This window comes from Ovis aries, chromosome 2, assembly GCF_016772045.2.
Source record: "Ovis aries strain OAR_USU_Benz2616 breed Rambouillet chromosome 2, ARS-UI_Ramb_v3.0, whole genome shotgun sequence".
Lineage (NCBI taxonomy): Eukaryota > Metazoa > Chordata > Mammalia > Artiodactyla > Bovidae > Ovis > Ovis aries.
The window spans coordinates 154,519,287-154,591,375 of record NC_056055.1 but is presented as its reverse complement, the minus strand read 5'-3'; the positions used below and the strand labels follow the sequence as shown (position 1 = coordinate 154,591,375).

At 36.6% G+C, this 72,089-nt stretch overlaps 1 long non-coding RNA gene across 1 annotated transcript; it reads left to right on the top strand.

Annotated features, from left to right (window-relative positions):
• Positions 1-19,490: 19,490 nt before the first annotated feature.
• Positions 19,491-21,707, top strand: LOC132659317 (uncharacterized). The gene is made up of 2 exons (XR_009599610.1): positions 19,491-19,583; positions 19,838-21,707. It is a non-coding gene; the product is annotated as an uncharacterized LOC132659317 (long non-coding RNA).
• Positions 21,708-72,089: the final 50,382 nt, after the last annotated feature.

The window sequence follows — 72,089 nt, the reverse complement described above, 5'->3', positions numbered from 1 at the left end:
CCAAATGATATGACTGATAAAGGGTTGATATCCAAAATGTATAAATAGCTCATACAATTCAATTTTTTAAAAAAGCCCCAATTTAAAAATGAGGAGAGGACCTGAATAGACATTTCTCCAAAGAAGACATACAGATGATCGACAGGCATATGAAAAGATGCTCAACATTATTAGTATCAGAGAAATGCAAATTGAAATCACAATGAGATATAACTTTTTGATGATGGCTATCGTCAAAAAGAACACAAATAGCAAATGTTGGTGGTGTGGAGGAAAGGAAAACCTGGTACACTTTCCATGGGAATGTAAACTGTGGCAGGTTTCTGAAGGTTTCTCAAAAAGTTAAAAACAGAACTGTCATATGACCCAAAATTTCACTCCTGGGCATCCAAAAATACAAAAACAAAAATACAAATTCAAAAAGATGATATGCCCAAATATTCATAGCAGCATTATTTAGAATTGCCAAGATATGGAAGCAATCTAAGTGACTATTAACAGACGAAAGGATAAAGAAGATTGTATATATATATATATCAGTTCAGTTCAGTTCAGCTGCTCAGTTGTGTCTGACTCTTTAAGACCCCATGAATTACAGCAGCCAGGCCTCCCTGTCCATCACCAACTCCCGGAATTCACCCAGACTCATGTCCATTGAGTCAGTGATGCCATCCAGCCATCTCATCCTTTGTCATCCCCTTCTCCTCCTGCCCCCAATCCCTCCCAGCATCAGAGGCTTTTCCAATGAGTCAACTGTTCGCATCAGGTGGCCAAAGTACTGGAGTTTCAGCTTTAGCATCATTCCTTCCAAAGAACACCCAGAACTAATCTTTAGAATGGACTGGTTGGATCTCCTTGTAGTCCAAGGGACTCTCAAGAGTCTTCTCCAATACCGCAGTTCACAAGCATCAATTCTGTGGCACTCAGCTTTCTTCACAGTCCAATTCTCACATCCATACATGACCACTGGAAAAACCATAGCCTTGACTAGATAGACCTTTGTTGGCAAAGTAATGTCTTTGCTTTTGAATATGCTATCTCGGTTCGTCATAACTTTCCTTCCAAGGAGTAAGCATCTTTTAATTTCATGGCTGCAGTCACCATATGCAGTGATTATGGAGCCCCCAAAAATAAAGTCTGATACTGTTTCCCCAAATATTTCTCATGAAGTGATGAGACCAGATGCCATGATCTTCGTTTTCTGAATGTTGAGCTTTAAGTCAACTTTTTCACTCTCCACTTTCACTTTCATCAAGAGACTTTTTAGCTCCTCTTCACTGTCTGCCATAAGGGTGGTGTCATATGCATATCTGAAGTTATTGATATTTATCCCAGCAATCTTGATTTCAGCTTGTGCTTCTTCCAGCCCAGCATTTCTCATGATGTACTCTGCATATAAGTTAAATAAGCAAGGGGACAATATACAGCCTTGACGTACTCCTTTTCCTATTTGGAACCAGTCTGTTCCATGTCCAGTTCTAACTGTTGCTTCCTGACCTGCATATAGGTTTCTCAAGAGGCAGGTCAGGTGGTCTGTATTCCCATCTCTTTCAGAATTTTCCACAGTTTATTGTGATCCACACAGTCAAAGGCTTTGGCATAGTCAATAAAGCAGAAATAGATGTTTTTCTAGAACTCTCTTGCTTTTTTGATGATCCAGTGGATGTTGGCAATTTGATCTCTGGTTCCTCTGCCTTTTCTAAAACCAGCTTGAACATCTGGAAGTTCACGGTTCACGTATTGCTGAAGCCTGGCTTGGAGAATTTTGAGCATTACTTTACTAGCATGTGAGATGAGTGCAATTGTGCAGTAGTTTGAGCATTCTTTGTCATTGCCTTTCTTTGGGATTGGAATGAAAACTGACCTTTTCCAGTCCTGTGGCATATTGAATGCAGCACTTTCACAGCGTCATCTTCCAGGATTTGAAATAGCTCAACTGGAATTCCATCACCTCCACTAGCTTTGTTGTAGCGATGCTTTCTAAGGCCCATTTGACTTCACATTCCAGGATGTCTGGCTCTAGGTGAGTGATCACACCATCATGATTATCTTGGTTGTGAAGATCTTTTTTGTACAGTTTTTCTGTGTATTCTTGCCACCTCTTCTTCTTATCTTCTGCTTCTGTTAGGTCCATACCATTTCTGTCCTTTGTCGAGCCCTGCTTCTTCTGTCAGCATCTCCTGTATGGATAATTACAAACATCTAAATGGTAAAATTTGTAATAATCCATACAGGAGATGTTGACTGAAGAAGCAGGGATTCAGCTGTGGATTTAGTGAGAAGTAGTTGTACTCTGTATTTCTGAAGATAGCTGACAAAATGTGCTGGCATGGTAGCATACAATTGCCCTTGTAGTTAAAATATGCATGCTAAACCTCTTCGGTCTTGTCTGACTCTTTGGACCCCATGGACTGTAGCCTGCTAGGCTCCTCTGTCCATGGGAGTCCATACTTGTGTGGGTTGTCCTGCCCTCCTCCAGGATATCTTCCTGACCCAGGAATAAAACTTGTATCTCTTATGTCTCAGGAACTGGCAAGTGCGTTCTTTACCACTAGCACCACCTGGAAAACCCAATTATAGTTACATGACAAATCAAGCTTCATACCTATTTCATAACTCTTGCTGTCCCACCATTTTTTAAGTGAAAATTATCAAGAATCACATATAAAAGAAAAAAGTTTGCTTTCAAACAAGTCTACAAGACAGGTACTGGTTCACCCAATAAAAATATCTCAGGTGTTGAAAGTAAAAAATAATCCACAACAATAACAAGATTATTGATGGGAACCAGTTGTTGACAGAAGCTGCTATTTACATTGTCAGAGATTTTCAGAGATCAGCCCTCTGGAATTGAGGAAAAATGGTGCTTCTTGAGGGAAGTTTCAGATAAAGCTCAAGATGCTTTATTTAGCAGCCAGGAACTAAGTGGAGATAGGGTTACTACTCTGTTTTGAGGGGAAGGTTATTTATTTATATTTATTTAAATATACTGATTTATCAGAGAAACCAAAATTCTTTTTTCTTTTTCTCTGACATAGGTTCTGTTGCTCTGCTCACTCGAAGCGAAGGCAGGCAAGGTGTCAGTTTTCTTTGGCATAACTGATGTTAGCTTATATTAAGTGGAATAATAGTTCTGAGTTGCACCTGAACTTTGTCTCCATCCCTGGGCTGGCCAAGGCAGCCCCGTTGCTCAGAGTTGGGTGGCTTGTACTCTGGCCAAGGGGCTGACCTCCACCTCTGCACACACACCGAGTTGTACCCTGAGCTCCTCACCAGGTGGGGAAACTTTTTACCTAATTGCTCAGTTCAGAGAGGAATTTTTTATCCATTATGTCTTTGGATAGAGAGTCCCTTTTTCTAATTTTCACAGACGAGCTGATTCACTTAGCTTTTGAAAGCATTGAGTAGTATCATACCAGCATGACTAATCCTAGATCAGAGGACAGAATCCTTATTGTCAGGTTCAAGTGCTATAAAATAAAATGCTCTAAAAGATAAATAAAAGAAGCAAAAATATTGGCTTTCCTAATATATTTTAGTTCATATTAACAGAATTATGTAGTTTATGAATTTAACCAAAAACAGGTAATTGATAATCAGAGGATTCCTGGATGGCAAACTCAGATACCACATCATATCACCTCCTCAAATATTCCTATTCATTAATCTCATGTAGATAGAGCCTTGTGGTTGAAGAAAAAAATTAGGAAATGATGACTAAAGTCTTTATCTGCAGTAGAGACAAATGTTATTTTTTTCAATAAAATAAATGTCCATGTTTATTATTGAACTGCTGTTCAGAAGGGAGAAAGTGATGAAAAGAATAAAGAAAATGAGAAACAGTGCCTTAGCTGTTAAGAGAGACAACTATTATTAGCTGCCAGGACACCTAGAACTGTTCAAAGAACTCCAGAAAATCCGACCACTCAGAAATTTCGTATTGAATTTAAAAAGAAATCAAATATCCATTTCCAGTGACATCTTAAAGGGTTGTCCAATATGACAATAGGAGACATAAGAGACCCTGGGCTGGGACTATCCCCTGGAAGAGGGCATGGCAACCCACTCTAGTATTTTGCCTGGAGAATCCTGTGACAGAGCAGCCTGGCAGGCTACAGTCCATAGGGTCACAAAGATTCAGACACAACTGAAGCAACTTGGCACGCATGCACGTGTGGTAAAAAGTGTGACTCCTATACTTTTCTCACTAAGCAGTTTTGTTCCCATCTCCTGAGGCAAAGACTCTTGCCAGTTCATTTTATGTGTGCATGCTCAGCCTTAGGTATCATTTCTTTCATTATAAGAGGAATTAAGCATATTTTCACATTTTAAAGTCCCTTTTGTTTTTCTGTGCATGTCCAGTTTATAACCTTTGGCTTTTTCTGTTGAGTTTTTCCCTTTATCTCTCAACTTTTACATCCTCCTGTGGAAACAGATCTGATTGTGTGGATGGTAGTCTCCCACTTCGAGTTCTTCTATGAAACTTCAATTTGAGCTTATTCTATTTTGCACAAGCACAGTTACAAGTTTGTCTGCTGTCACAGATTAGAGTCTTTGGAAAGTATTTAGTGTGAGACATTTACTAAGAAGTGCTGCAGGCATCAAAGTTTATGGAAACAGCAAAGCCAAGCAGTGATGTAGGTTCCATGACAGTTTTCCTGACTGTATAAAGAGCTCTGTGACTAAAATGACCCGAGATGCCAGGCCTGTGTGTATCTTCAATGCTCAAATGCTGGATGTAGTCACCTGTGAAAGAAAATTACTCTGACACTTAGAAACTGAGGCAAACCCTGATGGATACATTTGATTGTATCTGTATTGTAATAAAACATATTCAAATAGAGTTTAGCAAAAATTTCCTGTAAATTGGATGGGAGTATGAACCAAACATAAAAGAAAAGGCCTAGCAATTTCAAGAATTAGCACAACATGTAGTAAATGAAAGGATATTAGTGTTTAGGATACAAAATGAAAGCAAGAATAATTTTGAAAAAGATATATGGTAGTCAGAAAGTATTGAAAAGTGAAATGATTTCAAAAGTATTTCTATATGTACCACTTTTTTACTGTAATTTTTCCTTTAATTAATTAAATAAAAAATCATGATTCTTATTCATCAATACTTCATACAGTGCAAATAAAAATGCAATAGAATGTCATAGCTAAGAGGGAATAAGACTGTAAAACTGATTAATTAAATTCTGAAGGTAGACCTTAAAAATAGCTTTGGTGAATAATGTATTATATTTTGTTACAAAGGACAATTTAAACACACTTTGGCATAATTAATACTTCCATAGTTCAGGAATTTTTTGGCAGGTCTCCTAACTTCATTGTGATTAAAATTACAAGCCCTAAAATAATGGATTTGTCAGTTAATGCTATTACATGTTTGTACAGTAGACAAAATTTAACTCTAGGCATTTTCTAAGACATGTAAGTCAAGGATAAAAGTAGATATACTGATAGTAATGCTTCCCCAAATAAACCAGGGGTAGCTGTATTCATAACAGGCAAAAAGACTTAAAGGAAAATCACTCTTCCAAAGATGATGAAAGGCATTAATCATGAGAAAATGCAACACTTTCAGCCACAATGACCTAAAAATATAAACTAAGTTATATAAAGAAAAGTTAATAAATTTAAAGAAGATATAGGCAAATTCACAACTATTATGGAAAAATTTGATGTACCTCTTTCAATAATCAATTGAAAAATAGACACAAATTATTAAGGATATTAGAAAAGTAAGATTTATAATAAATGCACTGACTTTATATAGGGTCTTGCATGCAGGAAAAAAAAAGGAACAGAAGATAATTTGATAGCTCAGTTGATAAAGAACCCGCCTGCAATACAGGAGACTTGGGTTCAATCCTTGTGATCTTCCCGGGGTTGGGAAAATCCCCTGGAGAAGGGAAAGGCTATCCACTCAAGTATTCTGGTCTGGAGACCCATGGACTGTACACTCCATGGGGTCACAAAGAGTTGGACATGACTCAGTGACTTTCACTTTCACTTTCATGCTGTTTAAGCACATGGATCATTCACAAGATTTGATCAGATACTGAGTCATGAAACAAGTCAACAAATTTCAAATTACTAAAATCAAAGGATCTGCTCTCTGATCATAGCAAAATTTAGCTATTAATCAATACAACAAAAGTAACTAGAAGTTTTTATATATTTGAAAATTAAGAAATCACTTCAAATTGTCCATGGTTCTATTAGGTAGGAAGTTACACCCAAGCACAAGGAGTGGTCTAGCTGAAAAGGATGCAACCTGAATCTCTAATCCCCACTTAGACATGTTCAGGAGAGCTCACAGATATGGTAGAAAAATGACCACAAAGACTTTTCCAACTTCTGAGCATGTGTCCTAGGCAGGCAGTGGGTACAAAGTAACCACAGGGGCTTCTCCAATTAAAGCACATGCACCCTGGACGCACAGCTGTGTCCTCAAGGAAACTTAGGCACCCAGGAGTCCCATTAAGCATTCATAAATATTCTATATATACATACATCTGATTACAACAGACTGAATTATGGGAAAGATGTGCAATAGAGTCTGCTGTTATATAATTTGCAACTGTCGATAAAAACTCTCAGTCCATGCCTAGATGTATATGTAAAAGCCTTACTTTGCATGTACCAGACATGCCCCCTTTCCTGATTGACCTTGATCATGCACCCAATATACATTTCCATTCCTGATTGGTGGCAGGTACAAGTTCTATCTGCTTGAGCTGTAACCATTCTGTTGGTTTGAATCCTTGCTCAGATGAGATGGAAGCCAAGAGCTCTGCCTGCTTGAGCTATAATTGGTCTGTCATTCCAAATCTTTTTTAACTCCAAGAGAACATACTAATATCTGTGTATAAGATCGCTGTGTACAAGAGGGCCATGTCTTTTTCAGCCTCCTGAACAAATGATAACTTTTCCTAGTGGCCAGATGAACCAAGGAGTATCTTTTACACTGTCAGAATTTACTGGTAGCAAAAGCCTCTCAACAAGCAACTCCACCAAGTCTGAAATATTTATGGATTTGATAATTTTTTTTAAAAAATGTGATCCTTGTATTTATGGGGTTTATAGATAACTACCATTTATATGTAACATGTCAAGTTGTAAAGATGATACCTAGAAGATAAAACATCCAAGAACCACATTCTTTTAAATAAAGTACAGAACATGAAAGAGGGCTATAAATGATCCTACCCATAATGGCATCTGGTCCCATCACTTCATGGGAAATAGATGGGAAACAGTGAAAACAGTGTCAGACTTTATTTTTGAGGGCTCCAAAATCACTGCATATGGTGATTGCAGCCATGAAATTAAAAGACATTTACTCCTTGGAAGGACAGTTATGACCAACCTAGATAGCATTTTGAAAAGCAGAGACAGTAGTTTGCCAACAAAGGTCCATCTAGTCAAGGCTATGGTTTTTGCATTGGTCATGTATGGATGTGAGAGTTGGACTGTGAAGAAGGCTGAGCGCCAAAGAATTGATGCTTTTGAACTGTGGTGTTGGAGAAGACTCTTGAGAGTCCCTTGGACTACAAGCAGATCCAAGCAGTCCATTCTAAAGGAGATCAGCCCTGGGATTTCTTTGGAAGGACTGATGCTAAAGCTGAAACTCGAATACTTTGGCCACCTCATGTGAAGAGCTGACTCACTGGAAAATACTGATGCTGGGAGGGATTGTGGGCAGGAGGAGAAGGGGACGACAGAGGATGAAATAGCTGGATGGCATCACCGACTCCATGGACATGAGTTTGAGCAAACTCTGAGAGTTGGTGATGAACAGGGAGGCCTGGTGTGCTGCAATTCATGAAGTCACAAATAGTCAGACAAGACTGAACAACTGAACTGAACTGAATGGACAATTTTCTCCATATATTAATACCTCAATTTAGTATACATAGATTTCATTTTCTAGTATATTTCATTAGACCTTTATCTGGTTTTTCTAGGCCAAAGTCTAAGTCACCAAATATATAACAATACATCTATTGAGAAGGTGCATTAGTCTAAATGCATTAATGGATGTTATAAGAAAATGTGTCCAATGTCATACAAAAATACAAATGTATTTTATGTAGCATTTCCCAGATAACACAGTATAAGCAGATCTTTCTTGGTAACTTCCAAGAATTTACCAATTACAAGAAAATTGTAATTTCTTTTCTATGTCCTTTTATATTATTAACTTATAGATACGGTATAGGGGAAAAAAGGATACATATAACTGATGTTCACTGAAAAAGCTTAGCTCTAGCTGTTAAGATTCTTTATAGACAATATATTCATTTAAATTCCCTTCCATGATAACACACTCCTCAGTGAACTGACTCTGGCCTATCTCGCAATTTTCGATTTCTGCCCCCACCTCTGAATTCAACTTGGCAGGCAACCAAAATGTATTCCTTGAAATACATCTCAAGTGAGTAGTAGTAAACATAAAGAGAAAATAAAAGTTTTAATAGGTACAGAATTTTTGGAGAGCAAAGTCATATTTAGGTATTAATCTCTAAAATGTACAGAGACGGGCATGATTCATTTAAGTCACACACAGTCATGATTACGCAACAATAACAAACTCATATCACACAAAAACACTGTGTTTCTGTGCTGATTTCAATGATAACTCTTTGGGGTTCGCATGAAATTTGATTTTTAACCATTTTCATTTAAATGTACTTTATACGCATTAAATTCACTCAGTTCAAATTTTTACATCAATATCTTTTGTATGTACATAAAAGTTCAAAAGTCATCTAATCCAGTTTCAATATTTCTATTTTCCTCAAAAGATCTCCCCTTTGTAGTCACTACTCTTTTCCCAACTGGGGTTGCTGCAGGTGACCACTAATCCCCTTCCTGTCTAGATTTGCCTTTATCTGGACATCTCATAGACGTAGAATCATAAAAAATGTAGTCTTTTGTGTCTGAATATATTCGCCTAGCATAATATGAATGTCATCCACATTGTAGCTTGGCATATCTGTAGTTCCTTCCATTATGTTGCCGATTAATATTCCATTGTACAAATAAATCACCTTGTGTTTATCTGTTATTCTGAGGATGAACATTTAGGCTGCTCCCAGTTTCAGGCTATTAAATAATACTACAATAAACATTCTGATACATATCTTTTTGTGGTCCTGTGTTTTCATTTCTTGTACGTAAATTTATGCTCAATATTTTAAGAATTACCAGTTTTTCAAATTGTGTCCACAATTTGACAGTTTCACTAGCAAGGCGTGAGGGTTCCCATTTCTCCATGTTCCTACCACACTTACTATTGTCTGAATATATATTATCCTGCTGCTGCTGCTAAGTCACTTCAGTCGTGTCCAACTCTGTGTGACCCCAGAGATAGCAGCCCACCAGGCTCCCCCATCCCTGGGATTCTCCAGGCAAGAACACTGGAGTGAGTTGCCATTTCCTTCTCCATTGCATGAAAGTGAAAAGTGAAAGTGAAGTTGCTCAGTCATGTCCGACTGTTTGCGACCCCATGGACTGCAGCCTACCAGACTCCCCCGTCCGTGGGATTTTCCAGGCAAGAGTACTGGAGTGGGGTGCCATTGCCTTCTCCAATATATTATCCTAGAGGAGTGAAATGCTATCTTATTGTGATTTAACTTACACTTTCCTAATAATGAATAAAATTGAGCATAAGTCATAGTGTTTACTGGAAAGCATTTATGTTCCTTGATGAAATATCAATTCTTAGATTTTATTAATTTTAATGAGTCAAAATTATAATTGTATATATAAGACACAGGAGCTTCCCTGGTGGCTCAGTGGTAAAGAATCTGCCTGCTATTGAAGGAGATAAGGTCTCCAGATCTCTGGGTCAGGAAGATCCCCTGGAGAAGGAAATGGTGACCACTACAGTGTCCTTGCTTTTTCAATGATCCAGCGATATTGGCAATTTGATCTCTTGTTCCTCTGCCTTTACTAAAACCAGCTTGAACATCTGGAAGTTCATAGTTCATGTATTGCTGAAGCCTGGCTTGGAGAATTTTGTGGATTACTTTACTAGCGTGTGAGATGAGTGCAATTGTGCAGTAGTTTGAGCATTCTTTGGCATTGCCTTTCTTTGGGATTGGAATGAAAACTGACCTTTTCCAGTTCTGTGGCTACTGCTGAGTTTTCCAAATTTGCTGGCCTATTGAGTGCAGCACTTTCACAGCATCATCTTCCAGGATTTGAAATAGCTCAACTGGAATTCCATCACCTCCACTAGCTTTGTTCGTAGTGATGCTTTCTAAGGCCCACTTGACTTCACATTCCAGGATGTCTGGCTCTAGGTGAGTGATCACACCATCATGATTATCTTGGTCATGGAGATCTTTTTTGTATAGTTCTTTTTTGTATTCTTGCCACCTCTTCTTAGTATCTTCTGCTTCTGTTAGGTGCATACCATTTCTGTCCTTTATCCAGCCCATCTTTTCATAAAATATTCCCTTAGATCTCTAATTATCTTGAAGAGATCTCTAGTCTTTCCCATTCTATTGTTTTCCTCTATTTCTTTTTATTGATTGCTGAGGAAGCCTTTCTTATCTCTCCTGGCTATTCTTTGGAATTCTGCATTCAAATGGGTATATATTTCCTTTTCTCTTTTCTTTTCACTTCCCTTCTTTTCACAGCTATTTGTAAGGCTTTCTCAGACAGCCATTTTGCTTTTTTTCATTTATTTTTCTTGGGGATGGTCTTGATTCCTGTCTCATCTGCTGGATCATCAAAAAAGCAAGAAAGTTTGGGAAAAACACCTATTTCTGCTTTATTGATGATGCCAAAGCCTTTGACTCTGTGGATCACAATAAACTGTGGAAAATTCTGAGAGAGATGGGAATACCAAACCACCTGACCTGCCTCTTGAGAAACCTGTATGCAGGTCAGGAAACAACAGTTAGAACTGAACATGGAACAACAGACTGGTTCCAAATAAGAAAAAGAGCTGGAATCAAGATTGCTGGGAGAAATATCAATAACCTCAGATGTGCAGATTGACACCACCCTTATGACAGAAAGTGAAGAAGAACTAAAGAGCCTCTCGATGAAAGTGAAAGAGGAGAGTGAAAAAGTTGGCTTAAAGTTCAGCATTCAGAAAACTAAGATCATGGCATCTGGTCCCATCACTTCTGGGAAATAGATGAGGAAACAGTGGAAACAGTGGCTGACTTTATTTTTCTGGGCTCCAAAATCACCGCAGATGGTGATTGCAGCCATGAAATTAAAAGACACTTACTCCTTGGAAGGAAAGTTATGACCAACCTAGATAGCATATTCAAAAGCAGAGACATTACTTTGTCAACCAAGGTCCATCTAGTCAAGGCTATGGCTTTTCCAGTGGTCATGTATGGATGTGAGAGTTGGACTATAAAGAAAGCTGAGTGTGGAAGAATTGATGCTTTTGAACTGTGGTGTTGGAGAAGACCCTTGAGAGTCCCTTGGACTGCAAGGAGATCCAACCAGTCCATCCTAAAGGAGATCAGTTCTGGGTGTTCCTTGGTAGGACTGATGTTGAAGCTGAAACTCCAATACTTTGGCCACCTGATGCAAAGAGCTGACTCATTTGAAAAGACCTTGATGCTGGGAAAGATTGGGGGCAGGAGGAGAAGGGGATGACAGAGGATGAGATGGTTGGATGGCATTACTGACTCAATGTACATGGGTTTAGGAGGACTCTGGGAACAGTTGATGGACAGGCGGTCCGGGTGTGCTGCGATTCATGGGGTTGCAAAGAGTTGGACACGACTGAGCGGCTGAACTGAACTGACCTGACAGTGTTCTTGCCTAGGAAATCCCATGGAGAGAGGAGCCTGGCAGGCTACAGTCCGTGGAGTTGCCAAAAGAATTAGGCACAACTTAGTGACCAAATAGCAAAAAACATATAAGATACAAGTAATTTTATCATATCTGAATGATAATTTCCCTATACCTTTCATTTTCTTAATGGTGTAATTAGAAAGAAAGCTTTTAATTTTTTATGAAATTCAATTTTCATATTTATTTTATGGATCATGCTTTTAACTACATTTTAGACATCTTTGACTAATTCAAAGTCATGAAAATTTCTTCTATGCTTTCTTACAAAATGTTTACAATTTAGCTCTTGCATTTAAATCTGTTATCCATTTTAAGCTAATGTTTGCATGATGTGAGAAGGGATAAATATCTGTGTGGTTATATCTTACTGTCCCAGGATGTTGTGGTGAAAAGTCTGGCTTTTTCCTATCAAACTGCCTTGATGCCTTTGTGAAAAATCAATGTATCACAAATGTAAGAATTTATTTTTTGATTATCAAACCTGTTCTATTGATCTACTTGTATATTCTCATGATATTACCAGATGGTCTATGTTACTGTAGCTTTAGATTGAGCAAGTTTTCAAAGTGGATGAATAACTTAACACAGGTGTACAGTTAAGTAAATCACCACAAGACGATTTCTTCTACTACTGGAAGAAATGCAAATTAAAATAGTGTTAAGATTCAAATAAATTCTTATTAAACTAGAACAATGAATTAACAAGTTATAAAACCAAATATCAGACCGTTAATTTATGTTTGAGTCTACACCCAGGAAATATATATGAAGAAAAAAAAGCTTTTAAAAATCTTTTAGCAAAGAACACTGTACAGTATACTGCATAAAAGTAAGAAAAAGAAAATACTCTCCCAAGCAACCAGGAAAATGAGGAGAAGCTACATTTTAAATGATAATCTCAATAAACAGAAGAATGTGTACTCTGTCAGACATGAAAATACACTATAAGAAATATATTAAGTTGCATGAACAAAACTGAAAAGAAAAGAGAAATAGTGACAAGAGCATTTTACTTCATTGCTTTGGATAAATGATAAAGATAATTTTGTGGATTAAATAACTTATATGCAGAGTATATCATGCAAAATTCTGGGCTGGATGATACACAAGCTGGAATCAAGATTGCTGGGAGAAATATCACCATAGATATTCAGATGATACCACCCTTATAGCAGAAAACAAAGAAGAACTAAAGAGCCTCTTGATGAAAGTGAAACAGAAGAATGAAAAATCTGGCTTGAAAACTCAGCAATCAGAAAACTAAGATCATGGCCTCTGGTCCAATCACTTCATGGCAAATAGATGGGGAAACAGTGGCAACAGTGGCAGACTTTATTTTCTTGGGCTGTAAAATCACTGTAGATGGTGATTGCAGCCATGGAATTAGAAGAGGCTTGCTCCTTGGAAGAAAAGCTATGACCAACCTAGATAGCGTATTAAAAAGCAGAGACATTACTCTACCAACAAACGTCCATCTAGTCAAAGCTAATATTTTTCCAGTAGTCATGTATGGATGTGAGAGTTGGACTATAAAGAAAGCTGAGCACCAAAGAATTGATGCTTTTGAACAATGGTGTTGGAGAAGACTCTTGAGAGTCCACTGGACTGCAAGGAGATCCAACTAGTCCATCCTAAAGGAACTCAGTCCTGGATATTCATTGGAAGGACTGATGCTACAGCTGAAACTCCAATACTTTGGCCACCTGATGCAAAGAACTGACTCATTTGAAAAGACCCTGATGCTGGGAAAGATTGAAGGCAGGAGGAGAAGGGAACCACAGAGGATTAAATGGTTGGATGGCATCACCGTCTCAATGGACATGAGTTTGACTAAGTTCTGGGAGTTGGTGATGGACAGGAAAGCCTGGCAAACTGCAGTCCATGGGGCCACAAAGAGTTAGACATGACTGAGTGACTGAACTGAACTGAACTGAAAGAGCTTCATTAATCTTATATTTGTCTTGTAAGTTTACCTTACATTGACTGTATTTCTTCTGCATAATTGCCTAGGTCAAAATTATACACAAATGCATACTGTAAAATACTAACATAACTTCATGAAAAATGCTCCTTTTCTGTGAGTACGTGTGTGTGTTTGTGTGTGTGTGCATGTGCACATGTGTCATGACTAACAGTAATATGAGAAGAATGGAAATAACAAAGAGTATACGTCCTTGTCTTATTGGAGAACAGACTTACTGACCTCAGCATTTTCAGAAAACGTTTCGGGAAAGGAGTACAGATTTCCAGTGACAGGTCAGATTTGTTGAGTGAGGAAGACTAATTGACAGCCTCAAGGTCCTCGAGAATATTTTCTCAACAGTGGCCCTTACGTTTTTAATACTTTCATTGTTTTTCAATCTTCCATTTCTTATCCGTTGTGTCACTTGATTTCTTTGCCTCCCAGTGTACTCTCATTTATACCTCACTTTCATTACACTTATTCGCCATTTCTTCTATCCCCATCTCTTTGATTATTTCCAGATTATTATTGCTGACTCCATCTTTGAAATGAAAAATGTTACCATAGGTTAGGATCTCAGCACTACAGAGCATTTATTGGCAAGAAGCCCAAGGGATAAATAGCAATTGAGTGGGTGTGTCCTTGTGGACCCTGAGGCAAACACAACACAGTTAGTATTAATATTGTTCCTACTGTGAAAAGAAAGACCAAGGGCTAAGCTGAGACCTGGAACAAGAGATTCGTATAAAGACGTCCATAGCAGTTCAGTTTACTTTCCAGCATCCCAACTCACAGACCACTGACGTGCTCTGTGCAAAAATTCGATATCAGGAGATTTTAGAAAGTAGGTATTGAGATGTAAAGTCAGACATTCTTTACTAACCCAGGTTATTATCTCTATTATTCTCTTAAAAATGAATTACTGTTGTGAAAGGAGGAACAGAAACATTTATTTTTCATTCCTGAGGTGGCCATTATTTAAACAGTTTCATACGAATACATGCTATATTAGTTGTAATTTGACTCTGGCAATTTTGGTGTGTTTTTTTTTTAATTTTTAATTTAAATTTATTTACTTTAATTGGAAGCTAATTATTTTACAATATTGTATTGGTTTTATCATAAATCAACATGTATGTATGTGTTTTTTTTAAAGTATTTTCCTTTATCCCTCCTATAATCATCTTTGAGCTTCCCTGGTGGCTCAGACAGTAAAGAATCTGCCCACAGCGCAAAAGATCCCGGTTCAATCCCTGGGTCAGGAAGATCCCCTGGAGAAGGGAATGACTACTCACTCCAGTATTCTTGTTTGGAGAATTCCATGGACAGAGGAGCCTGGCAGGCTATAGTCTAGGGGGTTGCAAAGCACTGGACATGACTGAGTGACTAACACTATTATTACCAGTATAATCATCCTATGGCTGGACATATTAGCATAGTCCTTTGCATTGTTCTAACAGCCCAATGTAACCTGTATACCTTTTCCATTTAGGTCACAGAGATTAGTTGGCACTGTGCCTACTGAGTTATTAGTGATAGCTAGTTTGCAGAGGACTTTTTAAATAAACCATACTGCATTCAATTCATGATACTTGTGGCTCATTATGACTTTATAATAATGTTATAACTTTAAGAAAGTTATTTATGATTTTTGATTAAGAAATGAAAAAATCTTTGCATTGCCTTGCAATGTCAATACAAAAGAACGAGAAAAGTATAATGAGTCTTCCAAATGCATTTTTCACAACATAGTTGTAAACTATTTGATCTCTAAAACAATGCCTCTTTTCAAGAGAAAACATAATTACCTTCTACTAGTAAAGTTAACAATAACCAATAATTTTAATTTTTGGCTGTTAAACCACAAAGTATAGTGAAATCTTTTAAGACAGGGGTCCCCAACCCCCTGTTCAGAACTGGGCTGCAGAGCAGGAGGGGAGTGGCCAGTGAATGAGTAAAGCTTCATCTTTACCTGTAGCTCCCCATCACTCCCCATTGCTCACATTACTGCCTGAACTGTCCCCTTCTTCCTCTGTGGAAAGCTTGTCTTCCATAAAATCAGTCCCTGGTGCCAAAAAGGTTGGGAACTGCTGCTTGTATTACTTGGGGATGAATTCATTGCTTTTGAAAAAGGATCGTTTGATAGATCTTTACTTTTCTGCTCATCTATAAATTTTAATATCAAATATAGACATCACTAAAATTATTTAATTATAGCTCTCTGAGATCGTAGAGTCCTGTCCTGAATGTATCTGAATGAGAAGATTATAGGTCTCTCCTCTTCTGCATATGTACATAAACACTTGGTTCTGTTTATGTTTCCATTCCATTCCAATGAATAATATGGGAAGACAGTCACTTGTGTTTAGACAAGTAGACTGAAAATAAGGGTTCAAAAATATCGTGAAGAAAGAGAAGAATAAGGAAGATTAAAGGAAAAAGGAAGAAAAAAGAAAAATACTGTCCAAAATAAAAGCAACTTGGTATGTGGTTACAGTTTTTCATTCAGGTACATTTAAATATATATGATAATATACATAAAAATAAAATACTTATATTTTATTTAAAAGCTAAGATCAATCAGTTAAAAACACAAATTAATTTTAAAGCCTTGATGAGAGATAATTTCTTTGTAAATAATTGAGAACCCGTGGAATTTTTCTTTGCAAAGTGACACATATGGGTTTGTACTATGCATTCATTTGACAATTAAGATTGATGATTTGGTAAAAAAAAATTATTTGGACTATTGCCACAAGAGAATCTATGAAGAAGGAATTTTTACAAATTTACTTATTGTTTCTAATTTGAGAGATATACTTTGATCAGTTATGCTGGGAGGGAAAGTCTGGGCCTTTGATGATTTTTTCTGTACAAAACAAAGAAATATAGCCATAGTGTTATCATAAACACTGATAAGGAATTTGTTATTTGCTGTAAGAAGGGAGAAATTGGAGTTTGGGAAGGGAAGTAGGCAGGCAACAAGGCACATAAGGCTGGGCTGTCTGGGGAAGGGTGGCCAGACAAAAATGATCATCTATGAGGAGGCCAAAGAACTTTTAAGGATAACAGGACATGCAAGCATTTCTGACATATAAAAGTTTTTCACCATGTAAAATCTTCACTAAAATTTGCCATGCATTGCTAACTTTGGATGCAATAGTTTAGGAAAAGATTAGCAAAAGTGATTCTGTTGTCTGCCTAGGTTAGAGCTGTAAGGTAGAAAGTAAGTGCTCATGGAAAGAATTAGTATATCAGAGTCCAGAAATGGTAATGTATAACTGCCATGAAAATATTAACTGTCAAAATTTTGCTAACATTTTAAGGAAAACTTCTCACTGTTTCTGAATAACACTGGAAATTGAAATCAACTCAAAGATTCAAGCAGATGATGTGGGATTTGTTTGTTACTTTGTGAACAAGCTCCCTACACCTTAACAATGCCACAGGTGTAACCAAGTGCATTAAAGTTTTAGAAGCCTGACCCTACATTACTGACAGGCCAAATCCACGCTGTGCTCAATACAGAAGTGAGGTAAATGCTAATCCATGATTTTCATCTGGACATCTGAGAGCTATTTATGTCTTGTGTCTGGTGTAAAAACAGCTTTTTATTTTTTAGCCTAGAGTTTCTCCCTCCTTAGGCCCTCAAGCACAAGTTCATTGCCCATGTTGGGGAATTATTATCCAAGGCAGTACCATGCTATCTGAAACACAGAAATTTTTCCCCTAATTTTACTTTTAGGTTTTAAAAATATCCATCTTGCAAATAATTCCTGGTGGACTCTACAAATGTTTATCAAACAAGCCTAGAAACAAGCTGGATCAAAATCTTGTAACAGTATATCCAGTTATAAAGGGATACAGTGGTATGGTTGGGAGAGAGGTCTCTAAAGCTACATTGCCTGGGTTTGAATCCTTGCCTTTCCATTTACTTTCTGTAGGATCTTAGGCAAACCACAAAATGTTCCCTCAATTCCCTCATCTATAAAATAGAGCTAATTGTAGCACCTATACATTAATGAGTTAACCTGCGTGTGTGAGTGATAACTTGCTTCAGTGGTGTCTGACTCTGTGCGACCTGGACTGTAGCCTGCAGGCTCCTCTCTGTCCATGGGATGTTTCAGGCAAGAATACTGGAGAGTGTTTCCATTTCCTTTTCCTGGGAAATCAGGGGATTTTCCTGATCCAGGGATCAAACCTGCGTCTCTTCTGTCTCCTGCATTGGCAGGTGGGTTCTTTATCTCTAGTGCCATCTAAGAATATGTGAATGCATTTTTTATCTTGTTTTGTTTTAAAATTTTTCTCAGTATAGAAAGCACTGAAGTGAAGGGAAGTGAAGTTGCTCAGTCGTGTCAGACTCTTTGCGATCCCATGGACTGTAGCCTACAAGGCTCCTCTGTCCGTGGAATTCTCCAGGCAAGAATACTGGAGTGGGTTGCCATTTCCTTCTCCAGGGGATCTTCCTGACCCAGGGATCGAACCCAGGTCTCCTGCATTGCAGGCAGACACTTTACCATCTGAGCTACCAGGGAAGCCATAGAAAGCATTAGACAATATTAAATATTAGAAACATTATATATTAGATAATGTTGAATGACAAATATTAGATACTATTGATCCCTAGATAGCAATATAATTTAGTCACTAATTCTCCAGGCAAGAATACTTGAATAGGTAGCCATTCCCTTCTCCAGGGGGCTCTTCCTGACCCTGGGATTAAACCCAGGTCTCCTGTATTGCAGGAGGATTCTTCACCATCTGAGTCATCAGGGAAGTGCACTCATACACTCAATAAATACTTATTAAGTTCCTAATATGTATTACATAGATTCTTAGGTGGCTCAGGTGGTAAAGAATCTGCCTGCTGATGCAGGAAATGTGGGTTCAATCCCTGGGTCAGGAAGATCTCCTAGAAGAGGAAATGGCAGCCCACTCCAGTATTTTTACCCGGAAAATTCTATGGATAGAGAAGCCTGGCAGGTTACAGTCCATGGGGTCGCAAAGTCAGACATGCTGAGCATGTCCATCCAATATGTACTATGACTGTGCTAGTGTCTAGGAACACAGTGATGAGAATATTTAATCCCCAGGTGATAAAGAACCCTCCTGCTAATGCAAGAGATGTGCAAGATGAGGCTTTGATCCCTGAGTCAGGAAGGTCCCCTGGAGGAGGGCATGGCAACCCATTCCAGTAATCTTGCCTGGATTATCCCATGGACAAAGGATCCTGGTGGGCCACAGTCACTAGGGTTGCAAAGAGTCAGACACAACTGAAGCAACTTAGCACATCCACAAAAAACTATGCAGTTTATTAGATAGGCAAGCTAATTATAAAAATACTAATAATAATGAGTCTAATATATGAGAAGAGGTGGGAAAATAATCAAAGAAGATATTAGGCTGATTTGTAAGCACACATAGAACATCACAGTACAGGCAGCATTAATCTAAGATTTGAAAGAAGAGTTAGATTTTTTCTGATAAGTCAGCTTGGGTATTTCTGAGAAAAAATATCCAATGCAAAGATTTTGCTGCAAATGTGAATTGTGCTTTGGAAATTGCAAATAATTATAAATTCCTGTAGCATAAAGTTTGGGGATGCTGGTGGTAGATGAGGGGTGGGTGGAATTATAAAGGCTCTGAGAGCCATGTAGTAAAGATTAAAATTTCTCTTTCAGTTGGTGAGAACTCACTGAAGAATTTTGAACAAGAACTTTACAGTGATGTGGTTTACATGATGGGTCTCCCTGCAAGATGTGATGACAGAAGGACTCAGGTACCAGGAACCAGCGAGGCAGCTGTTGGGTGTTCAGGCAAAGTATGGTGATGAGTTTGTTGATTAAGGGAAGCTAGTGGGAGAGAAGACAAGTAGTTTAAGAAATATGTAAGTGGGAGAAAAGTCACATCTTACATGATTGCCTACATGGTGTGAATGTAGAAACATGAGAAAAGAATGACTTCTGTGTTTATAGCTAAATGATGTTTAATAGATGGTGAAACTGACATGAAGTTCTAACTTCTCTTCTCTAGCCTGAAACACTCAGCAATGTGGAGGACCTTTATTCTACAAGGTCACTGAAAAACGCATAAGAAAGACTTTCATGTGGATGATTGTCACCTGCCATTTCTATGTAAGAATGCATTAATACAATTCATCACATTAATCATCACATTGAAATATAGCTTAATAGCTGAACCTTGGAAATATAAACCATAAGACATATTTAGGATTTAGATACGAAAGACAGCACTGTGAGAGCCCTGCTTCAGGAAAAGCAGCAAACTTTACTGAGGGTGGAAAGTGGAAGCAGATAAACTGGAGACAATACCAATAGACACACACATATACAATGAACAGTTAGGGATAAAGTGATAGAGGAAGTTATGAGTAAATCAAAACTTATAAAAAAGTAAATGAGGGTCAATAAGATCTCAGACTTTCATTCGGTGGGTCTGTGCTGATTATTTAGGCAAGTGAATAGTAGACAGTGTATAATATTTAGACATGTTTATATGGACTAACTACAACTGGTGTCAGTTTGTTAGCCAAAAGTATTGTATCTACATTAGGTCATCATTAAAGAGAAATATTAATACAAGGAGGTCAGGTTGACTTCTCACCTGAGAATCTCCAATACTTAATCATTTTTCTCCACTCTCTTGTAATATTTAGAGTTTAAATATTTTTCTTTTATGATTTTTTAACATATAGCTTAGCTTCTTCATAATATATGAAAAGTAGTTCACGAAATTATTAAAATGTTGGGATAAATTTAGCTACCCATATGCAACTAAATTCAGAAATATTTATTAAGCTCTGACTTGTAAGACTGCAAGATATTAATAATTATATATAAATGAGTGATAAAAATTGACTTTTATTTTAATATATTGATTGGCTTTATAAAAATATTATACTAGAAGTAAATCAAATTACATAAAATCTGTGGGTTCTGTCTTACTCATATAAACATTGTATTCCTATCCTTAAATTGATTATTGTAATCCCTGAACTCGATATCGACTTCACAGGTGGCTCTTGGGGTAAAGAACCCTCCTGCCAACACTAGAGTAGTGAGAAACGCTGGTTAGATCCCTGGATCAGGAAGATCCCCTGGAGGAGAGCATGGCAACCCACTCCAGTACTCTTGCCTGGAGAATCCCATGGACAAGTCCAGGCTACAGTCCATAGGGTCGAAATCAGACATGACTGAAGTAACTTAACATATTTATATGCACTTGTTATAAGGTGTTTTTAGGAACTTGAGGAGTTTTCCCCTTGATCCCAGGAAACATTTGCAGAGTAACAACTGTGTATTAGATAATGGGGCTCAGAGATAAGACATGATTTCTGCACTTAGGAACTCACAGTTTAAGTGGGCAGACATAGATAATGCAGTGTTTAACTATAATTCAGCTTGTTAGGTGGTGTTATCTGCAAGGCCAACTTTATGATAAACACTGTAAATAATAGTTATTCCCTACTTGTTTTGAGTCAGGCACTATATATAACATTATCTCTAATTACCACAAAAACCCTGTAAGGCTGTTTTTCTTTTGGCTTTTATAGATAATGAAAAGGAAGATTAAAGAGGTGATAGCTTGTTAATGTCATAGTTGCAAAAAGGATGGTTTGAATCAAGATTACATTCCAAGGCCAGCTGACCGTGTTTGCAACTTCATGAGTTACATGTCACTCTCTATTCCATGAAACTATTTTTCACAGCATAATGATGCAAACGCAACTTGTATGTGTAAAATTTATTTTCTTGGATTATCTAAGTAATTTGTATGTGATTGAACTGCTATATCTGTCCAAAACAAAGAATGAGAAACTCTAGCTTCTTGTCAATAAATTGTCTACTATATTTGCAAAATTAAAGACGTTGTCTTAATGATATTTTTTGAAGCCAGTGTGTTTTGTTTGGTGTCTTTCTGTCTTCACTGGGATTTGCTGAGCTACAATAAATCTGTCCCTTTCAAAATCTCTTGGCTTTCAGAAAATCCCTGCTGTCTAACGTGGAGCAAAGCAGGACATAAGCCTTACAGGTACATGTAGACAGCTCTAGGAGGGATGAATTGGGACATGGCCAATGTAAGCTGGCAGCTGAATCATTTGGCACTAAAATTAAATTCATCAGAATTGTGCTCCCAAAAATATAGGTTAAAAATATATAACACATTGCTATTTTGAAACAATAATACACAGATGATTTTTTTGTTATATGAACTTATCTGAAGCAATGTAAGCATTTGTTGTTTGAAGAAAGCAACCCTTCCATAAACTACATTGACTTTATACTATTTTGGCTTGAATTTCTTTTTAGGTATTTAAACAGTGCAAATTCCCACTTTCCATCTCTCTGCTTTACTCTGGTATTCAAACCTGAAAAAAGTTTTCACCACTTGAATACTCCTAGTCTCTATCTCAATAATGGTTAGCACTGTGTATATCAAAGTGAGTTTCCTGGCTAGTGGACATTCCTCAAAGTCAACTAATATTAGATAAATGGAAACATTCACACATTTTTGATGGGACAAGTCCTTGGACAAATTATACTGAATGGCAATTTTGCAATATATTTCAAAAATTAGGACATACTTATCTCCTAAGCAATTTTCCTATGGGAATACATCTCACAAAAAAATACAGAAGAAAGCATGAATAAATATGGAACAGGTATTCATCAAAGAAATATTGATATTTTTAATAGTTGGGAAAATAAATATTTATTAAAAGCTGAGTGCTTTTGTTAATATAAATGATACTATTAACAAAACTAACAATGCCGTATACAAATTACCACTTTAAGCATAACATAACATCAGTGTTAAAAAATATTGTAAAGAATCCATATGGCAAATTATCTCTTCAGATCAATAAAATTTATATAGTTTTCAATTTATACTTGAAATATGCATATATTTCTTCAATAAATGGATGTGACAAGTATATTTTTAAGTGCATAAGATATATTTCATTCATATAGTCAAGGTGCAGAATATATTCATCACCACAAGAATCCTTCATGCTGAGCTTTTAGAGCTACACCACCTCCTTATTTGTCTACTCCATCTCTGGCTCTTGGTGACTACTGATCTATTGTCCAGTTGTATAATTTTGCTATCATGAAAATGTAATATAAATACAAATATGGAATATGTAACCTTTAGGGACTTTTTTTTTCATCCAGAATTGTTTGAAAATGCATTCAAGTCATTGCATGAATTAAAAGTGTTTTTTAAAATTGTAAAACAATTTTCCCTATGTGAATGTAAACACAGCTACAGTAGTTGCAAGTTTACTTTTTAAAGACACTGTTAAACTATGTTCCAGATTGTTTGTATTCTTTAATGTCACTACCAGTAAAGTATGAGTTATCTGGAATTTCCCAGTGGCATTTGTTTTTGTCACTATTCATCTTTGCCAGCATTTGTTGTTTATTTTAATTTTAGTCATCCTGATAGGTGTGTGGTGATAGCTCAGAGTTTCATTTCTTGATGGCTAGTGGTGTCAAACTTTTTTTGATGTTCTTTGTTTCATCTTGTATTCCCTTCAGTGAAACATCATCTGTTCATTTTTTTTTCATAATTTTGTTCTATTTTCCTTATGAGATTTAGATTTACAACTCTAGCATCTAAATCAAAATAATAATATTCATCAGACATAATCAAATCTTAGTTTTTAGAACAGTTTAGGTAATTTTCTCAGTTAGTTAAAAATAGTGTGGAGTCATATGGGCTAGAAAATAAAATTATAATGCACCCAGACCTAAGAAGTTCAGATTAGCCAAAAATACTTAGATGGACTAAAATTTACATTGTGAGAGATAAAATATATAATTATTGACACTACTATTCTATGGGATATTTCTACTGAATTCAATCTTTTGTATGATATATTAATAGCTTATAACTATTAGATGATATTTATTCTACTTAACTGTATTTCACACCTAGATTGATGAGAATTTTATCTCAAAGTACTGGTAGAATATTGCATAATTTTACATTAATTTTATTTTTAGGGTGTTTCATTATCAATTTCTAAATATGAAAGCTGATTCTTCCAAAACATGTTATTACTTGCTAAAATGCAGAATATAAATGTGATATTATTTACATGTTAAAAGTCTTATATTTGAATGAGATATAATGTAGACTCTAATTTTTTTTTATATACTAACCTATCACTGCTGATCATTTTGATTTTTTGTCACAGAATTATAACTAAGATCAGTATGTAAACAGTTATATTTTCTTGAGTTCATTTTTAAAGTAGACTTATAAAAGATCATAGAAAATAATAATGAGCTTCATATACTATTATTTTTTAGTTCTACATTTATAAATAAATTCTCTATGCATTTAGCTACAGTCCCTCCTATATTGTGCATTAACCTCCATCCCCAACCTACTTACCGACATCACAGTTGGAGAGGAAGACAAAGACTTTTTATTTGAAAACTATAATGTGACATTGGGAATTTAAATTAAACAAAACTTTATAATAATGACAAAAAGATGAAATATTCAGAGACTTCTACCCATTAAAATCTACAAAACATTGTAAAGATAATACTTTGGCCACCTGATGGGAAGAGTCAATTCTTTGAAAAAGATCCTGATGCTGGGAAAGATTGAGGGCAAGAGGAAAAAGGGACAACAGAGGATGAGATGGTTGGATGGAATCACTGAGGCAATGGACATGAGTTTGAGCAAACTCTGGGAGATAATAAAGGACAGAGAAGCCTGGTGTGCTACAGTTCATGGGGTCACAAAGAGTCAGACATGACTTAGTGACTGAACAACAAGTAAATGCAAATATGTACCATGATCGGGGATTGGAAAAAAATATTATGTTTAGATATTGAATTTCTTCCAAAATGATCTATAGTATCAGTGTAATATCAACCTATTTCCTGAAATTGTTTTTGTAGAAACTGACCACTCAATTACAAAATTCATATAGAAAAGCATAAGAGCAACCAAACAAATTTAAAAACTAACAAATAGATTAGATAGCTCAGACTATCAGATATCAAGAAAAAAAAAGCTAAGAGAATTCAAGACAGTATTGTTTTGAAAAGACATTTATACCAATGAAACATAACAAAGTCCAGAAATATACCCACATATATAAATGTATTGATTTTTTACAATGGGGTCAAATTAATTCAGAGGGAAAGATTATTATCTTTTGAACAAAGAGTGCTGTAACAAATGGACTTTCATACACAAAAGTAAGTAAATTTTTACTTTCACTTCACATTGTATACAAATTAACTTGAATGAATAGATATAAAGATAAAACAAACTGACAATTTAATCAAAACATAAATAGTTTTTGTATCTTAAGCAAATATTTCTTAGAACAAAAGAACATGAACTGTAAAGAAAAAAAATTAACACATTAAGCTATCAAAATTTAAAATGTATGCTCTTCAGAAAACACCATAAAAATTAAAATATAAGCAGTGGAATGGCAGAAAACAGTTGCAAAAAAACTATCTGATGAAGGACTTGTATCCAAACTATATGAAGAGCTCTCACAACTCAATAATAAAAATAAAACACCCCCCGAAATTATAGGGCTCAAGATGTGAACAAAAAAGCACATATGAACAACAAACAAACTATGAAAAGATGCTCGGCATCATTAGTTACGAAGGAAATGCAAATTAACCTCATGATGAGATATTTCTACATATCTGCTATAATGCTTAAATTTATAAAGACTGGTGATTTGGCAACTCCAAATCCCAGTGAATATGTAGAGCAACTGGACCCTCCTACATTATTTTGGAAAAACAGTATGGTACAGCACTTTGAAACACTGTTTGGCACTTTCTTATAAAGTTAAGTATATAATGAATATATGAACAAACAATTTCATTTCTAGGTATCCAAGAGTAATGAAAACATATATCTACATAAAGACCTGTACACAAATAGTTATGGTGGTTTTATTCATAATTGCCAAAATTGGCAACAACCTAAATGACTATCAATATGCAAATAGATTTTAAAAGGTGGTTTTCTATACAATGGAATATGTGTGTGTATATGTGTATATATTCATTTGGTCGCTAAGTCATTTCAGACTCTATTCAGTTCCATGGACTGTAGCTGTTAGGCTCCTCTGTCCTGGATTTCTCGAGGCAAGAATACTGGGGTGAGTTGTCATTTCCTCTTCTAGGAGATTTTCTCTACGCAGGGATCCAACACATGTCTTCTGTGTCTCCTGCACTGGCACGTGGATTCTCACCACTGAGCCACCTGGCGGCCCATACAATGGAATACTTCTCAGTAATCAAAAGGAATGAACTGCTTATATATACAACAGTATGGATGAATCACTACAACATTATACTAAGTGAAATAAATCATATATAAGGTTATAGATTTTAAGTTGGCATTTATAAGGCCTTGTGGAAAAGACTGAACTATAAAGACAAATTAGATCAGTCATTTTCAGGGATTTGGGATGGGAATGAGTACAAAGTATATGGTGGAAGTTTCAGGAGATGAAAATACATCTTGACTATGATTCAGTTTCAATACTATATTCATTTGGAAAAACCCATTGAACCTCATGCTTTAAAAAAGATGATATTAATGTAAATTATATTACTGACTTAAAATGCATTAAATTAAAATAAACATAGTTTTCATAAAATTTGGAAAAGTGTTTTTACTTATTAGATTGGTATAGTCTTCCTTATTACTTATAACTATGACTAAGGTCTGTCTAGTCAAGGCTATGGTTTTTCCTGTGGTCATGTATGGATGTGAGAGTTGGACTGTGAAGAAGGCTGAGCGCCGAAGAATTGAGGCTTTTGAACTGTGGTGTTGGAGAAGACTCTTGAGAGTCCCTTGAACTGCAAGGAGATCCAACCAGCCCATTCTGAAGGAGATTAGCCCTGGGATTTCTTTGGAAGGAATGATGCTAAAGCTGAAACTCCAATATTTTGGCCACCTCATGCGAAGATTTGACTCATTGGAAAAGACTCTGATGCTGGGAGGGACTGGGGGCAGGAAGAGAAGGGGACGACAGAGGATGAGATGGCTGGATGGCATCACAGACTTGATGGACGTGAGTCTGAATGAACTCCGGGAGTTGGTGATGGACAGGGAGGCCTGGTGTGCTGCAGTTCATGGGTTTGCAAAGAGTCGGACATGACTGAGTGACTGAACTGAACTGAGCTGATGGCCAATCACCAGTAGTATTTCAAAGGGCATAGAATTCTAAAATTAGATAGTGTATTTTCTATCCTCTGGGAACTCATGACAGAGATCATTGTAACTGAAGATGCTTGATTATTGTTAAAGCTTAAAATAATGCCATGAACAATCAGTGGTATAATAAATGTTTTGGGGTGATTACACTATACATATTTTTGTTATTTAAATTTTTAAGTCAGTATTCGCATTTCATTATTAGAATTCTTACAGTTACGTATGCAATGCTTTCTAATTTTAGGATCTCTTTCAATTTATGCAACACAAGAGGCAGAGAGCTTTCTAATAACTCAATCTAAAATTTAAGGATCAAAATGCTTATCTAAGAAATAGATATTCTGAAACAAAACTCAGTTAAAAATTACTTTTCCATTTTGCATTAATCTGAGAAAGGCATACTATACATAGATCAAACTGAGAAAACAAATTAGAGTAAACTTTTTTTATTATAAGGGTAAGGTGGAACGTGCCTCTCTTTTGAACTCTTAACATTTAACACCACTAAACCCCAATGTTCACTGCAACACTGTTTATAATAGCCAGGACATGGAAGCAACCTAGATGTCCATCAGCAGATGAATGGATAAGAAAGCTGTGGTACATATACACAATGGAGTATTACTCAGCCATTAAAAAGAATACATTTGAATCAGTTCTAGTGAGGTGGATGAAACCGGAGCCTATTATACAGAGTCAAGTAAGCCAGAAAGAAAAACACCAATACAATATACTAATGCATATATATGAAATTTAGAAAGAAGGTAACGATAACCCTGTATGCAAGACAGCAAAAGAGACACAGATGTATAGAACAGTCTTTTGGATTCTGTGGGAGAGGGCGAGGGCAGGATGATATGGGAGAATGGCATTGAAACATGTAAAATATCACATGTGAAATGAAAAAAAAAATACCAAAATTTAAAACAAAGTCAAAATATTTCTTTCTGCAATCACATTTGAATATTGCCAAGGTGATGCTAAAGCCAAGAAAATGTTACATTCTGTAGTCAAAAGATTTTTCAATTATTTTGGAAAACTGAAATGCATTTAATAAAATTAAACACAATGGTTCTTAGGAGTTAAAGGTGTTTCTAAAGTTAAGCACTAACAAAAGCAGTTTATTTACTGAGGAGTGGTCAGGTACATACTTAAAATCACCTTTTTGTTGAATCTCTTTAATGTTCATGCTGAATCAGACTTTGCAATCTATGCTGCTGCTAAGTCACTTCAGTCGTGTCCAACTCTGTGTGACCCCAGAGATGGCAGCCCACCAGGCTCCCCTGTCCCTGGGATTCTCCAGGCAAGAACACTGGAGTGGGTTGCCATTTCCTTCTCCAATGCATGAAAGTGAAAAGTGAAAGGGAAGTCGCTCAGTCATGTCCGACTGTTCGCGACCCCATGGACTGCAGCCTACTAGGCTCCTCTATCCATGGGATTTTCCAGGCAAGAGTACTGGAGTGGGGTGCCGTTGCAATCTATGGATGCTCTGTAATTTAGATGGACTTACTACAAACTTTCCACTCTTCTGGTTTTATCTTTATTTCTAATATGAAATTCACCAATTAGTCTCAGTGCTTTCTTATTTATGACTATGGTAATGGAATACCTCATGAGATTATTGATTTTGTCTCATCAACTGCAATGAGATATAAAACCTTACTTACAGTTTTAAACAAAAATAATGCCTAATATATTAACTATTACCAAATGGTGAGAAGATGACCTGCTTCTTATTCATAATTAGATTTATTCTTTGTGATAAATTCCTTGCTCTTTAGTAAAAAGCCCTATTTGGTGTTATCACTAGCAAAGATTGAGAGAGAACATGCATATTTCTAAGAACATTTATTTTCATTAGTGCTTTTTAGATGGATAATATATATATATATATATATATATATATATGATTAAGAATAAGTCATTTACTCAATTTCTTCTCCAAACACTTCCTCTAAATGTTAAGGAGAAATGATTTTGTAACTAAGTGTAGGAAGGCAGCTATCTTTTTCAGCCTTTTAGGCCAAGTATTTAAATTAGAATATTTCTTACAAGTTATAAGAAATATAGCTCAAACTATAAAAATATGCATCTTGTAATCAGACATGGTCCTAGTTTTATTTCTGTTATAGTAAAACAACTACCTGTAAGGTTCATTTTACACTTTCGCAACTTCATGAATGTAAAAAGAAAAAGGGCACCTGTCCAGTTTTCAGCATTTCACCCCATATCACCCTCAAAAATCTCCTTCCCTCTCTTGCTCCTTATTGGATCATATGCCAAGCCCCATACCTATCGTATGGCTGCTGCTGCTGCTGCTGCTAAGTTGCTTCAGTTGTGTTCAACTCTGTGCGACCCCACAGATGGCAGCCCACCAGGCTCCACTACCCCCGGGATTCTTCAGGCAAGAACACTGGAGTGGGTTGCCGTTTTACCGAATTACTCTAATTGGTAAGGCCTCAGTCCATTGCCCACATCTACAGAAAGAAGTGGAGTCTTCCCTTTAGAAACACTATAGACTGTTCTTCCTAGAGAATCAGTAGGAGGTCACCGGAAGAGATGCAAAAGAAATATCAAATAGAAAAGCAGCAAATGGTTAATTATTTTCTGGCCAGGCTCTATTATATGTGCTTTACAAATATTAATATTTTAATATTCAGAAAAATTCTATGAGGTCTTTTATTGTAAGGGGAGGAAACCAAGAATCTAAGAATGTAGCAGCTTGCCACAGGTTGTATGGATACTAACAGAATTTATATTCCAATCCAGGCAGTCTGGTTTCCAAGTAAAAGCATCTGTAACCTTCTTTGGCAGATATAGAGTCATAGGTATATGAAAAAAAATTAATATCAAGTCTGAACCAGAGAGTGAGGAGTGAGGAAATTAAGGAAGATCATATAGGAGACCTTCTGAAGGCCTGGGGACTAGCCAAATCAGATATAAATCCACAAATGCCCTGGAAAAAGGAGAGATCAGGTAATAAAACATACTCTGTGACACGGACTTCCTGGTGGTCCAATGGTTAAGTCTCTGTGCCTTCAATGCAGGGTGTGCAGATTTGATCCCTGGTCAGGGAATGAAGGTTCCCACACGCCTCAGAGGGGCTAAGAACATACTCTGAGACCAACTCAAACACTTTGTGAAATTGAAAGTGAAGTCATTCAGTCATGTCCAACTCTTTGCGACCCTATGGACTGTAGCTTACCAGGCTCTTCAGTCCATGGAATTTTCCAGGCAAGAGTACTGGAGTGGGTTGCCATTTCCTTCTCCAGGGGATCTTTCCAACCCAGGGACCGAACCTGGGTCTCCCGCACTGCAGGCAGACACATTACTGTCTGAGCCACTGTGGAAGCGCTACTAACAAACACATTGTAGTATTCTAGAATAATCTCGATTCCTTAATCAAGAAAGTGTAAAACTTCCACTGTGATACAGAGCTGTATTTCTAGTGGGAAAGAGATTTGGGGAGTAGAAAGTTAGGCAAGATTTATATCATTAGTAAGTAGAAGGTCTAATGATATCATCCTTGTTCTCATTCTGCACTATCCTATATCTAGGGATAAAGCTACTGGACAAGAGTAATTGATACCAGAATTTACCCTCTCTGGAGCCACATCCATTGTGGAACCAATCAAATACAGTACAATGATAAAGAAAGACTGGTCTTTCCTGGTGGCTCAGATGGTAAATAATCTGTCTGCAATGCAGGAGACCTAGGTTCAATCCCAAGGTCAGGAATATGTCCTGGAGAAGGAAATGGCTCCCCACTCCAGTATACTTGCCTGGGAATTCCAAAGGACAGAGGAGACTGGTGGACTACAGTCCATGTAGTCACAAAGAGTCAACATGACTGAGCAACTAACACACTTAGTGCCTAATACTGAATTTGTTCAAAGTAGGAAATATACATACATCAACTACTAATGTCTCTGACAAGTTTCAAGGCCCATTTAGTCTCTGATACTATCTTCTAAATGCCTGGTTATTTCTCACTTTGTTCCAGAATACAAAATCTGCACCTTCCAAATCAAGCTCCTCATTAAATAAACCTCACTTCCTTAAATGTTCACTTCCTTAGCTTATCTTGTTTCCTTATCTTTTTATGTTTTTGCTTGTTTTTCTCAAATCCTTTGATTTTTGAGGCTGATTTGAGACTACAAATTCTTGCATGTTTAATTGTCTTCATTTGTGTCAGTTTCTTCTCCCCTGTTGCATCTGTATTTCATATTCACATTTCATTACATTTCATGTCATACATATTTCACAGATCATGACATGATGTAGTATCTCTTGAGAATGAAGATAATATTTTATATGTAATGTTTATCCTTGCAAACAAAGTTGCTCAGAACAGACCCTTTATATGTAACTGTTGATTGAAGTAGAAACTACCAAATCTAATACATAAGGGACATTAATTATGAGATGAAGCCTGACACTTAAAGCATTTTCATCTTGATACTTTTAAAATAATAGCAATGATAATAAAATACAGAATAAAGTGTAACTGAATCCAAGTATGCCCTACTAATATTTGTCAAAGGTTAATATGTAATTTTCTTTAATTTTTTCATGAAAGTAGAATATTACGCATAAATTTTAAATCTATTTTTTTTCTCTCCACAAATCTGTTGCCCTTTTGCTATGTATTTAATAAGTATCTTTTTAGATTGTGAGTATTATAGAAATCAAATTAGTTAATTCATATAGTATTACAATTTATGGCTTTGTCATAGATATATACAAATGAGTATATAAGTGCATATAAATAGATATATGTGAGCTTATCCTATATGTACTACAAGAAGTGAAATACATACACATACGTACATATATGTAAACTTATAAGAGCAAGAAAGCTATAGAGCATAAGGTCCAGAAAGCTGAGAAGTACAAAGCTAAAGATTAGAAAGAGTGGGAAAAAAAGTGTTTTTCAAGTATTTGCTTGAATCTGATGCATGAAAGAAGCTGTTCATGATGAAAAACTTCAAGGCAAGATCAACAAAGAGGGCAAACAAAAATTCTTAGTAAGTGTAATGAAATCATCAACTGGCTTGAATAGAATCAGACTTCAGAGAAAGAATCTGAACACTTGTAGAAAGAGCTAGAAAATCTGCAATTCCATCGTTACCAGACTCCGGAGTTCAGGAGGCATGCCTGAGGACATCCTGGTGGTGGAGTTCTTCTATCTGTGGAGGCCTCCTCGGGCCCACCACTGATGAGTTAAGTCAACCTTAGCAGCAGCAGCAGCAGCAGCATAGATTTAACATTTTCCCATACAATGAAGCATTGAAGGATCCAAATTTATAACATAATGTTACATCTTCCCTGGTGGCTCAGACGGAAAAGAGTCTGCCTGCAATGCGGATGACCTGGGTTCAATCCCTGGGTTAGGAAGATTCCCTGGAGAAGGGAATGGCTACCCACTCCAGTAGTCTGGCCTGGAGAATTCCTTGGACAGAGACTGGCAGGCTACAGTCCATGAGGTCACAAAGAGTCAGACATGACTGAATGATGTTCACATCTTACGCACTCTATTCTAAGTGGAAAACACAGTGTCTTAAATAAAAGACACTGTATTTAAATTTGGCATCATAAAATGTATACTTATGTGTGCATATGTGTGTATACACATGTATGTATAGGGATGTGTGTATATTATTTCCAAGTTTCATTTCTTTTCACTATTTCAAACAATGCTGCATCTAACACTCTTCACAGCTCTCCTTGTATACATGTTGTATTTCTAAAAGCAGAATGACTACCAAAATTGTGTTGGTTATATGCATTGCAAATATTTTTCTCAGACTGTTAATTTCCTTTTGATTTTATGGGATAATTTTGTCCTTTTTTTTGGTAATCTTTCTGCATTGATGTCACAAATATGCTTTCACATATATTCTTATAAATTCTGCAATGTTTTGCTTTTTATATACAGGTATTTAACCCATCTGGAACTTATTTTTGAGTATGGTGTGAGGTAGATATCTAATTTATTCTTCTCCATATGGAGAACCAGTTGTCCTAGCGTCATTTACAGGAGAAGTGTGTCCTTTTCTTGCTGATGCACAGCAACTCTGCCAAAATCACCTTCAAAATATTCAGAGGTGTGTTTATGCCACATTGCCATGAACTTTTGTCTGTCTTCTACTAATCTATATTGTAGCATAGCTATATACTTGGCTAACAGTTCTCTGAAACCACATTGTTTTAATTAGCCAATAAAATTTGAAATCTGATCAACAAGTTTGTGTTATTTATAACTTTTAAAAATTGTCTTGCCTACTCTTGCATTTATTTATATACCTTTTAGATAGCTTGATAAGTTTTACGAAAAACTCCGCTGGAACATTTTTGCAGCTATGTTAAATTTATGAGTAACTTGGGAAGAAAAAACTCCAAAATATTGACTTTTTCCATAAAATGTTACATTTGTCATTCTTTCTTTCTTGTCCTCTAATAATATTTTATTATAATTTTAGATATTGGACAACATTTGATTTCCTTATTTATAGATATGTTATAGTTAGAATAGGACTTTAAAAATTATTATAAATTTGTTCCTGGCTTATTAAATATATTAATTTTTATATAATTTTATAGCTGATGATATTGCTGAAATTTCTCATGAATTTTCATAATTGGTTTTGGATTTTCTGTGATATTAAAAATCTAACAACTACAAACATTAGATTTGTTTTTTTCTTTCAATCCTTAAATCTCATTTCTTTCACTAATTAATTGCATTGACAAAAATATCCTCTTGATTCAGTTTTAAAAATGCACAATTTAGATTAAGGAAGTAATTCTTTATTTTTCAAATTTATTTTTGTGATGTAGTTTATAATACTTGCTTATAATTATTTTCTTTTAATTGTCTTTTTTATTTCTAGCATTACTTTTTAACTTTCTATTGAAGACTAACATACACACTAGTCATAACTGCATGACTTAGTTAAATTTTTACATACAGATACACCCAATTTTCTAAGTGGTTAAATCAATTTAAACTCCTGCCAGAAACATGTGAGAGTTCTGGATGTTTTTCTTTGGCATACACCTTGTATCATTAGCCCTTTTAATTATAGCTTTTGTGATGGGTATAATTATCTCCTGTTTTTACTTTGTATTTCTTTGATGACTAATGATGTTACGCGTACTTTCCCATGCATGTTGGACAATTGTCTGGATATATTTTATTCAAGTCTGCAATTTTCCTTCTTATTCTCTTATTTTAACATTTGATGAACAAAAATTACTAAAAATTTTTCCTTTTATGGTTAATATTTCCTGTGTTTGTTTAAGAAAAATAATTATTAACCCAAGGCCATGGATTTTCTTCTTGTGGCTACTTTTTAAACTCTTTAACATTTAGATCTAAGATCCATCTCTAATCAATTTTTATTCGTGGTTTGAGGTAATGTTCAAAGTTTTGCTATACTTTCTTTTTCCTTTTTTTAAATAGATGTTTAACTGACAGAGCACCACTTTTTGGTAAAGACTATTGTTTCTTCACCAACTTGCGGCAGTTTTTCTCGTCATAAAACATGTCAGTGTATATGTTTGTGTCTATTTACAGACTCTATTTTGTTCCAACGATTGTTTTTTCTAGACTTATGCTCAAATCACCCTGTCTTCAATATAATAATGTTGAGTAACTTTAGATATTAATATTCATTAATCTAAGTTTTTAGCACAGTTATTCTCATGTTCCTAAAATCATGCGGGCTTCTCGTTTTCTAAATCAGTCTCACTTTCTTTTCTCTTTTGTGAGTGCTTTCAAAGAGGCTTGTTTTTCTATTTTTTAGTATCCATTTTTATCCTCTCCTATTTTAAATACTCTTACAATTATCATTATTTCTCTTCTTTTTGCTTTACATATCACACTTGTTTTCTAGATTGCCACAAGCTTTTGGGCTTAAAAACATATTAGCTTAGAGGTGTGTAGGTCAGAAGCTCAGGTGAGTGTTATTGATGCCTCTACTTATGGCCACATAAGGAGAAAATTAAGGTGTTGGCTCCTTGGGCTTTTGCCTGATGGAGAGTCTACCTCTAAGCTCCTTTGTATCATTGACACCACTCAGTTTCTTGAGGCTGTTGGGCTGACACCTTCATTTCCTTGTCGTATGACAGCACTGGAGTCTCTCAGCTCTTTATAGCCATCTGCTCTGATGTCATGTGGAGCCCATCCATCTTCAGACTAGCAAGTCAAGTCCTTCTGGTCCTTCAAATATCCCTGACTTCCTCCTGCCACATCTCTTCTTCTTCCTGAAAATTCTCTACTCTTAGGAGCTCAGACACTAAACAGAACATGTTGTACACTCTCACACTTGCAGTATTCGAAAAACTAAATCTATGGTTATAAAAAGGAGATTTGGTGGTTTCCAGGCCACAGAGAGGGTTAGAATTAATCAGGCAGGGTAGGGGAAACATTTGGGGAGAATAGAAAGCTCCTATATCTTGATTATGTTAGTGGCTAAAAGGTGTGTACATTTGACAAAACTCTTGAACTATCCATTCAAGATGGGTTCAATTTGTATAATGCAACTTATACCTCAGTAAAGTTGATTACACAAAACTGTGGCTCACTAGTGTTTAGATGTGCAAGATTAAGTTTGTTTGTTTCAGGAGATGTTGTAATGTACTAGAAAATAAAGGTAGCAGATTACTATCATGTAACTTTGTATTATCCTGATATAAGTTAGAAAATTTTACATGCTATATAGCATAACAAATTTTTTTTATTATAAAACAGAGGAGTGTTCAGGAAAGAAAAAAAGTTTTAATGTCCTTGAGCATCTCAGGCTGAGTCCCAGCAGAGAGAAAATATATAAATGTTAATTCTAAAAATTTGGAGTTCTGAGAGTTATCAATGTATGCACTAGACTGCACTTTTGCTGTGCCTTTCTATCCACAATTTATTTTTGGGATTGTGCATTTGGAATATCTCTTCCTCAGTTTTAATGATTTATATACCAATAATTGCAAAGCATTAAAAAATAAGAATCACCTCTGTGAAGTCCATGTGAGCTCCTTTTTGTGTGTTCTGCAACATATTTTCCATTTTGTGTTAACTGCAATATCGATGATGGTCATAAACCCTAGCAAATCCTCCCCCCTCAATAATTAAAATATTATATTTTAAAGAAATAATCTTTTTAGAAAAATTCCTTTAGTTTCATGCTTATAATGTTTAGATATCCTCTAAACACTTTATTTGCAATGTAATTTAATTTTTAAAATTATGGTAAAATACTTATACATAACTATACATAACATGGGGCTTGCCTGGTGGCGCAGACAGTAAAGAATCTGCCTGTAATGCAGGAGACCAGGGTTTGATCTCTGAGTTGGGACGATCCCCTCGAGAAGGGAAAGGCTACTCACTCCAGTATTCTTGCCTGGAAAATTCCAAGGAAAGAGGAGCCTGGTGGGTTACGGTCCATGGGGTTTCAAAGAGTTGGACACAACTGAGCAACTATTTTCAAAACTTGAGTGTATAACTCAGTGACATTAAGCACATTTATATTATTGTGAAGAAGGCAATGGCACCCCACTCCAGTACTCTTGCCTGGAAAATCCCATGGAAGGAGGAACCTGGTGGGCTGCAGTCCATGGGGTCGCTAAGAGTCGGACACAACAGCAACTTCACTTTCACTTTTCACTTTCATGCACTGGAGAAGGAAATGGCAACCCACTCCAGTGTTCTTGCCTGGAGAATCCCAGGGACAGGGGAGCCTGGTGGGCTGCTGTCCATGGGGTTGCACAGAGTTGGACATGACTGAAGCGACTTAGCAGTAGCAGCATATTATTGTGCAATCATCATCACCATCCAGCTCCTGAACTTCCCAAACTGAAACTTCATAACCATTAGTAAAATTTCACTCTCCCTTCACCAGCCCCTGACCACCACTCTTCTTGAATCACCTCTACAAATTTGGTTATTTCAGCCACTGTATTAAGTAGAATCATGCGGTATCTATCCTTTTGTGAATGAGTTATATCACTTAGTATAATGTCTTAGTACTTAATGTCATTCATGTAGCATCTGTCAAAATTCCTTCTTTTTCAGGCTGAAAAATTTCCATTCATGCATGACCCAGACATTTTGTTAACTGCTGCTTCTGTACTGGTCATTGGAGCAGGTGAGTTTTTGCATGTGAACTTCCAGAAAAAATTCTGCATTTGCTTAAGTCTGCCAGGTCCCCAATGGCACCTCACTCCAGTACTCTTGCCTGGGAAATCCCATGGATGGAGGAGCCTGGAAGGCTGCAGTCCATGGGGTCGCTGAGTGTCGGACACGCCTGAGCGAGTTCACTTTCACTTTACACTTTCATGCATTGGAGAAGAAAATGGCAACCCATTCCAGTGTTCTTGCCTGGAGAATCCCAGGGACGGGGGAACCTGATGGGCTGCCGTCTCTGGGGTCGCACAGAGTCAGACACGACTGAAGTGATTTAGCAGCAGCAGCACCCAGCTCCCCGAGTCCTGCTGGTTTTCAGGGTCAGACATATGGGCGTTCATCTTCCCAGTGCAGGTCCCCAAGCTGGGGAGCCTGATGTGGAATTCAGAGCCTCACTCCTCAGGGAGGACATCTGAGGTTGTGCATCCCTCCTGCCTGTGTTTCACAGTACCAGGAGTGTGAGTCCCAGCGAGACCAGGTTTCCAGTGCTCCTAAACATCTCAGTGCGGCTTTTTATTTTTATCCTTAGTTTCAAAATATCTTTTCTTCTAGTCTTCAGGTTATTCTCAGAGATAGTTTCTTACATGCAGTTGTAATTTTGGTGTGTCTGTGGGAGGAGGCAAGCCTAGGATTTTCCTGCTCCACCATCTCCCAGCATGAATTTCTTTTTTCTTCTTCACAAATTCAGATAGATTTGTTCTTATCGCAGATCTTAGCTACCTCAGTATATGATTTTGTTTTCCTTTTCAAGTAGAGAACTTTCCGCTTTCTATTTAAAGGGAGCACTTTACTGCTTTGTTGGTGTGTCTAAATCGCCAGCATCGCTACTCTTGTGCTTTGGGGTCTTTATTAAGTAAAATAAGGGCTACTCGAACACAAGCACTGATATAGCACAATAGCTGATCTGATAACCGAGATGGCTGCCAAGTAACTAATGGGCAGGATACATTAGACAGAAGGATGATTCAGCAGGCGGGAGGAGCAGGGTAGCATGGGATTCTATTATGCTATTCAAAATGGCCTGGCCTACAATTTAAAACTTATGAATTGTTTATTTCTGGAACTCTTCATAATATTTTCAGACCTTAATTAACCATAGGTAACTGAATCCGTGAAAGCAAAACAGCAGTTAAGGGGGGACAAATGTATAAGCATAACTCACATTATATATATATATATATAAAACTACCTAATAAAGAGATACTACCTAATAAAGATAATAGTATTCTAAATCTGATTATTTAAAATACTGGATATAGAGCCTACAAATGTCCAGCGAATAGTCAGCACATTTTTCTCTAAGTGTGTATTTTCTCTCAATTGATGATTCAGTGTATCTCATTACCATCCATCTGCTAAATTAGCCTTACTTATAATTAATGTCATCTCCAATCAAAACCTGCTACACTTAAATAGAACAATGCATTAAAAAAATGGAAGTTTATTTTTTTAATAAATAGAAAATACTTCAAGTTAAAATTTGAAGCACTATGGAAAATATCATCTCCTATTAGTAGGCTGCGTAAAAATTATATGAAATGAATCAGAATGGCTTGAATCTTCTCCATGCTTCACAGGTTAGATATTAACAGGAGGTACAATAAATAACCCTTTATGACTACTGTGTTAATGCTTACTTCCAGCTCGTATCTCCGCCTGGGGCAACCAAAACTCTGCAATTGTGTTAATGGCAGGCAGAGAAGTCTAAGAACAGACTACTTTGATTTTTATACAAGTCTTCACAACATAGCAGGAATGAGACTTTCCTGATCTCAGGTTTCCAATATCTGGGATTTACTTTCTAGTAGTCAGTTCCAGTTTACTAGTTATTACCATGTGAATGTATGACCACATCATTTATTACTTATTTCTTTCTCTCTACCAACCACCCTGCCAATCCCAAAAGGAAAATGATGTGAATAAAGGCAAGAATCATATTAATGACAAATGTTTTATGTTTAGGTAAGAGGCCTCATGCTAACCAGTTTATTTCATTATCTCATTTTGACCTGAGAAACTGTGGCTTAGGAAGAAGACATGTTAGAATTATACCTAAATCAGGAGTTAAGTCTGACATTTTTAGTTTGTCATAAAATATATAATAAATATCAACCAAATATTCTAAAAGAGTTTGTAGTTAAGATCACCCCTTTAAGACCAGCTTTTCCAGCTCCAATGTTCCTATCCGGAGGCAACATTCTAATAGTCTGTGTTTTAGTTTCTTTTCGTGATTACTCCCATCTTTGTAGATAGCATTGTTTTATGTCAATATTTTACTTCATCAACTTCAGGCAGCACTTCTTGACTACATCTTATAAAGATAACAATTTACCTCATTTTATCCCCTCTCTTCTTGTTCTTTCATCTTCCCAGTGTTTGATAGTTATATGTTTTATTTTATTGGTATTTATTGCTTTGTTGTTGTTCAGTCGCCCAGTCCTTTCCAACTTTTTGTGGCCCCATGCACTGCAGCACACCAGGCCTCCCTAGCCCTCACCATCTCCTGGAGTTTGCCAGGTACTTAGGCTTCCCTGGTGGCTCAGATGGTAAAGCATCTGCCTACAATGTGGGAGACCTGGGTTTGATCCCTGGGTTAGGAAGATCCTCTGGAGAAGGAAATGGCAACCCACTCTAGTACTCTTGCCTGGAAAATCCCATGGATGGAGGAGCCTGGTAGGCTACAATCTATGGGGTTGCAAAGAGTTGGACATGAGTGAGCAACTTCATCTCACCTTAAAAAGTACAATTGCTTGTCTATGTACTGTTTTAATCACTTTGAAGTATTCAGTGACATCCTTATTTTGAATATGATAATAATAGTGTCTCTAAAATTCTTTCTCTTTTCTTCCCCCTTTTCATATACCATCTTTATTCTTTTTTAAGTTTACATTGTCAAGGGAATTAACATTATATTATATACTTAATCACACAGTTAATTCTGCGTCTATATTTTGGCTCTGAAATTTGAGGATAACTTTAATATTTTGATTAGGTAAATGCTGTCCATCACAAGCATGCTTGTGTTCAATTTCATTCTAATGTCACTGTCCCTGAGGAATGCAATTAATTCACAGACAAACTTTCACTTTACTTCACATACCTGCTAATTTTAGAAACTCAATCCTCTCCTGGGTTGTCACCAACAGTTGCATGGCCCCACCTCATGAGCATTCATGCAGCAGCCTCTGGTTTGTATCTTCTAGAGTTTTAAAAAGTCTTATCCTTTAGTAATCACTCCTTTCCACTCTCTTTGCTGTTAAAAATTTATTCCTTCTGTGTACTTCTAGGAAAATTTTGTGACTGAAAAGAAGGCAGCAGTACATTTGAACAGTCTGCCAATGTCAAAAGGAATTCATGAAAATTGTGGCTCTGCTCACCTGTCTCCCTTCCCAGATTCTTTTAAATGAATATGGTAATGCTGGATTCAATATCTGGACTCTTTTTCAATTATGTCCGGATGACACTGAAAATTTTCCAAAGCTGCTCTTCTAGGAAAATGCAGAAGTTGTGTCAGTCCTCAAGGTGTCATGTAAAAAGATAAGATGTACTGTGGTAAGCCTTCCTGGGAAGGCAAATCAATAATCATACAGTAATATTTTCCCCTATTCCTTCTTACCTGTTCACTGTAAGGAGGGGGCTTAATTCTCACTATCATTTTACAGCTAAGATCGTGTTGAGTATCCAATTATTGTTAGCATATTACTTTATCTTGCTTAGGGAGACTAAGAATAAAATACATATACAGTTTTATTCTTCAGATATAACTAAGCAGTAGAGACTTGTTTTTTTTTTTTACTGATAACAGGACACAAACATAAGATTACTATCCTTTAATAACCTTCCAGGAAAATAAAATAATCACAACTAGATTCCACAATTGCCATTGCTCCCTGTTGGTAGGCATGGTGTCAGCCACACAGGGTACTGAAATCCACAGGGGGATGGTGGCTCAAGGGAAAAGTAAGCAAAAGGAAGAGAGAAACACCACAGCAGGGCAGGTGACCTCTTCTGTTCTGGAAGGAAACTAAGATTCAAAAGGATAAGAGAAACTAAAATCAAAGTAAAATAATTTCAAACAAGCTGACTTCAGGCATTTAGAGGAACCACTTTGATAGGTGAGAATTCAGGGCTTGGCAAGTAAAATGATGTATCTTTCAACATTCAAGCAGCATTACTTGGAACCAAATTTAAGTTTATATTGATTACAGGGATGTCCCAGTAATGATGGGGAAAAAAATCACAATTAGGAAATAAGGTAAATGACAAGAGAAAAGAAGTGCAAGAGCTCTTGCTCTTTGACCAGTATACAGATTCAGATATGAACCAAGGAAGTGGGGAATCTTTAGGCAGAATCTACTAACCTGAGGCTGATATATCCCATTGCACCTCAGTTCAGTTAGGTTGTAGCTGCTTTGTTCTAGCAATAGGATGAGAGACTGCTTCCAAACCCCAGTTGTTCTTGGCAAAGGATTTTCTAATACTCTGTAGTCTCATCTTCTTTTGGTTAGGCTGGGAGAGATATGGACTGGTAATTTACCTTTCAGCTTCATGAAGTCAAAAACTTAAATGTGAGATAAAGAAGTCGAAAATTCTTTACAACTTAGAGAACTGTAAAATTTTTCTTTAAATTTTATTTAAGTGCTACCATTTTACTTCAGTTCTTTTTTTTAAACCGCTTTAATGCAAATTCAAAAATTAACCCTTGAATACACAATGCTTTCTAATGGGTATCCATCCACAAGGACAAATCCAGACACTTCTTCCCTTTATGCTCCGTGAACTGTATATAAAGGTAAAAAAAAAAAAAAAAAAAAAAAAGGTGAATTTGGCACAATCAATCCTCTTTCTCTGATTTTCTATTTTCTTGTTTTTTTTCCCCACATACCACATTAAGCACCCATCCAAAAGCATCACCAGAAAATTTACAATGTTCAAGAATAACTTGCTTCTTTAATGCCATGAACCTTTAAAATATAGAAAGCTAAAGCTAGAAATTCAGGATAATTTCAGTCTAATGAACACTCAAGACCCAACCAGTCTTTGAGAACTGGTCAGTCTAAAAGCCTATCAAAAATCATTGGGTCCCATCCATTTATTATTGATGCTATCATCCAACATCTTAAGCATCTCCTCAAAGCAGGCTTAATTATGACAAAATGGGGTTATTAAATGTAAAGTATCAGAAAAGCTAAAACTAAAGCTAAAGCTAAAACTAAAAAATTGTATGAAACTTGGATCAAAAAATGTGATATAGAACAAAAGCACATAATGTGTTAACATGTATTTTAAAATATAATTTTACTATTTGCATTTAAATGCAAAAACATATGTTTATTAGAAATGGAAAACATAGAGAGAAAGAATATTAGAATGTTTAAGAATCAATAGGAGGTTTTTTTTGGTTATTGCTTTTGTTCCTCTTTCTTTTGTTTGTTTGTTTTAAATCCATTGACATGCCCAGGGCAAGAACTTGCAATGCGAAAGTCTGCAAAGAATTCCACTTCTAGAAAGCAACCTACACTAGGCCTAATGTTTAAGAACAGCTTGAATTTTATAGGCAAAGGGTGGCACAACTACTTTAATAAAGCTCACCCCTGCTGTTGTTGCTGATGGTACCTCCTGCAATGTATTAAACTTTCTCTGTGTGCCAAATAGCTGTGGTTTTAATCCACAATCATTAAAATACCAAGTTTTAAAAGTCCTGCAGGCACAGAGCTTATAACTAAACAATAGGAAAAAAGAATAAAATGATGTTTCAAGGAGGAATCCAGTTATCTCTAAGATCATCATATAATTACTTCTAAGCAGTTTGCTTGTGGACAAAAACAAAATCTTGGATTCTGTCAAAGAGTATGTAAAAAAACAGATTTTTTCCTGAATTGAGTTTTAATTTTTTTGTTTTTATAAACATTCATTGTATGCACTTAAAATTAGCATGAAATTCTCATATTTGTTTGATAGAAAATTGCTAGAAAATTTTTTAAAAAGCAATAGAAGCTCTAATTTTCCCAGTTAGACAAAAAGTAAAAATTAGGGATAATATGGGTTGCAAAAGCAGATATAGAATTCATATTTCATAGTCACACCAATATTTCAAATATAATCAATCTTAGCAGGATAAGATTTTTTTTCTTGTATTTCAACTAATATGAATTTATTATCCATCACAAGTGACACCTTTCCCTTTTGTACAACATAATTATGAACCCGTAAATAGTATGTTTAAACACTTACATGTGTATGACTGCCCCTATTTAGAATTACATATTCATTTCAGTATGATAAAATATTTTTGATTATCTAACACTTATAGTGATTCAGTAACTGGACTTGTGGTGATCGTCACTTTGTAGGGCATATAGATATTGAATTTTAACTCTGTAAATCTGAAACTCATATAATAAAAAATGGTTTGAAATGATGGTGGATCTCATGTAATTCTGTGCCCTCTGATGGATCCAAATATAAATAAGTAATGTATCTGATAGCTCAGTTGTTTAAGAATCTGCCTGCAATGCAGGAGACCCAGGTTCAATTCCTGGGTCAGGAAGATCTGCTGGAGAAGAGACAGGCTACCCACTCCAGTATTCTTGGGCTTCCCTTGTGGCTCGCCAGGGTGGTAAAGAATCTGCCTACAAAGTGGGAGACCTGGGTTTGATCCCTGGATTGGGAAGATCCCCTGGAGAAGGGAAAGGCTACCCCTTCCAGTGTTCTGGGCTGGAGAATTCCACAGACTGTATAGTCCATTGGGTCACAAAGAGTCAGACACGACTGATTGACTTTCACCCCTTGTCTGTGAATACTGAGATACTGTTACTCCTGATAACAGGCTTTTGTACTACATCTTCCTATTCTTTGATTGAACCCTGTGTATTTTCTGTGCCATTGTGAACTAAAAAATAGATTTATTGTTGGAGCTATTATTTTGTAACATATATTACATATTTTATTCAAAAAATATATATTTCAATCTATTAGAAGTTAGTATCTTTCTTGAGTCCATTGCTTGTCTCCTCTTCACTTAGCTCTTCTGAGGTTTTATCTTGTGACATCATCTGGGACATGTTCTTCTGCCTCCTCATCTTGGCCTAAGTTTTTATTTGTGTGTTTATGTATGTGGTAAGTTAGCTACCTTTCTCAATCCTGAAGAAGTGGCCTTCTGTAGGAGACTTGGGCTCTGGAAGCATTTAGGCACCGCTTCTGTTGATGGGGCTTCCTTGGTAACTCAGCTGGTAAAGAATCTGCCTGGAATGCAGGAGACCCTGGTTTGTTCCCTGGGTTGGAAAGATCCCAGAAGACAGAGAAGGGAATGGCAACCCACTTCAGTATTCTTGCCTAGAGAATACCAAGGACAGAGGAACCTGGCGGGGCTACAGAACGTGGGTCGCAAAGAGTTGCACAGGGATTTGAAAAGACCCTGATGCTGGGAAAGATCGAAGGCAGGAGGAGAAGGGGACAACAGAGGATGAGATGGCTGGATTAGTTTGAGTAAACTCCTGGAGTTGGTGATGAACACGGAGGCCTGGTGTGCTGCAGTTCGTGGGGTCGCAAAGAGTCGGAGGCAACTGAGTGACTGAACCGAACTGAACTAAACTGAGCGGCTAACACTTTCAGTTTCACTTTCTGCCGGCTGAGCTGGGCTGTTTCTCCAGGCTGGCTATTTGGATTGAGGCTCCCAGGCCTGGTGCTTATTGGCTGTTGGGAAGGACCAGGTGTTGACCACTGATGAGCAAGAGGAAGGATTCCAAGATAGCGGCCACCTCAGCGTCTTCCTTCAAAGGAGCTCCCAAATGAGGCTGCTGCTTGTGTGTTTGTCTCCAGGACAAGCTGTAGCTACTCCTTCCCTCTCAAGATCAGCAGGTAGGTCTGACCCCTGCTGCCATCAGATTACCACTTTTGCCCTAGGTCTCCATGAACATATTTTGTGTGTATTTACATCCCATGGACGGAGGAGCCTGGTAGGCTGCAGTCCATGGGGTCGCAAAGTGTCGGACACGACTGAGCATCTTCACTTTCACTTTTCACTTTCATGTATTGGAGAAGGAAATGGTAACCCACTCCATGTTCTTGGCTGGAGAATCCCAGGGATAGGGGAGCCTGTCTATGGGGTCACACAGAGTGGGACATGACTGAAGCGACTTAGCACAGCAGCACATACAAGAGAAAGGAAGTCTCTGCTTCCCCCAGCGCTGTGGGGCTCCTGAAGGTAAGCTCTACTAGCCTTTCCTCACACTTGTCTGAATGGCTACCATAAACAATAACAAATATGAAGTCTTGGTGAGGATATGAAGAAAAGGGAATCCTCCTGCACTGTTGGTGGGAATGTAAGTTTTGCTTTCCAGCCATTGTAGAAAACTGTGAAGTTTCTCAAAATACTAATAATGAAAATACCTTGTGACCCAGTCCTTCCATTCTAGGGTATGTATTTGAAAAAACAAAAATGAAAAGCAAGAAAATCCTATTAATTGGTCGAGTCCTGCCCTGGGTCACACAAATGAGGCCTTACACCAAAGCCTCAGAAGCAGAGCCCAGAATCAAGTTATCTCTGAAGCTGACTGACCCACTTTGTAACCTTGGCAAAAGCCCCCTGATAATCACTAACAAGCTTCCTGACTCTCAATTAAGCAAAGATGCCCCCTCCAGCAAACACCCTATAATGTCCCAACTAATCACCTAACTCCAACTTTCTTGCAGGAATTTTCTTTGTCTTGAGGCTATAAAAATTGGCTATTAACTCATGAAAACTGTCCACTCTCCTTGGTCTGTCAGGAGGTTGGCCTGCTGGGCTCACAGTACCCACTTTATCTCTGCTCTTTGTTTTTAATTAACTCACTTCTGAAATGCTCTATGTTTGGAAATTATTTTCAAACCTGTGCTCAGAGTACTTCAACGTAGTTCAAAAGATACATGCACCTCAATAGCAGTGTTATTTGCCAAGATACAGAAGCAACCTAAATGTCCATCAATAGACAAATGAGTAAAGGTGTGGTATGTGTATATACACAGATATTATATATATATGATGGAATACTACTCAGCCATAAAAAAATAATAAAATTTTGCCATTTGCTGCAACATGGATGGACTTGGAGGGCATTATGCTTAGTGCAATAACATGGACAGAGGAGGAAAAATACTGTATGATATCACTTAAATGTGGAATCTAAAAAATACAGCAAACTAGTGAATATAACAAAAAAAAATACTAAAAATAGATACAGAGAACAAACTAGTGGTTACCAGTGGGAAGGGGGAGAGGGGTAATACAGGAGTAGAGTAAGAGGTACAAACCAATTGGTATAAAATAAGCTACAAGGATGTGTTTAAAACATGGAGAATACAGCCAATATTTTATAACAACTATAAATGTAGTATAACATTTAAAAATTGTGAACCACTATATTGTACACCAATAACTTATATTGTACAGCAACTATACTTAAATTATTTTTAAAAGTTAGTACTTTTAAAAAGTATTGTTATTTAGGAACCATGAAAGCTACTGAAATGATTACTTTGTATAAAAATACAGTCCATTGTCTCACTCCCGTGTTCTTGCCTGGGAAATCCCATGGATATGTGGGCTCGGTCCATGGGGTCACGAAAAAGTCAGACATGACTTAGCAACTAAACAACAACAAATTATTCCAAGGAACAGTCTTAAAGAGCAATAATAATTTTCTTACAGTACATATAAAAATGATAATTTTATTTTAATATATTATTGATAGGGAAAAATTGTACCCTAAAAATTATAATTTTGTAAATGGATTGAAATATCCTTTGTGTAGTTTAAAATAACATTGGATGGAATCTCATGAAAATTACAAGCCTTAAAGAAATTTAATATCCTTTCATCTTGGCCAGTACCTCTTGGTTTTTTTTGTCTTTTCTGTTTCCATTCAATGAAGAAGCAAGTGATCACAATGAACTTTAGACAGTTCTTTATTTGCCTAGGACTCATGAAGGAAATGGCAACCCACTCCGGTGTTCTTGCCTGGAGATTCCCAGGGACGGTGGAGCCTGATGGGCTGCACTATGGGGTCGCACAGAGTCGGACATGACTGAAGCAACTTAGCAGCAGAAGCAGCAGCAGCATGGTTTGAGAATTATTGACTTAGAGATGAAAATCTTATCAGGTTCCAGTTGCATGTGAAATAAAGCAAGATTGACCTTTATTGAAATTTAGTCACAAAATAACAAATCCCATTAGCATCAGAATCTCTTTGCTCTTCCTATTCTTATTTTCCCTCTATTTAGGGTAAAATCAAAGTGATCCTTTCTTCACATTCAAGGTTTATATAGTTATCAGAGTAACAGATAACATGACATCAGAGTTATTATTGCTTCAAAAATCTGACAAACAATTTTTTTAGGGAATAATGATGAGATAGAATTAACAAAAAAGAATTTGTAATATGAAGGTATTAAAAAATCATACTGAGACCTCAGTGTAAGTTAGAAAAAAAACCCTAATTTCATTAGCTACAATATTAACAGACTTCACACATAGTCTGCACTTATATATTGTGTTTTAAATTCTTAGTATTTATTTTACACTTTTCTGCATAATGGAGAAACCAAGGGCCTGAAGGTTTTCATAAGTATGCAAGTATGCTAGTTTACAGTAAGAACAGGAAAACTCAAGACCATAGGGAACAGTGGAAAAAGCAAGAAAATTAATACTATGAATGGGACACATTTTATTTATTTAATTTTTAAAATATTTTAAGATGGTATGTTGCATTTTCATTTTTATTCAGTTGAATTTTTTTTTTTTGTTTTTGGCCACATGGCATGTGGGATCTTAGTTCTCCTGACCAGGGATCAAACTTGCACGTCCTGTATTGAAAGCACAGAATCTTAACCACTGGACCACCAGGGAAGTCCCAAATGGGACACATTTTAGAAAAAGCTTATTATAGATAGAATGCAAAAGTTTATAATGTTTATAACCTGGCTTGAGAACAAAAATAAGTGGAGATAGACAGTAGCTGGTTATTTTACTAAAACCCAAGACAAGGAAGTTGTCCAGAGAGAACATAGTCAATCAAAAAATCATGTCATAGGGGGAAAATAAAATCACAATTTATAAATTAGTGCCTCAGCAGGTGGAATCCAGACCACAGAGTGTATGTGTTTGAATCTTTGATCTCCCACCTGTTAGTTGGATACCTCTGGGAATGTCATTTCACACCTCTTATGCTAACAATGGTGATGATAACAGTAGCAGTACTTTCTCATAGGATCATTTGAAGATCAAATGAATTAAGATTTGTGAAGTGTTAAAACATCCGATCCTTGTAGGCATTAAATGGTTTATTGTTATTAGTGGGTGAAGAAAAAATGAAAAAAAATGGCTAATGAGAACAGGGATGAATAGTTAATAGTATTGGCAAATTTTAATCAACAACATGGGCAGAACATATCCATTGTTTTTGCTTCATCTAAAAATCACATTTACAATAATATATTCAGAACAATTTGAAAAATGAATCTATAATAGATTAAAGGTGAGATTATTTAGTTCCATTCTTATAGTATGTGCAGATTAGAGTTATAGGAAAATTTATTACAAACATATTTCAAGGATCTTCAAATTTTGGAAAGCTTATGAGTATACATCTCCTCTCCTGTATCCATTAGCCTTGTTACATATTTTCTTTTCTTTGTTTCTCAATTTATTTTGGATTTTGAATACACTTTAATCTCCAAATTATTTCAACATTTCACACTAAAATGTTATTTTTTCCTAAAGAGTGCCCTCAAGATGTATTTTATATTATTTAAGTATTGCCTAGGTTTTATTTTGGTCAATCATAGGTGATACCAAAAGTTAACTTTAGGTTATTGTATAGTCTATTCCAAAAGTGTATCAGGTAGATTGAACCTACTGGGTTAGAGTTCTTTGGTTTTTTAGTGGGAGCTTTAGTTGCATCAACATTCATTAGTTTTCATACAGAATAACCTATTCCCTGGAACAGTTTTAATATAAATTTTCCCTATTTTATAATTTCACATTATGATCTGCATCATTTAAACCAAGTATAAATAAAGCAACTGTTCTGAACAAAGCAGACAAAGGAAGCAGTTGCCTAGCAACAGAAATCACAGAACAGATCCTGAACTCCTACTCAGATGGAAGCTTCCTACCCCAGCCCTGTGGTGAAAACATTTCTTAGGATCTATTCTCTCACCGTACATGCCCCTCACATCAGGAGAAGAAGCACCTTTTGATCCTGCTATTAGATGGAATTGGAAATTAATGGGCTTCACTAGAGTTTGTACCATTTTCTTTGAGGTTCATGAATTACTATATTGGAAATGATGAATAAGTTACATGCCTGACATGCTCTTACTTTTGTTTTAGAGCTGAGTGACTGTGTACCTGAGAATTATTCTCAATGCTCAAGGGATGACCATATGGGCTGAGATGGAGATTAAAATGCATCTGAATCTGTGTGTGAACAAATCCAAAACAAGCACTGGGGCAGCCTAGAAACCAAATCAGCTTGATGCACCCTTATTGGAAATGCTGCTGTATACAGCTCTGAGAATTGTGTATGAGGCTTTGTGATCCCATGCAAATTACAACTAATTTAGGTTTTAATTCATATCATAATTTCCTGTGTTTGGGCATAGGAATCTTCAAAAATGATGACAGATTTTGTTTTCTTGCCTTGTGTGTATGTGTGTGTTTTAAATTTCTCCCTTAAATTGGTATGTTAGGAAAGACCAGTATATTTTAAATTATTTTGAGATTGTTAAGATTTTTTTTTCCTCATAGATGTCAAGTGCACATTGTTGAACTGGATATATCTTAATTTCTGTTTCTTTGTATGATATTATCATTGGCCTTTGTAAGTCCACTGCATTTAAAATATTTACTTAGCTAGCAATGTTTTTTTGAGTGCCAACTATATGTCTAGGGCTTCCCTGGTGGCTCAGAGGGTACAGTGTCTGCCTGCAATGCAGGAGGCCTTGGTTTGATCCTTAGATCGGGAAGATCCCCTGGAGAAGGAAATGGCAACCAACTCTAGTACTCTTGCCTGGAGAATCCCACAGACAGAGGAGCCTAGTAGGCTACAGTCTATAAGGTCGCAAAGAGTCAGACATGACTGAGCGACTTCACTATATGTCTAGTCATGTCTCATGAATAAGTCAAGCCTGGTCACTGATACTAAATCTATGGGTCAATTCATGTATAGTTTCAGGATGGATGAGGCTGGAATGCCCTCCCAAGTGGGCAAATGAAAACTAATTCAAGCCAAAAGTACCAACCTGAATGGAATATAAATGAAAAAGATCATTACAGATGTGGCATGAAATGTAAAGGGAGGTCGTATGAGACCACAGACAAAAGAGGAAGACAGCAGAACAGGAGCCAAAGCGTTTACGGAAACATGAAGAGAGTGTAAAGTGTCATGAGGGATGTGGTTGAGGACCCAGACCTTGGACCAAGTAGTCGATTTTTAGTGAGGACTGTCTGTGTGGATATGGTGGTGGGCCAACTTGGTGGCTGAAATACTATGTTCCAGTCATGCCAGGCATTGTGCTCCAGGTTTTAAAGATCAAGGGAGCAAAGAAAGGAACTATGGTTACTGCTCGTAAGAGTTCATAATTAAACAGAAGATGAACATGTAAATGAGTGATTCTTATGGAATACAGAAAGCTCAAGAACAGAGATGTTCCCAAGGTATACTGCAAAAGAAAAAGGAATGGGGGGAATAACACTGCAGAGGGGAGGGGTAGTCAGAATATGATTTACTTACATAGACAGCACTTTCTATTCATTCCAGAATAGTTCAATTCACCTTGATGGAAAGGAATTTCCAGGTATCTCTGCACAGAGGTTCAATATCCACTGCACAGTGGTGTCTGCTTTCCAAAGATATGACCTCCCACAGTTCCTAGAGCCCTAACAGTTTCTATCAATTATGTAACTTTTCTCACCTATCCAAATCAGGACTCCTCTAAGTTTTGCTCTCTCGGAGCAGTTGACCTTTCTCCCTATTGAATATAAATGCCTTCATTTTCTCCCAAAGCTCTTTTTCATTTCAGTAAAGTAGCTTCTTTCTTTAAAAACTGCACAAATGTAACAGAATGTGAACAGTTTAAGGGCACTCAATTAAATGTTCTTTTTCACTCTATGACTGTTTTCACAGTTTCAAACTTGCTATGAAACCAAAACAAGCATATATCTAGAAAAAGCCACTGGAACTGGCCAAAGTGCTAATTATTTATTTACCTCTTACCTTTCTAATTCATTGTGGTGAAATGCATGTGATCAGCAGGGGGATTTATTGCAGGTAGATGGCTCCTCTAATAGAATGTTCCAAACTGCCCACATTATTAAACTCTCTATTTATATTATAGACTCATCTTCCTTGAACTTCCACCTTGTTTAGTAATGCAGAGTCCATTTGGATTGAACTTTAGGACATTGTCCTCTTCCTAGTGATATTTTCTTTCTGTATGGTATGTGACATTAGAAAACACCAGAAGCTCCTTGAATTGGATTGAAATTAAACTATGATCCTTGGCATCAGGAGTTGTTCATTTAGCCCTGAAGCAGTATTCTTGCATGAAAAGAAAAAGCACAGGAAATTGAAGATTTGAGATGGCTGGTTTTGACTTCATCATTTACTTACCATATGGCTTTGTTAGATAGTTAGGGATCTTGGAGGTCAATTTCCTTTTCTGAAAAATGAGAGTTATATATAACTCTCAGAGTTAGTATCAGGCTTAACTGAGATAGCAGAACAAAGGGGTCTAGCACATAAGAGCTCAACAAATGCTGGGCCTCCTTTCTTTAGTTTCCCCATTTGCTTTATTCTGATGCAATCAGTCTTATTCCTGAATGGAATACGTAAGATATTGGTGGGATATCTATTAATGCTAATTTGTCAATATAAGCACTGAATATTGTCAGTGGTATAACAATGTTAGTGGTATGTCAGAGATATGTTGTTGTTCATACCTCTGCTCTAGTGAAAATCTACCTGCTGAAAGATTTTCATCCCTTTTAAATTTTGTGTTATCTAGTAGTGTTTTTCTTATTGTGAACCTGACATTCCAAATGCATTCTCCTTATTTCTCAGTTTCTACCTGCATAACTGGCAAGTGGAGTTTTTTTTTTTTTTTGAATTTGCAAAAATCTGCAGCCTTTTAAAAATAATATTCACACATAGTGATATCTGTGACAATTAAATCTGGCCTTCAGAAGTCTACCTCCTGCTCCATAGGGAGAGGCCCTTGACATCTGAGAAGTAATGTTTCATATATATTGATAAGACTGCATTGGTAGTTAGGGATTTGTCCTCCTCCTGTTTTGACAGAGTTGTTTCACTATATTTCTGTTTGTTCATTTGATTTTTATTAACTCATAAATTGCTTACTTATTCATCAGTTGTTTAATGAGTGCTGATCATATTCCAAATGGTCTTCTATTGCCAGTCTTTATGTTGCAAAGCATAGACTATGACTTTCACTTTCCCATAATAACTTACTTAGTGAAATGTCTTACACATTATGATCACTCAATTCTCCTGAAAATAATGCTTGGGAAAGAATTGCTTTAATACATTTACTTTACCATTTTCTGGTCTCCTATGATTTGATAAAACAGGAAAGGAGATGGGTTGCTGCTGCTGCTGCTGAGTGGATATTATTAATATAAAGGCAATAACTTAACACTTTTCTATGTTGTATGTATTGATCTTTTATTATTGGAAACTGGTCAATTATGTTGCATCATACTCGTGCTACATCTTTGTCAATTCAGTGTTCAACTGACATTTTTTAATAAAAATAGTAAAATTTGGTAACTGACTGTAGCATAATGCAAAAGTTGGATCGCTTTGGGAAATACCCGGAATACCCTGAAATATCTGGAAATACCCTTGTATGAATTTTACAGATGATATCAGTAAATGCCAAAGGACAAAAGAACAATAAATTACCATCATAAGGCCAAAATAATGTAATACAATGACTCTCTTTCTCTTCTCTCTCTATTGAGAAAAAACAGGTTTCACTGTTAAGTGATTATTTTCAAAATACCAATTCCTCTTCATTTTTTGAAAGTCGTCACTATGTATAGTCTAAATATAGTCAATGAATAAATATCAGAATGCTGTTTTGGGGTATTTTGGGGCTATGCTTTTGGCTTATGGAATCTTAGATTCAGGACCAGAGTTTGAACCTCGCCTCCCCTGCAGTGGTAACACAGAGTCCTAACCACTGGACTGCAAGGAAATTCTCCTGATAGATTTCTACCTTAGATTGCATTTTCTTCAAGGTACAGTGAAAGTTATATACTGGATCTTACTAGATACTTATCTAATTAAATTAACACTGGTGTATAAAGTTTAAATAATACATTTTACAGAGTTTATAGTAATAAAAGTAATTTGAGTCAATGTTATAGATGATGAAATTAGAATTTAAGAGACTATAAAAGACTTGTCCATTTCCAACCCATAGCTTTGAAACCTGTGTATCCACTATCACTCCATCTGTGATTAATTTCTATTTCCTAATATGACTCTGATTTTTGTTGGGGCTATATAAACGTATAGATAGTCTTACAAACAATACATATAAATAAGACCTGGATTTTGCTGACCAAATCAACACCATTTTGGGGGACATTTATATTCTTGCTTTCAGATGCACACACAGCCTTTTCTCTACACAAATGCTTTCCAAAGTATAATTTAAAGGTTCTACCCATCAGAATCACATGGGAAGTTTGACAAACAAATATTTGCCTGCCATTTAAACTACGTGGATCAAATACAATGGGAGTAGGAACCTGGGAACTTATCATCTTAACAAGATTCTCTCATCATTGTTATGTACCCTAAAATGTGAGATCAGCCACTAAATGATTGTGATTGTGCCATTCCTACAAGATGAGATTATATTTTCCAACACTTTTGATTATCTGGAGAAGTTGTCCGGGCATGCAGAGCATCCAGCCATTGAGAGCTTTGCAGCACAAATGATCCTCCCAAGAATAGATGATACTCAATAGTATAGCACACTAAAATCCTTTCAGAGAAAAGACACCTACACAGAGCACAGAAAGTATTGTCTCTGCAAACTGGGAAGTTTCAGTTTCAGGTGTCTATGAAACTGGGAATCACATTCCTTGGAAAAGTGAATTTCTTTCAAGTGTGATCAGCCTTATTGTGTATACTAAGGAGTATATTTGTAAGTTTGAGTCTAAAATACCAATTTACTTTGTAAATATATATTTTACTTTTCTTAAAAAGGCAGTAAAGAATCAACTAAGAAATTGTCTCTATGGTCTACTGAATACAAAGTTGTCTAATACAAATATATCAAAATTACAAATGTGAGCAATGTATGGAATTTAAAATTTTTCTGAGAGCCACATAATAAAAAAAAGGAAAAAATAAACATGTTAGGTTCATGAATCAAGGCAAATTGGAAGTGGTCAAACAGGAGATAGCAAGCGTGAACGTCAACATTTTAGGAATCAGTGAACTAAAATGGACTGGAATGGATGAATTTAACTCAGATGACAATTATATCTACTACTGTGGGCAAGAATCCCTTTGAAGAAGTGGAGTGGCCATCATAGTCAACAAAAAGAGTCTGAAATGCAGTACTTGAATGCAGTCTCAAAAATGACAGAATGATCTCTCTTCATTTCCATCACAAACCATTCAATATCATAGTAATCCAACTCTATGCTCTGACCAGTAATGCTGAAGAAGCTGAAGTTGAACGCTTCTTTGAAGACCAACAAGACCTTTTACAACTAACACTCAAAAAAGATGTCCTTTTCATTATATGGGACTGGAATGCAAAAGTAGGAAGAAACACCTGGAATAACAGGCAAATTTGACCTTGGAGTACAGAATGAAGCAGGGCAAAGGCTAATAGAGTTTTGCAAAGAAAACTCACTGGTCATAGCAAACACCCTCTTCCAACAACACAAGAGAAGACTCTATACATGAACATTACCAGACGGTCAACAACAAAATCAGATTGACTATCTTCTTTGTAGCCAATGATGGAGAAGCTCTATACAGTCAGCAAAAACAAGACCAGGAGCTGACTGTGGCTCAGATCATGAACTCCTTTTGCTAAATTCAGACTTAAATTGAAGAAAGTAGGGAACACCACTAGACCATTCAGGTATGACCTAAATTAAATCCCTTATGATTATGTAGATTATGTAGTGGAAGTGACAAATAGATTTAAGGAACTAGATCTGATAGACAGAGTGTCTGAAGAACTATGGATGGAGGTTCATGACATTGTACAGGAGACAGGGATCAAGAACATCCCCGAGAAAAAGAAATGCAAAAGAGCAAAATGGCTGTCTGGGGAGGCCTTACAAATAACTGTGAAAAGAAGAGAAGTGAAAAGCAAAGGAAAAAAGGAAAGATAAACCCATCTGAATCCAGAGTTCCAAAGAAAAGCAAGTAGAGATAAGAAACCTTCCTCAGTGATCAGTGCAAAGAAATAGAGGAAATAATATAATGGGAAAGACTAGAGATCTCTTCAAGAAAATTAGAGATACCAAGGGAACAGTTCATGCAAAGATGGGCTCAATAAAGGACAGAAATGGCATGGACCTAACAGAAAGAGAAGATATTGAGAAGAGGTGGCAAGAATACACAGGAGAACTGTACAAAAAAAGATGTTTATGACCTATATAATCAGAATGGTGCGATCTCTCACCTAGAGCCAGACATCCTGGAATGTGAAGTCAAGTGGGCCTTAGGAAGCATTACTACAAACAAAGCTAATAGAGGTGATGGAATTCCAGTTGAGCTATTTCAAATCCTGAAAGATGAAGCTGTGAAAGTGTTGCACTCAATATGCCAACAAATTTGGAAACCTGAGAAGTGGCCACAGGACTGGAAAAGGTCAGTGTTCATTCCAATCCCAAAGAAAGACAATGCCAAAGAATGCTCAAACTACCACACAATTGCACTCATGTCACACGGTAGTAAAGTAATGCTGAAAATTCTCCAAGTCAGGCTTCAGTAATACGTGAACCGTGAACTTCCAGATGTTCAAGCTGATTTTAGAAAAGGCAGAGGAACCAGAGATCAAATTGCCAACATCCACTGGATCATGGAAAAAGCAAGAGAGTTCCAGAAAAACATCTATTTCTGCTTTATTGACTATGCCAAAGCCTTTGACTGTGTGGACCACAATAAACTGGAAAATTCTTCAACAGATGGGAATACCAGACCACCTGTCCTGCCTGTTGAGAAATCTGTATGCAGATCAGGAAGCAACAGTTAGAACTGGACATGGAACAATAGACTGGTTCCAAATAGGAAAAGGAGTACATCAAGGCTGTGTATTCATCCTGCTTATTTAACTTACATGCAGAGTACATCATGAGAAATGCTGGGCTGGAGAAAGCACAAGCTGAGATCATGACTGCCAGGAGAAATCTCAATACCTCAGATAGGCAGATGACACCACTTTTATGGCAGAAAGTGAAGAGGAACTAAAGAGCCTGTTGATGAAAGTGAAAGAGGAGAATGAAAAAGTTGGCTTAAAGCTCAACTTTCAGAAAACTAAGATCATGGCATCTGGTCCCATCACTTCATGGAAAATAGATGGGGAAACAGTGGATACAGTGGCAGACTTTATTTTTTGGGGCTCCAAAATCACTGCAGACGGTGATTGCAGCCATGAAATTAAAAGACACTTACTCCTTTGAATGAAAGTTATGACCAACCTAGACAGCATATTGAAAAACAAAGCCATTACTTTGCCAACAAAGTTCCATCTAGTCAAGGCTATGATTTTTCCAGTAGTCATATATGGATGTGAGTGTTGGACTATGAAGAATGCTGAGCGCCAAAGAGTTTATGCTTTTGATCTGTGGTTTTGGAGAAAACTCTTGAGAGTCCACTGGACTGCAAGGAGATCCAACCAGTCCATCCTAAACGAAATCAGTACTGAATATTCATTGGAACGACTGGTATGAAGCGAAAGCCCAATACTTTGGCCACCTGATGGGAAGAGCTCACTCATTTGAGAAGACCCTGATGCTGGGAAATATTGAAGGTGGGAGTTGACAGGGACGATAGAGAATGAGATGGTTGGATTGCATCACCGATTTAATGTACATGAGTTTGAGTAAACCCCGGGAATTGGTTATGGACAGGGAGGCCATCAGGGCCTTCACAGGGAGGAGGATACATTTTAATTCTGTAACTAGTATACAAAAATTTTTGTTTCTACATGCAATCAAAATGAAAATTATTAATGAGATAGTTTATGTCTATTTTATGTCAAGTTTTCAAAGTCTGATATGTATTTTTGCACTTTTAAAACATCTCATTTCAGCCTAGCTGTATATCAAGTGTTCATAGTTACATGTGTCTGCTGCTACTGCTGCTAAGTTGCTTCAGTCGTGTCCAACTCTCTGCGACCCCATAGATGGCAGCCTACCAGACTCCACTGTCCCTGGGATTCTCCAGGCAAGAACACTGGAGTGGGTTGCCATTTCCTTCTCCAATGCGTGAAAATGAAAAGTGAAAGTGAAGTTGCTCAGTCGTGTCAGACTCTTAGCGACCTCATGGACTGCAGCCTACCAGGCTCCTCCGTCCATGGGATTTTCCAGGCAGGAGTACTGAAGTCGGGTGCCATTACCTTCTCCGTATATGTGTCTAATGACTGTCATATTAGACTGTGCAGTTCTAATAGGAGGAAAAGAGTTTTATTCAAATCTTGTGATTACCACTTCTATTCCTGGTGATGTCTGTCACATTACATAACTTTTAGAGTGGTAGTTTTCTCATTTGAACAAATGTAAATTAGGAATAATACATAATGTATATCTTATACAACATCCATGTCAGCTGATCTATAAACACAAGGAGCCAGTTATTTCTATACATGTATATGCTTTTGTGCCAGTATCAGGGATGAATAAAAAAAGGAAATTTTCATCATCAGGTTTAATAAAAAGATAAGTTTATGTTAAGATTATCCAGGAAGTTAAGGACACAGAAATATTCTTTGCAGGGTGCAGAGATAAAGTTTATGAGCAGCCTAATAGTGGAATTATAATTTTGTTTTTTTGTCATGCAGTTCCTTTTATTCTCACAGAAATGGTGTATAGATGACAGAACAACAGTATCTGCTGCATAACAATGTGCCATCAATCTGTGCTTTGGTTCATGAAGGCAGATAAGGACAGCTAAGAACAGCCTGATTCCAGTGAGTTATTGGGCAGCTTAGTTATCCATCAACATCCTAGGTCTATAAATTGGAAGAGTCATATCTTTACAGATCACTTCACCAAGAAAAGAAAAATATCTGAGATGTCTTGTATTTTGGCTACATAATACTAAAAGAAGTTCACCTCGCCACTTTAGACCTTTATAACAATTATGGAAAGGTATTGGCATTATAAAAGACATCTGAGATTATTTCCTATTTTTTTAATTTAAAAGATGAGGCTGCTTCTGAACACAAAAGTATTAGCTATGCTTCATTGTATTCGGGGATTATATAATTTATAGCATAATTTGTGTCACAAAATGAAATGACAAAGGGATAAAAGGATACTTATATTTTATTTAGATATTTCATGTAAGAAGAGTGGAGTTAATGTATTTTATTCATTTATTTATAGGAAACGTACAGTGAAGCAACAATTGTACAACATTAACTACTGAAACAGGTTTAATAGCTACTATTTTATTTGTGAACTGTAAAGGAAAAAGATAAGTGGAGAGATACAAGGAGGCTTGGGTTTTCTTACTTTGATTCGGAGAAAATTTTTTGAACTAAAGCTGTAAATGACAAGTTTTCTTACACTCAAGTCTACTGAAATTCATGGCATTTTTGGCTTTAAAAATCATTATTTCATGAGTCTGCAGCCTTGTATTTTTTTTTTTTTTTTTTTTGAGAGACAGGCAAGGAGTTTGCATTCTCTAACCCATTCTTTCTAGGGTCTGAACACACAGATGGCTAATAATTGAAAGTATGTGTCATGGCTTACCTTATTTTTGCTTGTTTATTCAGTCTGGATTGTTTCTTTTGGAGCTTTGCATGTCCAAAATAGTAAAACAAATTAGTGTCTTTTGTTTTCAGCAGAACGATCTCCAGAGGTAATTGCTTTTAAGCTAATGATTTAGGTTATTCTTCCCACATACGTGACATGCCATGGCTTGGCATGATTTTGTTTGCAATTCTCAGAGTATGAGGCCCAGACAGCATGTACAATATTCACAGCAAGGAATAGAGACACCTTGTTGAAAGCAAAACAAATAATTGAAAATAGCAAAGCACACATCCCACTTTTTCTTCACTTATTTTTTCTCATTATCATAGATTATTTTCCAGAAATGGCTTCTTAGCAGATGATTCTCTGGTGAAAAAATCTTTTTAAAGTTCAATTTCTCTCTCTTGAGCTAATTCTTATTTAGGGTGGTTGAAAGTGTTGATTATTAACACTGCCCCATTCAGATACCTCAGCAGGCATCTTCTGAGAGTCAACAAAACTGTGATGCTATGGTGGGGTTTGTATAGATGAAACAGCTCACTTTAAGGGACTATTGTCCTTACAAAGCTTATAAAAATAAGAAATTAAAATGTAGGGATTAATAAGAGATATACAAAAAGTATTTGAAACAACATACATGATTAAGAAAACCTGGATTTAAAAGCCATTGTACACTTGTTTCTTGATATCTGTAGGGCGCTTGTTCGAGGACTCCCATAGACATGAAAAACTACAGATGACTAAATCTTTTATATAAAATAGCATAGTAGTTATGCACACATAGTTTATGCACACCCTTTCATATACTTTATCTCCATATTATTTATAGTACAATAAAGTATAAATAAATATAATATATAAATAGTTATAGATACAACATAAATGCTATATAAATAGTTGTAATCATGTGGCAAATTCAAGCTTCACTTTTTGAAACTTTCTGGAATTTTATTTCTCAAATATATTTGATCAGTAGTTGATTGAATCTGGCAACATGCAACTCATGGATAAGGAGAGTGACTGTATCTGCAAAAATACCTTGTTTGTAATGAGTGCAGAAAATACTCTTAATAAATAGCTGTGTCAGTCTTACTGCCCATGAAGCACAGTGTTAAAACCCAAGAAGAGTAAAATCTAGTTTCTGAATTCATGGGGCTCGATACTGGTGGAGAGCAATCACACAGGATTAATTTTAGTACAGTAGTTCCCAACCCCCACCCCCGAGCCAATCCACAGGGGTTACATTGCAAGAACTCCAGTAGATGCCTTAAATCTTGGATAGTAACAAAGCCTATATTTACCATGTATTTTTTCCCCTATAATATATATTATAATGACATTTAATTTATAATGTAGGCACACTAAGAGATTAACAGCAATGGCTAATAAAACAGAACACCTATAACAATATACTGTGATATAAGTTATGTAAATATGGTCTCTCTTTTTTCAAAAGATCTTATTGTACTATACTCACATTTCTTCTTGTGATAATGTAAGACAATTAAATGCCTATATGTTAAGATGAAGGGAGATGAATGACATAAGCATTGTGATACAGTGTTATGCTGTTTTGACCTCCAAACAATATATCATGAGGAAGGGACCAATAAACCACAATGACAGCAATGGTTGGATGTCAGGGGCAGACGGTGTTGATGGGTGAGGATCCTAAGTGGGATGAAGTAGGTGGGATGGGTGAAAGATTTCATCACACTACTCGATTTAAAACTTACAAATTTTTTTTCTGGTATTTCCCTTTTAATAATTTCAGATCTAGATTGACTATGGATAACTGAAACTGAGAAAATTAAAGCCATGATGAGGGTACAGTGTACTATAATACATAGAATTATTTAATAGAATTGTGGCTGGGTCATTTTTCTCTGAGGAGAAGGGTTCAGGAGTAGACTTGACTGAAGAAGCAGTACCTGGATGAATCTGGAGGGATGAGTAAATGTTTGCTAAGTTGACAAGAAGAAGAAAAATATTCCAGGCAGAAGAGCCAGCAAAAGAGACTATGACTCATTTAGTGAAACATGGGATGCTAAGGAATATATGGGAATATGTAAGAATGTTTATAGGAAATAGTACAAACCAGATCATGAAAAGACTAGATTTGCTTGCTATATTTAAAATTGCTTCTTTGTGGCTTATTTAAAATAGATTATTGCATTAACTTCTTTCCTTGAAAAAATACTCTGCTTGAAAGTTCTGTAGGCATAGAATGAGACTTGGAGTGGGGGGGGGTCTAGCTAGAAAGCAATTATATCAGTAATACCTAAGTAAGGGATGGGGTGGATACAAACTAAAGTAGTAGGAGTGAAAATAGAAAAGAGCTGGATTATAGAGATATGTTGGAGTCAAAAATGGCAAAATGATTTGTGCATAGGTATGGAAATTGAAAGAAACCAAGAAATTAAACTATAATTCCTATATTTGAAGATTGGGCAATTGGATGGATGTTCATTCCTCAAACCAAAAACCTAGTGTATAGGAATAGAGGCAAGTTCAAGATGTGGGGTGGCTGCTGTAATTTTTACTACGTTTGGTGTCTAAGTCTTGTTACATGAGGAAACCAAGGTGTGCACTCATAAGAATTCAAAAGGGATCCTAGAACTAAAAACTTCTTAGTTCTAGGAGCAATCTGTTCCTTTTATCCTCATGTATTATTCTGTGGTACTGCTGACAATACGTCTAAAGGAGTCTCAGTTCAAGGCTGCAGGTACTTTCTTCCTCTGCTTTCCTCCCATAATTACTGCAAGTTCAAGCTCTTTTTATTGGAATTGTGAAGCAGCTGGACTGAGGTCAGATAATTCACTGAACAAGTAGTGAGACAAAATATGAATAATAAAAAGTTAGAATCCAACAGGTGATTTGACAGAATCATAGAAGATTGGCTGGACAATGAATGTGGTAGTAATTCATTCTAGGGACCCTTTGAAAGTGACAGTCATTCGCTCAGTCATGTCTGACTCTTTGTGACCCCATGGACAATATAGTCCATGGAATTCTCCAGGCCAGAATACTGGAGTGGGTAGCCTTTACCTTCTCCAGGGGATCTTCCCCACCCAGGGATCAAACCCAGGTCTCCTGCATTGCAGGCAGATTCTTTTCCAGCTGAGCCCCATGAGAAGCCCAGAGACCCTCTACAGGCTTCCAAAATCTATTTCACTATAGGGGACAGAAGTACTAACTAGATTTTAAACTGCAAAACTCAAAGACTCAATCAGAGATAATAAAACCACAGAAACGTAGATAGCTTATTAATTAAGTCCAGTTGGCTTACATGATATTTTCCATAGCTCTTCCTTCCTTCTGGGATCAGAATGAGTTAATGCTAGTACATTATGTCTGTCTGAGTAGGTGAGTACATTTTATGAATTTACAATAGTATTATAATCTCCACATCTCTACAGATAGTCAAGATCAGAGAATTTTTGTAATGAAATTGTGACCCTGGAAGCATGCCATGTAATATGCATTTTTGTAAAATAGAGCCTAGAGGTGATTGAATTGAGAATCTCATGGTTTTCTAGGATAATGAGAAATAAATGAAGAAGGGCAGAATTGCTCTTCATACATTCTGTTAATGCATGAATCCATGTGCCTTTTTAAGGCAATTTCTCATCTCAAGGTGATCAGATGTTGCATGTGCTGGGGGTGAGGTATTTGTGTGTCACTTTAGGCAAAATTAGATCTAAGCCAAGTTTATATTTGGCATCCAAATTTGTGTTTTCCCTGCCTTTCTCCCCAGTCACACTGGCTGCCCTCCCACTCCAACCCCTCCAGACACTCTGTGTTACATTCCTTTCTTGCGTTCTCCATCCTCAGTCTGCCAAAAGCTTCTTTCAAGAAGGAACTGGATAAACTCCTTCACATTACAGCTCATATTCTTGATGAGGCTTAAAATGTTTTTTGTTTGTTTTTTTTTTTTTGTTTGTTTTTGAGGGAGGAGATTAGCTTTTCCTTCAGCTGTTGGAAGGAAATGTTGGTAAGAGTGAACCCAAAAGATGCCAGCAAAATGGGTGATAACTATTGTCATCTTTCCTGGGTCTGCTTACCATCCCCATACTCTTATTAACTGGCAGCATCGGAACACAGTTGCTCTCTTTGCCTCTCTGTGGTTGCACCTAGAAATGAGGAAAAGTATGCTAAAAATTATTCAGATATCCAAGTTGGTTTCCTTACTCCCTGCTTTTTAGCAGTGACCTATAGTGATATTCCGGAGAAGGCAATGGCACCCCACTCCAGTACTTTTGCCTGGAAAATCCCATGGACGGAGGAGACTGGTAGGCTGCAGTCCATGGGGTCGCTGAGTTGGACATGACTGAATGACTTCACTTTCACTATAGTGATATTCCAGGAGGTTATCTACTGTTAGATTAGTTTTTTCTCCTGATGCTTTGTTTTGCTTTTTTTTTTTTTCCTTTTCTTTTTTTGCAGCAAGGCTAATGGCTAAGCATATTCTCCTTTCTTCTCTATGTGTTCTGTAGCATTCTATCACATGGGATTCTTTTCCATTCTAAATCTATTCCTCACCCCTCACCATATACTCCAGGCTTCATACTTAGTTATCCCTGTGGGGCTGCATGCAGCTCATAAGAATAATAGCTAACAAAGCTAAATTCTGAATAATAACCCATTTGAAGCCTCATTAAGGGCCTTATCAATAGCTCCATATACCTACCTACAAAATCATTCATAGAATTGTCCTTTTCCTTGGTTCAGTAAAATGATCTCAGATTGCTAAAAGCTGTCTGTGAAAAATGCAAAATTATTATATTTTTCAGCTAAGAATTATAAAACTAAAAAATAAAATAAAAACATTCTAATTGGTAGATTTTTAAAGGAGGACATAATTAGAACCTCTGTAAGTAAGCAAAAATATTACATATATATTTTTGTACCTACATTCAAGAAATATATCAGTCTAGCTGTACTGACTGATTAAGCATCTAGACATAGAAGAGTCTTAAAATTTTTCTGAAGGCATCATCAAAAAAACATGAATATGGATAAGTGTATATATATATAACCAAAAATAAAGTAAGCAATCATTAAACAGATGGATACTTTTATTCACTTTTTAGTTACTCAATATTTTTCATTGCAAACTCATGTCATGTATATGTTTTAAAAATACATAAATGTATATTTATTCAGAGTATATTAACTATCAGTGAAAAGATTTTATTCTTCTCTAGCTATTCCTACTTAAAACCATTTCCCTCCTCCCGCCTCAAAAAATCAGGTGTTCAGGGAAGACAATGCACATGGTGAGTAGGAGGGACAGGACCAGTTCAGTCCAAACACAGAGTGAGTGTCCTTATTTGGCCTTCTCTGAAGCTGATGTTAGGATTGTTTTAGAAGTTATTTTCATCTTTAAAATGTATGCCCAGGAGACCTCGTATAATTTGTTTGATAGAGGAATTTTAGAACATTCCTAGGCGCCAAGTTATTTTCCTCCTATGACTGTCAATTCCCAAATTCTTCAGATGTGCAGAGAAACGATTTCAGAGAACTTAGCAAAACCTACTTTTTCCTCCTGAGATCATTAACAGAACATTTTGTGGACTTAATCAAGGAGATACCTCATTTGTAAAATGTTACAGAGGGAATAGCCATCTTTTACCCACCTTCACTTCCCTAATAGTAACTGATGATGTGAAACCTCAGAAAATTGGGGGAAGGGATATCCTCCAAAATAAAGGTGGATATGGATTAAACAGAAGAAACTGAATAGACATCTCCACTAGAGGGTCACTACCTTATTGCAGTGAGGGCTGATGGTCGGCACAGCTTAACTCTTGGAGTTGGATTTTGGATGGTCCAGACATTTCATAAAACATAACATCTCCTGCAACATAATCATAAAACCAAAAGCTTTAACTGAAAATTCTCTACTGCTTGTATGCTGCTGCTGCTAAGTCACTTCAGTCATGTCTGACTCTGTGCGACCCCACAGACTCCCATCCCTGGGATTCTCCAGACAAGAGTACTGCAGTAGGTTGCCATTGCCTTCTCCAATGCATGATAGTGAAAAGTGAAAGTGAAGTCACTCAGTCATGTCCGACTCTTCGCAACCCCATGGACTGCAGCCTACCAGGCTCCTCTGTCCATGGGATTTTCCAGGCAAGAGTACTGGAGTGGGGTGCCATTGTATAGTTTACCTTAAAAAAAAAATTAATGCAGTATTCAATCTGTTGTGGTAATGGTTGCATGAGGTATGAGATAAGGAGCTAACATCCTAAAGATAAGAACTACAAGTGGTTCAACTGTATGTCCTGAAGATTGTTCTGTTTTGCTCTTCTTGGATTTCAGGATCTGGCTTTAATTTCCGAATGATTTTTTTTTTAATCATACCAGAAATAGCCATTTTACTAATTTTAACAATCTTATATAAATTGTTCCTGTTGGTTTCAATTTCCAATTTGTTAATATTGATGAGTCTCTTTGATTTGTTTCCAACATCTCTCAAAAGAGGAGTGATTGCCTTTGTACTTGTGGAGAGGAAAGTAAATCATAGACTTGAGAAATGGTCTCTATTTCTTGAGCTCTAAGGAGTCATGCTCCTTACCTACTGTAGCTTTTGATTATATTAAAGCTCTGAGTGGATAATTTGAGAGAGAATATGGATATGAGAAAGAACATACTGGATGGCTTGTCAGGGGCCCTGCTGTGATTCTTGGGCTCCAGCTCTCAGCTTACTCTGGGGGTGTCCTGTCAGACTCCAACCTCAGAGCAGTGCTGGCTCCTTTGGCTGGGTCCCTGCTCTCCAGTCTGTTGCTCTGAGAGTAAGGGTGAGTTATATTCAATTAATTTCATTTTGACTGCATCACACGTTTGCCAGCCTTCATTTCTTCTGTTCCTAGGTCTTTGGAGGATTCTGTTGGGAGAGAAATGTGTTTTGCTATTGTTCATATTTTCTTTCTTCTTTTATTTAAATGCCTCTGGCCTTTGGTTTCTATTTAGGGTAGTATGTTGTGTTCTTTTGAATAGATTTTGCTCTCAGCCTACAATCATCTGCTGTACTCCATCTAGAATATCCTCGACACTCTTACCGTGATATTGGTATTATGTACTTTTCCTAATTTTACTTTAAAAAGCATATTTATTGTGTACTTTCCTGTGAATTTGAGGAGGGAGGATAAGTTACTGGAACTTTTTCTTGCTTTCTGATACATTCCTTCTCTATCTTTCCGCACCATCTGTTATTCTACCTGCCTTTTGCCTTCACCTATGATTTTGATTGTGTATAAAATTTATTAAGTTTGGTTTTGTTCATCTTTCTCCCCAGTATTTTTTAACCTACTTTGAAAGTTGGTATCCAAATGATTGTGACCAAATCACAACTTTTTCTATTATTTTTCTTCTCTTCAAATGTAATTGTTTACTTTTGTTTTCCATGTTAATCACATTTTCAAACTTCCTGAAAAAGAGATTTTAATGGTTTTTAATGTCCACTGTTTGCATTTTTTAACTTAAGTTTGAGAATTCTTTTGCTTTGATGAAGTGAAAATCCTGAGTTTTTTCTCCCATTACCCTAAGAGATACATACTATTCTCTTAGAGAATGTATATTCCCTAAGTCCTTGAATTTCTGAAAATGTCTAAGTATTGCTTTTACACAAGAAAAACAACTTGGAAGGCTATAAAATTGTATGAACATAGAACAAATATTTCAGGTGATATTTCTTCATTGTCTTCCAGCATTTCTTATTTTTTTTTAAATTTTTTAATTTTTTTTTCATTTTTTAAATTTTAATATCTTTAATTCTTACATGCGTTCCCAAACATGAACCCCCCTCCCACCTCCCTTCCCATAACAGCTCTCTGGGTCATCCCCATGCACCAGCCCCAAGCATGCTGCATCCTGCGTCAGACATAGACTGGCGATTCGATTCTTACATGATAGTGTACATGTTAGAATGCCATTCTCCCAAATCATCCCACCCTCTCCCTCTCCCTCTGAGTCCAAAAGTCCGTTATACACATCTGTGTCTCTTTCCCTGTCTTGCATACAGGGTCGTCATTGCCATCTTCCTAAATTCCCCAGCATTTCCTATTGATTGCTTGTTTGTGGACTCACTCATTATTCACCCATGTGCTAGTTAAATTCTCTTCCTAGAATTATAATGGGGAGGGTGGTAGAGGGACGGTTTATGTGCAAATCTCCTAGCAACATTTCCAGGTCTCAGTAGGCATTCATCCAACTTCCCTCTGTTCCTCTGAAGTGCTTTTCTTGTACCTACAGTTTGATACTCCACCACTCTGAAATGCTGGGGCACTTGAAAATATCAGAAGGCTATCTCCCAGCAAACACCTACATGTACGTACAAACATACGTGCCCTGTCATCACCTCCTCTACCACCCCTGCTCCCAAGGGAATAGCTTTCTCTACAAACAGAAGTACTGACTTGGATCTGGAAATCAGTGCTTGGACCACCTAAGAGTTATAATTCATAGCATCAAAGAATAGCTCTCCATTTTCATATTCAGTAGATAACTTGTTTTCTTCAACTGAATCTGATATTTTTGTAGTTAGTGGGAAAAACTTCTTTCACTTAGTATCATTTCTAAATTTCAGTGGGTATTCTTTTTTCTTTTACCTTACAGGTTTTTCAGGAGTAGGTGTGATAATGCTTCATCATAGATTCTTGCAAGATGCTACTTCCCTGTTGGCTCTAATACCAGTGCTTTTCTAATGCTGAAACAAACACAGGGAGCTTTCCACTGATATTGTTGTTCATCTTACACTTTGAGTTGCCTCCATATACTGTTAATATTTCCTCAGGTCCAGCCCACAGGGCAAAGCTCAAAGCTTGTCTCTATGCCTATATTATTTTTTTCAATTCTGTCAGTATCATCTGTTACTTTATAACTATGTTTAAAGAAAAAAAAAATGGTGTCCTGGACAGCTTGAGGACTTCTCACAGTGGAATTAAGCAATCTAAAATACCTCAGAGAAATGTCCTTCTGCTCCTGGCAGAAGCACAACTTTAAAAAAATAATATATTTTGTCTTCATTGATAATAAGTCATCTAATTCTATTCATACCAATTCAACCTAATGCAAAGAGCACAGTCTCTAGGAACTAATTTGCTGACACCTTTAAAGAACATTATGGCTTCTGTTACCTTAAATAAATGATTAAAATGATGTGTTAAATTGTAAAACTCAAGTTTTTAAAATGACAGCATAAAAAAGTTAAGTTATAGGTGAAAAAACAGGCAAATCAAACACAAAATGTATATTTTTGTGGGCGCATAAATTTATCAGTAGTCTTTATAAGAATTTCAAGTTAAAAAGAATAAATGATAATGTAGTAACATTAATATGAATTATTATGCTGTTATTGTTATGTAAGTATGGGAAATTAATTTCTTTCAAAAAATATAAATAATATACAGAGAAATATTATCTACTAACAATTGCACAAAAACATCACAAACAACAATGGGGCAACTAATTAGTCATAAAAATTCCAACACTCAGCAAACTATATGAAATGTTTGTAACCTCAGTTCTCCCCAAAATTATGCATTTCCTTTTTCTCCCCTCATCAAGTAACTGTTTAAATTTTAAGGAATCATTTTCGGAGCACACAGGTAACTTTTTATAATATAACAATTTGAATGGCCATTAGATTAAAAACAAAACAAACAAAAAATCCCAACAAACAGGATGAGTAACTTTTTCCAAGAAAATATTGGTAGATATCCCAAGAAAAACAGTCAACTTAGTTTCAGTTGCATTGTTATTACCAAAACACTAGAGAGTTCTCAGTGGTATAGAGGGAACTTCTGGACACAAAATTCTTTGAAGCCTCATTAGTATCCAGTAACATTATCTCTAAATACAAAAAAGACAATCTAGTATCATGAAAAGACTGTGGAATGCAGATGTCTGCAACCTCTCTAAGAAAATTATGGCATTTCCGAATGTTGTAGAATCAAATATAGAAAAACATGAATGGGTTTTTACAAACTATAACATTGAACTAAAATCTGATAATAATATCTGTCATCCAAATTCAAAGTTCTCTTTGTGTCACAAAAATCATAAGTGCACAGTAATGACTCAACCAAACAAAAATGCCTGAGATTGGTTAAATAGTTTGGAAAACATTTATAAATGTGTTGGAGATGTCAGTTTGGTAGCTGGAATGTAATATTTCTAAGCATATGATATTTCTAAGCAATGATTATCATCCTACAAAATTTGAATCTAGTGCCAAAGAATTGATGGTTTTGAACTGTGGTGTTGGGGAAGACTCTTGAGAGTCCCTTGGACGGCAAGGAGATCCAACCAGCCCATTCTGAAGGAGATCAGCCCTAGGTGTTCTTTGGAAGGACTGATGCTAAAGCTGAAACTCCAGTACTTTGGCCACCTCATGTGAAGAGTTTATTCATTGGAAAAGACTCTGATGCTGGGAGGGATTGGGGGCAGGAGGAGAAGAGGACAGCAGAGATTGACATGGCTGGATGGCATCACTGACTCAATGGACATGAGTTTTAGTGAACGCCAGGAGATGGTGATGGACGGGGAGGCCTGGCGTGCTGCGATTCATGGGGTCACAAAGAGTCAGACATGACTGAGTGACTGAACTGAACTGAATGTAGAAAAAAAGGGGTTTTCAAACTCAATCTTGTTTAAGACAGAGTGGAAAGTTTAACAACTCAAGGCAAACATTTGAATCTATCTTTATAAATGCAAATTCATATTCTGCACTAATTCCAGTTGGACGTTTGTTGTTCGCAGTGGACATTATCATGGTAAGTGCATTTCCAAAGCACTTATTTTATTATTTTCTACATATAAGTTTCTGGTCATTAGGCATGCTTTTCCTAAATGATGCACCCTGTTTTTTTATGTGACAAGGATACCTGGACACAGTAAATAAACGGAACATGGTTTAAAGACAGCACTGCTCTGATTCTGACCAGTAAACCTTTAAAGCAAAACACAAAAGGTTTAACCTCTTTCTGACAAACTTAATTTTCTCTCAAAAATCAAGAATATTTATAGGAATACAAAAATATTCAAAATCCAACAAGGTAAGATTAATAACTTCTGTTATCCACTTGAAAATAACCATAAGTAAAAAGAAATAAGAAAATACAAACCATAATGTGGATGAAAATTGACACATAACTGACAGAAATGTTAGAATTAGGAGACAATGGCAATAAAACAGCATTATTACTGCATTTCATGTTTTTTTCTAAAATTTAAGAATCTATAGAAAAGATGCTGGAAAAAAAATTGACTTCTGCAGTTGAAAACTATACAGTGTGACATGGAAAATAGATTGCATTAATAGTAGATAACATATTGTAAGAAAGGTTAGTGAAATTGATGATGTGAGAATCAATGATCCAAACTGGGAAAGAATAAGAGACAAAGAGAATAAAACAAACAAAATGAATAGTGCCAATGTGGGAAAACTTTAAGCTGCCTAACATAGATGTAGTTAGAGTTTTCAGAAGAATAGAAAAGAAAGAGAAGAGAGAGAGGGGGGTCAGGAAACAAAATAGTTAAAGAAGTTCAGTTCAGTTCAGTTCAGTCGCTCAGTCATGTCCGACTCTTTGCGATCCCATGAATTGAAGCACGCCAGGCCTCCCTGTCCATCACCAACTCCCGGAGTTCACTCAGACTCATGTCCATCGAGTCTGTGATGCCATCCAGCCATCTCATCCTCTATCGTCCCCTTCTCCTCCTGCCCCCAATCCCTCCCAGCATCAGAGTCTTTTCCAATGAGTCAAATCTTCGCATGAGGTGGCCAAAGTACTGGAGCTTCAGCTTTAGCATCATTCCTTCCAAAGAAATCCCAGGGCTGATCTCCTTCAGAATAGACTGGTTGGATCTCCTTGCCGTCCAAGGGACTCTCAAGAGTCTTCTCCAACACCACAGTTCAAAACCATCAATTCTTCGGGGCTCAGCCTTCTTCATAGTCCAACTCTCATATCCATACATGACCACAGGAAAAACCATAGCCTTGACTAGACGGACCTTAGTCGGCAAAGTAATGTCTGTGCTTTTGAATATACTATCTAGGTTTGTCATAACTTTTCTTCCAAGGAGTAAGCGTCTTTTAATTTCATGGCTGCAGTCACCATCTGCAGTGATTTTGGAGCCCAAAAAAATAAAGTCTGACACTGTTTCTACTGTTTCCCCATCTATTTCCTATGAAGTGATGGGACTGGATGCCGTGATCTTCATTTTCTGCATGTTGAGCTTTAAGCCAACTTTTTCGCTCTCCTCTTTCACTTTCATGCTGCATCCTGCGTCAGACATAGAGTTCCTCTTCACTTTCTGCCATAAAGGTGGTGTCATCTGCATATCTGAGGTTATTGATATTTCTCCCGGCTCCCCAGATTTGATGACAAATATAAACCCACAGATTCAATACTCTCAATGAATGCTAAGGACAAGAAATATGATAGAAACTAAAGTACATCATAATAAAGTTGCACATACTCAGTAATAAAGAGAAGATCTTAAAAGCAGTCATATGTAAATAACTTGCATACAGAGGAACAAAACTAAGGCTGACACATTTGGTGAGTGCAACTACAAGTGTATATCACTACAGATACTTGTAGACATATTCATAGCAGGCTTATAAAATCACCAAACTGGAAGCAAACAAATGTCCTTAAAAAAGTGAATATATACCAAGCAGAGGTATAGCCATGCAGTGGAATACTACTCAGCAATGAAAATAAATGGCTTCTTGAAACATGATACAACATAGATTAATCTCAAAATAAGTATCCTGAGTGAAGAAATTAGACCAAAATTATGTTCTTCATGTTTGGTGGTGGTTTAGTTGCTAA